Source organism: Malaclemys terrapin, chromosome 12 (assembly GCF_027887155.1).
Source record: "Malaclemys terrapin pileata isolate rMalTer1 chromosome 12, rMalTer1.hap1, whole genome shotgun sequence".
NCBI classification, from domain to species: Eukaryota; Metazoa; Chordata; order Testudines; family Emydidae; genus Malaclemys; species Malaclemys terrapin.
In genome coordinates this window covers 39,835,317-39,907,405 of record NC_071516.1, presented here as the reverse complement: position 1 = coordinate 39,907,405, position 72,089 = coordinate 39,835,317, and the positions used below count along the sequence as shown (strand labels likewise).

Genomic DNA, 72,089 nt, shown 5'->3' with positions numbered 1-72,089 from the left:
CGCTGCCACCACAAAGTGATTTAAACAAACATTTAGGGAGGGCCACTTGGAGCCCTACCTTACCCAAATATCCTCCCAAGCCTCTACACCCATTTTCCTGGCCAGGCTTGAGAATAATCCCCCCAAGCCCCTACACCCCCTTTCCAGGGGAGGCTTGAGAATAATATCCTCACAAATTGGTATAGGTGAACACAGACCCAAACCCTTGGATCTTAAAATGATGAAAAATCAATCAGGTTCTTAAAAGAAGAATTTTAATTAAAGAAAAGTTAAAAAAAAACTTCTGTAAAATTGGGATGGTAAGTACTTTACAGAGTAACAAAAGCCTCAAGAACATAGAGGATCTCCCCTCTAGGCAAAACCTTAAAGTTACAAATACAGGGATAAACCTCCCTCTAGACAAGGAAAATCACAAGCCAAAATAAAAGTAAGCTAACACATTCCCTTATTATTACTTACTAATTCTAACTGAGTTGGATTGCTTGCCTTCTTGATCTGTCTCCGGCAAGCACATAGAACAGACAGACAAAGAACAGACAAAACAAAGCCTTTCCACCCTCCCCAGATTTGAAAGTATCTTGTCCCCTTATTGGTCCTTTATCAGGTGCCAGCTAGATAACTGAGTTTCTTAACCCTTTACAGGTAAAAGGATTTTGTGACTCTGGCCAGGAGGGATTTTATAGTACTCTATACAGAAAGGTGGTTACCCTTCTCTTTATATTTATGACCACCCCCCTCCAGGGAAGAGCTGAGAAAGAAAACAAAGAAAATTAGTTGTGGCTACCAGCTAATCAAACAACATGCACAAACTTCTTAGGACAGCAAAAATCCAATCCTGTTCTTAAAAAAAGTAAATGTTATTAAAACAAAAAGCAAGAAAATATATCTGGAATTTAGATTTTTGCTAGATTTTAAAAGAACAATTACAAACATCAAGCACCCAAAATAGCTTTCCTGAAGGTTTATCTTAAAGGTTACAAGCAAACGAAAGCATCTGGGATTAGCACAGGGGAGTCCACAAGCCAATAAGAAATAAAAGAAATAACCCTAATCACATCTTTTTAGACATTCCCTAATTTTACATACATATCTGGGTTTCCAGATAAGTAGGTTCAAGGTATGAATTGATAATCTATAATCATACCTGGCTTAAAGCTGGTTACAGCGTTACTGCTCCATGTCCCAGCAGCCCAGAGAACAAGAGACAAAGGGAAAGTTTCTTTCCCAATTTTAAAACGTTCTGCCTTTCCATTGGCTCTTTTGGTCAGGTGCCCACTCCTTTTCTTTTATCGGTGGGGTTGTTAACCCTTTAGAGGTAAAGCACGCAGAGAATAGCCCAAGAGGGATTTTACCACTAACTGGCTGGCTGGGTGTCCATCAAAGGGAGCTACTCTCCCTCCTTCATATATCGTACGCCTCCCAAATCACAGACAGTGCTGGCCAGTCTGGTTTGAGTTGGGTCCACACCAGCTTGGATTTCTTCGTGGAGGTTTAGGGAACAGAGTTAATAAGATACACGCACCTCTAATTTTACTAATAGTTACATGAAGAACTAAACAGTACTTTTTACATTTCAAGGACTACAATGACTTAGAATACAGGGACATTTTTACCCAGCAGATTCTGGGAAACCTTCCCAGGAAAGTGCATCAGCCACTTTGTTAGAGTCTCCTGAAATGTGTTGTATTTTAAAATCAAAGTCTTGGAGAGCTAAACTCCACCGAATAAGTTTTTTGTTAATCTCTTTGACAGTGTGAAACCACTTCAGTGCAGTATGGTCAGTCTGCGGGTGGAACCGCCATCCTGAAATGTATGGGCGTAGCTTCTCCAGAGCATTCACAATGGTGTAACATTCTTTTTCTGAGACTGATGAGTGGCTTTCCTTCTCAGAAAGTTTTTGCTGAGAAACACGACAGGATGGAATTGTTGATCTGGTGCTTCCTGCATTAAAACTGCTCCTACACCACGCTCAGATGCATCTGTGGTTATGACGAATGGTTGGTTGAAGTCCGGGGCCCTGAGTACAGGGTCAGATGTAAGGGCCGCCTTAAACTGGTTAAAGGCTTTCTGACAATTCAGTCCACTGGACTGCATTTGGTTGTTTTTTTCCTGGTCAATTCTGTCAGTGGGGTGGCAATTTGGCAGTAGTTTGGTACAAATCGTCGGTAACACCCGGCCAAGCCCAAGAAGGACTGAAGCTGCTTCTTTGACTTAGGGACAGGCCAACTGCCCCAAGAGCACCAGATGACTACAACTCATCACCCTGGAGCAGGAGTGCTGCCAGCTTTTCTGCCGCCCTAGGCGGTGGAAGGTCCTGTCCCAAAATGCCCCCCCCCCAGAGGCGGCGGAAGGTCCCGCCGCCGAAATACCATCGCGGTCGCTGTCCCCCAAATTGTAGCACCCTAGGTGACTGCCTAGGTCACCTAATGGGTTGTGTCGGCCCTGCCCTGGAGTTCCACAAAGAGCCTTCAGGCTCAGATGTCTTTCAAATACCCCCAGAGCGAAGGGAAACTGTGAATGTGGGCAGTAGGAAGATTACTGCATGGAGAGGCACTGGAGCACAGGTGTCAGCTATCAACCAATCCCTGGTGGACCACAAATACGTTGACCCAGATGCCCAAGTGACAGTGCAGCCCTTTAAGGTCAACTCTTTTAATTTGCCTACAGCCAAGTTGCCTGTCCAGTACAAAGGCTGGTCGGGGATATGGACTTTTACAGTCTATGACGATTATCCCATTCCCATGCTACTGGGAGAAGACTTAGGTAACCATATGAAGTTAACAAAAAAGGTGGGGATGGTCACCAGCAGCCAGGCTAAATAGACCTCCACACCTAACTCCATTCCTGAGCCTCCTACAGGGACCCAGTCAGAGGTGATGGAACCTGACCCCAAACCAAAGTCTCTGGCAGCAGTTATAAATCCAGTTCCTGGGACCCAGCCAGAACCAGCCCAAGAATCAAAACTGGCAGAGCAGTCAGCACCAGAGCCCTTGCTTGCAATCCCACCAGAGTCAGGGGAGCCAGCACCAAAGGGCACCACAGAGCCTGCATCTGCAGCAGCAGCTAAACCCGCACAAGAGGCTCAACTGAAGCCTGAAATACCACCTAGTGCACCAGCACAGAGCAGTTCACAGTCAACGGAAACAACTCCATCACCTGCATCGCTTCCAGTGGGACCAAGCCCAAGTCCACAACCCAGTGAGGAACTAATGTCTAAAGCATCAAGGGAGCAGTTCCAGGCATAGTAGGAAGCAGATGAGAGACTAAAGGGAGCATGGACAGTGGCATGGAGTGACCCACCACCTCTCAGCTCTTCTAAAAGGTCCAGGTTTGTTATAGGAGGACTCTTATACAAGGACACCCTTTCTGGTGGGCACAAGGAGGACTGGCATCCTCAGAGACAGTTGGTAGTTCCAACTAAGTATAGGGGACAGCTCTTGAGTTTAGCCCACAATCACCCTAGTGGCCATGCTGGGGTGAACAGGAGCAAGGACCATTTGGGGAAGTCATTCCACTGGGAGGGAATGGGGAAGGACATTTCTACTTATGTCCGGTCTTGTGAGGTAGGAGAAGTGAGGTAGGAGAAGTGCCAGAGGGTGGGAAAGCCCCAGGACCAGGTCAAGGACCACGCTCCAGCCACTCCACATCATTGAGGTTCCATTTCAGCATGTAGCTGTGGATATTTTGGGTCCTTTCCCTAAGAAGATACCCAGAGGAAAGCAGTACATACTTACTTTCATGGATTTTGCCACCCAATGGCCAGAAGCAGTTGCTCTAAGCAACACCAGGGCTAAAAGTGTGAGCTAGGCATTGATAGACATTTTTGCTAGGGTAGGTTGGCCCTCCGACATCCTTATAGATTCGGGAACTAACTTCCTAGCAGGGACCATGAAACATCTTTGGAAAGCTCATGGGGTGAACCACTTGGTTGCCACTCCTTACCACCATCAAATAAATGGCCTAGTGGAAAAGTTCAATGGGACTTTGGGGACCATGATATATAAATTCATGAATGAGAACTCCAATGATTGGGACCTAGTGTTGCAGCAATTGCTCTTTGCCTACAGCACTGTACCACACCCCAGTTTGGGATTTTCACCATTTGAACTCGTTTATGGCCATGAAGTTAAGGGACCATTACAGTTGGTAAAGCAGTAGTGGGAGAGGGTTATATCTTCTCCAGGAACTAACATTTTGAACTTTGTAACCAACGTGCAAAACACCCTCAAGGACTCTCTAGCCCTTCCTCGAGAAAACCTACAGGACGCTCAACAGGAGCGAAAGGCCTGGTATGATAAACATGCCAGACAGCATTCCTTCAAAGTAGGTGATCAAGTCATAGTCCTGAAAGCTCTCCAGGCCAATAAGATGGAAGCGTTGTGGCAGGGGCCATTGGAGTGGGGATTCAGCAAGGATTTTAAAAAATAATACTTACCACTCCAGGCTTGTATTAAACTCCCAAGGTTGCAACTTTTCTCTAACCTTGGCTTCGTAAATGCTGCCACTACCCAAATGCAAAAAAAAAAAAAAAACAACAACAACAAAAAAACAACCAAACACCTTTGAACCGAGGAAGCAGTGAATACCTCCCTGTGGGGTACCCTTAAGCCCCTTTCACCCCCCTCCAGAGAAGAGCTGAGAAAGAAAACAAAGGAAATTAGCTGTGGCTACCAGCTAATAAAACAACATGCACAAATCTCTTAGGACACCAAAAATCCAATCCTATTCTTAAAAAAGGTAAATTTTATTAAAAACAAAAAGAAACAAAATACATCTGGAACTTAGGCTTTTGCTAGATTTTAAAAGAGCAATTACAAACATCAAACACCCAAAATAGATTTCTTGAAGGTTCAGCTTAAAGGCTACAAGCAAACAAAAGCATTTGGGATTAGCACAGGGGAGTCCACAAGCCAATAAGAAATGAAAGAAATAATCCTAATCGTGTCTTTTCAGACATTCCCTAATTTTACTTATATATCTGAGGCTCCAGCAAAGTAGGTTCAAGGTATGAATTAATAATCTATAATCATACCTGGCTTAAAGCTGGTTACAGCATTACTGCTCAGTGTCCCAGCAGCCCAGAGAACAAGAGACAAAAGGAAAATTTCTTTCCTAATATTAAAAAGTTCTACTTTCCCATTGACTCTTTTGGTCTCGTGCCCACTCCTTTTCTTTTCCCTCTGGGCTTGTTAACCCTTTACAGGTAAAACAAACAGTGAACGGATCAAGAGGGATTTTACAGCTAACTGGCTGGCTGGGTGTCCATCAAAGGGAGCTACTCCCTCCCCCCCACACACACACCTTCATGTATCACAGGTGTATTCTATTGGGCCCAGTCAGAGCTTACGTGTTACAAAGTTGGAATTTTCTATAATAATTTAATGAATGACTGAGCAGAAGACATGAGGTGCTTGTATCATGTAGCTGTCTTGGGCGATAGGATTGTGTCATTAGGGACCATCTGGAACTGACGCATTTAAATGGAGCATTCACAGAGACAACGGGAGCCCCAAGGACTAAACAATTGACACCTGCCCATGGGCAACTCTGACAGACATAAAATGTGAACACAGCAGGGGTCTGCAGGAGGAGGATGGGCTGAGAGGTGTCAGATGACTGGATTAAGAGCAGTTTAGCAGTCCTCACCTAGGACTAACAAAGTCTGTGACCAGGAGTCTCTCAATTGGCCTTGCTGTGCAGAACTCGTTGTATGAAATGCTGCATGGCTTACCCACGAGGAAGAGTGGGACACTGTGGGGGATCTGGCACACTGAAGGGGTTCCTCCCAGGGACTTTCTGAAAGCAGGGAGATAGTATAGATCCAATGAGCTATAAAAGGTGAACATTAAAATAAGAAGCAGACTACTTTAACTTATACCATTTATACCCATCTAGTAGGCCTATCTACCCACTCACCCTGTTGATATCTACCCATCTACCTACATATTCACTGGCTGGGATTTTTCAAGGACCCAAAGGGACTTAGATGAAAGTCAATTGCAGTTGGATTACTAACTCCCTTAACCCATTAAAAATGTAAAACCACATCCAACTGGTCTCCCTTAGACTCAGGTTTTAAATATTCTCCTTCAGTTCTTTGCATTGCTCATTGTAAAAAATTTTCAGATATAATCATGCCTTCCTTCCTTAGAGTCCACTTATGGGCCCTGGTCTTCCAACTTCTTTCATCCTTGTATTGCTTTGAGAGAGAGACACTTCTCCCAATACTTCAGTCTCCCCAGTTCTTGCTTTTCAAAATATTCCTTTCTCCAGGCCAGAAGGGAGAGTCTCACCAGTCCAGATTTATAAAGATATTTAGGTATCTAATGAGCCTACTGGGATTTTCAATAGCATCCATACTGTCGGAGAAAAACAGAGTTCTCACTCTCTTTTTTGGGTGCAGCACGTCAGATACTTATTCTCAAGCAATTGCATAGAGGGAGAGAGTGCACTAGGACACAGGGTTTCCCCTCCTAGGCAGGTCTCTCAAAAGATAAACAATTAAGGCAAGCATTTATACCTTTTATTACATACAATAATGGGCAACAGCTGCATTTTGTTTATACATAGGTCATCCTAATATCTTATTTTTCTCACTTATTTAGACTATAGTCTACATTCCATACTTATCTCACACAAGGTCACAAGAACTTCTCACACAGTTCTTTTCCACTCCCCTCACTCAATCCTCACTTCTACAAGTCTTGCATTATTAGGGTTACAGCTAGCCTGACTCTTGCTCATAGAAGGGACTGTTCGCATTGAAATCCCCTTCAAATCCCTGTCAGTTCTTTCTCTACTTCCACAATACATTCATACATAACTCAGTTGGAAATGAATGGGAGCTAGGCACTGTTAGGTACTTATCTGTGCCTTCAGTCTCATAAAGATCTTTAAAAATCTGACCCATAGACCTTTGCAGGATGATGAATCACCATTTGAGATCAGCTCTGATGGACAATAGATGTTGGTTTCTTCCTTGACTGGAAAGCCTTCATGTGCAAGACTCATATCCAATACACTTCTTAATACTCAAATCCTTCTGTTTGGTCTCAGGTTTTACTCAGACCATATTCCCAGCAAAGCTCCCAATTACTGAGTAAAAACTGCATTTCAATGTGAGTTGGGTGCCTAAATCCCTAGGCACCTTATGAAAATCCCAGCCTCTGTTGCTTTACACACAGTGATCACAATAAACTCTTCTGTTGTGAACCTTAAGATGAACAATAGAAGGAAGATTTTTTTCCTAATTAAACAGAAAGTGCAAGAGGCATTTCTAGAAGCACTTAATGAATTAGAGCCAAGTCAATGGTTCCTGGTTTGACAAAAATATCTGAAAGAAGTGGTGCCCCTTTTACCGACCATTATCCCAGTGTCACCTACTGGTGTTCTCGTAGACCTGGGTTCAATTCCTCATTATACCTCATGTTGAGCAGGGACTGAAAGTTTGACTGCCCCACTAGGGCCCCAACCACTGGTCTGTAGGTATACAGGAGTGGAGTTTTCTAAAGGGCTCCCATTGAATTTCTTTCACTTTATAGAAAATCATTGGGCAAGAAAGCTTCAATAAAATTACAAGATAGCTCACTGCTAAATGACTCTTTGGCTAGGTGGGAGGTTCAAGTCCATGGTCAAATGAGTCTTTTATTTAATTATTTATAGAATATGGAACAGCTTCAATACCCCAGAATATATTATAGCCCAGAGATTAAGGCACTTTCCTCAACAATGGGAGATCTCATTTCAAATCATAGCCCCCAAACAGGTAGAAAAGGGAAGAAAACATCTTTCATATGGAAGGAGTGTGACCAAAGAAATGAACTAAACTTACAAGAAACATCAGCAGCAGAGGGACCCCTCTTCCTCCTGATATTTTGTGAATTTAGCTCAATATTTTTTTCTGGTTGATTTTTAACACATTTAAAATCATGCTGAGTTGACCAAAACTTCCTTTTTTTGTGAATAAACTGTTCATCTGGAAAATTTCCAATACATCACCTCCTTTGTCTCAACTCCTATTATTTACTTCCATAATGTACATTCTATTTACTCCTTTTCACATTCCCTGACCTGTGTATCTATCAATTAGTGAAGTTTAAGGTTGACTGGCCATGATATCTTCATCTGGTAATTATATATATTTTAGCTAGAAGCTTCCAAGGAGTGTTGGGGAGATGAAATGAGTTGCTAATAGGGTGTCTAGCTTCTTAGGCTGTTTTGAAAATAAGGAGCTAAATCCACACCTTTTTATTGACTGTTGCTGAGACTGGATACCTAAATCCTTTGACAATCCAAGCCTCATTGCTCTCATTCTTCCATTTTACAGAGCATTGCCTAAGGCCTGGCTTAGCCCAGTGTTAGTAGTAGCTCGTTAAAGAGAGTGAACTTCAGGGATTGTGTCCCATGGGAACAAAACAGCATTTAAACAGTTGCTAGAATATCAGCTTGCAGTCAGATGAAGAAAGGCTCTTTCCTCAACTCCCACCAATAACCCTACACACCTTGAGTGGCTTCACTGCTCCAGGTAAAGGGCCCAAGGCAGAGTAATAGGTCACATCCATAGACAACATTGGATGCCTGAGATGCTGTATTCTACATTCAGATAGAGAGACAAGATAGATAAATCAATAAGTAGGTGGATAGACTAAGAAAACAGAGAAAAACAGAGGTCAGAATGATGTCACCATATTTATGATTCACGTGTAAAAGGCAGGTGAGTTGATTCATATTTTCCTTTCTTTTTAATCTTTTCTTTATTCTTTCAATTTCAAAGGACCAGATTCTGCCCCTGCCCTTATCTAGGAGTCAGTCATTCTGCAGAATCCTATTGATTTCTGCCTGGATGCCACAGTCTGCTCACACAGACTCAGGCCTGGTCTACACTACGAGTTTAGGTCGACTTTAGCAGCGTTAAATTGAATTAAGCGTGGACACGTTCACAAAACGAAGCCCTTTCTTTCGACTTAAAGGGCCCTTTAAACCGGTTTCTTTATACCACCTTCGATGAGGGGATTAGCGATAAAATCAGCCTTCGCGGGTCGGAATTGGGGTAGTGTGGACGGAATTTGACGTTATTGGTCTCCGGGAACTATCCCACAGTGCTTCATTGTGACCGCTCTGGACAGCACTCTCAACTCAGATGCACTGACCAGGTAGACAGGAAAAGCCCCGCAAACGTTTGAATTTCATTTCCTGTTTGCCCAGCGTGGAGAGCACAGGTAACCATGCAGAGCTCATCAGCACAGGTAACTGTGATGTGATCGCAAAAGAGCTCCAGCATGGACTGAACGGGAGGTACGGGATCTGCTCGCCATATGGGGAGATGAATCAGTGCTAGCTGAACTCCGTAGCAGTAAAAGAAATGGCAAAGTATTAGAAAAGGTCTCCAAGGCTATGAAGGACAGAGGCCATAACAGGGACACACAGCAGTGCTGCGTGAAAATTAAGGAGCTATGGCAAGCCTACCACAAAGCCAGAGAAGCAAACGGAAGGTCCGGGGCAGAGCCACAAACTTGCCACTTCTACACGGAGCTGCATGCCATGCTAGGGGGTGCAGCCACCACTACCCCAACCGTGTGCTATGACTCCCTCACTGGAGAAACACACAGGGAAGAGGGTTTGGGGAACGAGGAAGATGAGGATGGAGGTAATGAAGGTAGCTCACAGCAGCAAGGAAGTGGAGAAACCGGTTTCCCCAACAGCCAGGATATGTTTGTCACCCTGGACCTGGAACCAGTAACCCCCGAACTCACCCAAGACCCTGAGGGCACACAGAGGAACTCTGGTGAGTGTACCTTTGCAAATATTACACATGGTTTAAAAGCAAGCATGTTTAATGATTAATTTGCCCTGGCAATCGCGGCCAGTACAGCTACTGGAAAAGTCTGTTAACATGTATGGGGATGGAGCGGAAATCCTCCAGGGACATCTCCAGAAAGCTTTCCTTCATGTACTCCCAAAGTCTTTGCAAAAGGTTTCTGGGGAGGGCTGCCTTATCCCATCTGCCATGGTAGGACACTTTACCATGCCAGGCCAGTAGCACATAGTCTGGAATCATTGCATAACAAAGCATTGTAGCGTATGGTCCCGGTGTTTGCTGGCATGCAGACAACATCCATTCCTTATCGCTCTTTGTTATCCTCAGGAGAGTGATATCATTTACGGTCACCTGGTTGAAATGGGGTGATTTTATTAAGGGGACATTCAGAGGTGCCCGTTCCTGCTCTTCTGAACAGAAATGTTTCCTGCTGTTAGCCACGCGGTGGGGGGAGGGGTGAAGTGATCATCCCAGAGAATTGGGTGTGTGGGGGGGAGGGGGTTCAGTTGGGTTTGTGCTGCATGTTAACCCGGAAACCGCAGCCCCTCCTTTTACATTGAAAACCCATTTTAAATGGCCAACCCAATTCATCCTTGATATGGGAAATGAGGGCGCTGCTGTTTGAAACCATTCCCACATGTTAAGAAGGTTAAAAAAGCCAAAAGACTGTGGCTTACCATGACTGCCTGCAAGCCGAATTCTGTTGCCTGGCACTGTGTGAGTGATCTCTCACACCAAACCGGCAGGCCCTCACTATAAGAGGAAAAATGCGACCTTGTAACGAAAGAGTGTACCCATTGTTCTCTAAAATGTGTCTTTTTTAACCACCTCTCCCTTCTCCTCCACCAGCTGCAAATGTTTCTCCTTCACAGAAGCTAGTGAACATTAGAAAGAGAAAATGGAGGACGCGGGACGATATGTTCATGGAGCTCCAGATGTCCTCCCACGCTGATAGAGCACAGCAGAATGCATGGAGGCAGTCAATGTCAGACATGAGAAAAGCACAATATGAATGAGAGGAGAGGTGGTGGGCTGAATCGCAGGATGAACAGAGCAAGTTGCGGGCTGAAGATGATAGGTGGCGTCACCTTGCAGACAGAAGGCAAGAGTTGATGCTCCGGCTGCGGGAGCATCAAACTGATATGCTCGAGCGTATGGTTGAGCTGCAGGAAAGGCAGCAGGAGCAGAGACCGCCGCTACAGCCCCTGTGTAACCAACAGCCCTCCTCCTCAAGTTCCATAGTCTCCTCACCCAGACGCCCAAGAACACGGTGGCGGGGCCTCCGGCCACCCAGTCAGTCCACCCCAGATGATTGCCCAAGCATCAGAAGGCTGGCCTTCAATAAGAGTTAAAGTTTTAAAATGCAGTGTGTCCTTTTCCTTCCCTCCTCCCCGACCCACCCCAGGCTACCTTGGCAATTATCCCCCTAGTTGTGTGAGGAATTAATAAAGAATGCATGAATATGAAATAACAATGACTTTATTGCCTCTGCAAGCGGTGCTCGAAGTGGGGAGGGGAGGGTGGGGTGATTGATTTACAGGGAAGTAGAGTGAACCAGGTGCGGGGGGGCAGAGGGTTCATCAAGGAGAAACAAACAGAAGTTTCACACCATAGCCTGGCCAGTCACAAAACTCATTTTCAAAGCTTCTCTGATACACAACGCGCCCTGCTGTGCTCCTCTAACCGCCCTGGTGTCTGGCTGCGCGTAATCAGCAGCCAGGCGATTTGCCTTAACCTCCCACCCTACCATAAATGTCTCCCCCTTACTCTCACAGATATTGTGGAGGGCACAGCAAGCAGCAATAACAACGGGGATATTCTTTTCGCTGAGGTCTGAGTGAATCAGTAAACTGTGCCAACGCGCTTTTAAACGTCCAAATGCACATTCCACCACCATTCGGCACTTGCTCAGCCTGTAGTTGAACAGGTCCTGACTCCTGTCCAGGCTGTCTGTGTATGCCTTCATGAGCCATGGGATTAAGGGGTAGGCTGGGTCCCCAAGGATAATGATAGGCATTTCAACATCACCAATGGTTACTTTCTGGTCCGGGAAGAAAGTCCCTTCCTCCAGCTTTCGAAACAGAGCAGAGTGCCTGAAGACGCGAGCATCAAGTACCTTTCCTGGCCATCCCACGTTGATGTTGGTGAAACGTCCCTTGTGATCCACCAGGGATTGCAGCAGCCTTGAAAAGTACCCCTTGCGGTTTATGTACTCGGTGGCTTGGTGCTCCGGTGCCAAGATAGGGATATGGGTTCCGTCTATGGCCCCACCACAGTTTGGGAATCCCATTTCAGCAAAACCATCCACTATTGCCTGCACATTGCCTAGAGTCACTACCCTTGATATCACCAGGTCTTTGATTGCCCTGGCAACTTGGATCACAGCAGCCCCCACAGTAGATTTGCCCACTCCAAATTGATTCCCGACTGACCGGTAGCTGTCTGGAGTTGCAAGCTTCCACAGGGCTATCGCCACTCGCTTCTCAACTGTGAGGGCTGCTCTCATCCTGGTATTCTTATGCTTCAGGGCAGGGGAAAGCAAGTCACAAAGTTCCATGAAAGTGCCCTTACGCATGCGCAAGTTTCGCAGCCACTGGGAATCGTCCCACACCTGCAGCACAATGTGGTCTGAACAGTCTGTGCTTGTTTCCCAGGCCCAGAATTGGCGTTCCACGGCATGAACTTGCCCCAGTAACACCATGATTTCGACATTGCTGGGGCCTGAGGGAGGGAGGGAGGGAGGACCGAGTGACGACATAGCGTATAGGTACAGGGAATTAAAATCAAGAAAGGTGGCTGTGCATCAGGGAGAAACACAAACAACTGTCACACAGAATGGTCCCCCCAAAGATTAAACTGAAAACCCTGGGTTTAGCAGGCCGTCGATTTCACAGAAGAAGGGGAAGCAAATGAATACAGAGCAAATCTATTTTTTACATCTTAAGCTGGCAGCCGACGGTGCAGCATGACTGATAGCCACGGCAGTACGACGACGATGGATACCAGTCGTAATATACCATCTTCTACCTAAAGGCAAGGGGCTGCTGCTGTGTAGCAATGCAGCCCCACGTCTGCCAGCCCCACGTCTGCCAGCACCCAGATCGCCCTCAGCCTCTTCTGGGTGCTTAGCAGACAATACTGGGCGATTGGCAGAAAATAGCATTCTACGACTGATAGCCATCATCATCGAGACAGTAGCATGTCTGCCCAGGTGCCCATGATTGACAGCCACTGGAGTACGACGACGACGGTTACCAGTCGTAATATACCATCTTCTACCAAAAGGCAAGGGGCTGGTGCAATGCAGCCCTATGGCTGCCAGCCCCACGGCTACCAGTCATGCTACACTGTCTACCGCCAAAGGGCAGTTAGCTGCTGCTGCTGTGTAGCAATGCAGTACCACGTCTGCCAGCACCCAGATGACATATGGTGACGGTGAGCTGATCTGAGCGGGCTCCATGCTTGCCGTGGTATGTTGTCTGCACAGGTAACCCAGGTAAAAAGGCGCGAATCTATTGTCTGCCGGTGCTCTGATGGAGGGGGAGGGGCCTGATGACATGTACCCAGAACCCCCCGTGACACTGTTTTAATCATTCAGGCATTGGGATTTCAACCCAGAATTCCAATGGGCGGTGGAGACTGCGGGAACTGTGGGATAGCTACCCATAGTGCAATGCTCCGGAAGTCGACGCTAGCCTCGGTACTGTGGACGCGGTCCGCTGACTAGAGCACTTAGAGCATTTTATGTGGGGACACACACAATTGGCTGTATACAACCGATTTCTATAAAACCGGCTTCTATAAATTCGACCTAATTTCGTAGTGTAGACATACCCTTAGTTAAATCACAGGGGCCATGGCTGGCAATCCAGATATTACTTGAATCACCCAGTTCTCTCTCTCAATCTCTCTCATGGCAGCGCTGAGACAAATGAAATCAGTTTGCACAGAATCTGCCTCCTTTTTGAGGGATCCTTCAACAAGTGATGAGTTTGTTAAGCTTCCATCACCAATAGGTATGATCTCTCACTGTCTGTGGACTGATGTCTGTGTAAATATTTCAAGTATCTTTTGGCAGTTTGCTTTCTTCTTTTTTTCATGTTTTCTTGGGCTTGGATGAAGCTCAGTCATTGCTTGTTATCGTGACCAGAACTTTATTCTTGTTGACTTCCTCCTATATTTAGATAATATTTATCAATTGCTTCCTTCACCAATAGCAGGTTTTTTTCCTTTGTCACTTCATGGGACATAAATCCTACCCATGAGTTGATTGCTATTCAATACTCTATGCCCATGGTTCTCAAACTGTGGGTTGGGACCCCAAAGTGGGGCTGGCTTAGATTTGCTGGCGCTCAGGGCTGAAGCTGAAGCCTGAGCACCACTGTCCAGGGCCGAAGCCTGAGTGCCTTAGCCCTAGGCTTTGGGACTCAGATTACAGACACCTTCCTGGAACTGAAGCCCTTAGGGGAGGGCTGGCTCAGTGGTTTGAGCATTGGCCTCCTAAACCTAGGATTGTGAGCTCAATCCTTGAGGGGGCCACTTAGAGGTCTGGGATAAAATCAGTACTTGGTCCTGCTAGTGAAGGCAGGTGGCTGGACTTGATCATCTTTCAAGGTTCCTTCCAGTTCTAGGAGATAGGATATCTTTATTTATTGGGCTTCAACTTTGCCCCCCCCCCCCCCAGATCCCCTTGGGGCTTCAGCTGGTTCAGTCTTCAGTCCGCCCACCTGGGGTCATGTAGTAATTTCTATTTTTGAAACGGGGTCATGATGCAATGATGTTTGAGCACCCCTGCTCTATGCATCACCAACATCTATGTACTTTGGATGTCAATTTTTTTCTCCCTCCTTGATTCTACTTGATCACTTCAGCTATGTAATTTACTACTGGCGTCACCTACAGATAAATAGCTCAGATCAAATTTAGACTTAAGTTTTGCCCTTAAAATAGTTCTTATACATCTTCAATATTCCTTCTTCACTTTTTCCCTCAATTTCTTATGTTGTAGATCTGAGAGTTCCCTGATTCCAAGATATTTGTAAGGATCATGCTGAGATATCATGAACATTTGCTTCAATAACTTGTATGCCATCAGTTTGTACCAATCTATCTATGTTTACAGGTGCTGACTCACAGTTAGCCAAGCAAACCTGAAGCTTTATATCCCTAACAAACTTTTCCACACACCATCAACTTCTGTAGCTACTTTTTGTCACTGCTCATGGAGTTTCAGATTACCCATGTGTAACAAATTGGCAATTAGTCATAGTTCTTTCATGATGTGATAACCACAATTTATTTCTACAAGCATCCATGTCAGCAACAGCATTGCTACCAGAAAAGGCATTGGTGCTAAGGAATCCTCTTTAAAGACTTCTTTTAATTTGGACCCCATCAAAAAGAGTCCCTTCCTGCTAGAGTTGAGAGTTCCAGTTAAACAGACATTGCTGCAGAAAGGAAATGATCTTTGGATGAACCTTGGACATTTTCATTGTCTCAATGGTCCATGAATGTAGGACAGTGTTGCTCAGGAGGCAGCATTGGTCTATAATTCATATGATCACTATGACCTTCTACTTTCATCTTCTTTTTTTCTGTATGAAGAGAGTTGTCCCAGTCACCATCTATCTGTGGACCCATGGGGGTTGGCAGAGTATGTCTAAAGGGTCTGCAAAATATGACTATGAAACAAAGTTTCAGGTCCTACAAAAGACATTCCATTTTTCTGATCAATCAAGAGTATGTGAATACACCCACCTACAGGTCAAAGCATGGAAGTGTTGTCGTTACCATAGAAGCCAACAGTTTCATGCCCTTTTTCATGCTGCATGAAATTTGGGGCTGAGCACATGCAATATTTATAGTTGAATTCTGTTCAGTCAGTTTTCAGTCCCAAGAGAGACAGCAACAGGATGAATGACTTTACACCCTGGTAGTTACGACACTCACCCCCAGATGCAGCAGGTCAAGTATCCAGTTTCTCTGCTCCAGTGCCTCTTTTCTATTTAACCACAGCACAACAACTTCAAAAGGAGAGATTAAAGGAGCCCTACATCAGACTGTCCCAACGTCACAGCTGAGCAGGGTTTTCGTGAATACCTGGCATTTAGACATGTAAAGTGGTAGTTAGGTGCCAAAGACCTTTTGTGCAACTAGCCCATTTTGTCTGTTTACAACATGCATTTGACAAGATGTCTTGGGCTTCTCTTTACATTCATCCTTCCAATCAGATGACCTCCACAGGCCATTCCAATATACTTTTGATATGTGTTAATTTGATTTTTTTTTCTACTCGGACAGGTCACATATTTCCTGAATGAATATCAATGGAAAATCAAACCCTGGTGACTATATTTATTCTCATGGGACTTTCCAGTGACCCACAGATGCACGTTTTCCTCTCCCTGGTGTTTATTCATCCTGTTGCTGTCTCTCTTTGGAGTAAAATCTCTTCAATCTGTCCCACTAACATCAATAGAGATACAGCTGATCCACAGTAGCAAGGGGATCTGGCCATTTTTATAAGTAGCATTTAGTTGTCTATTACATTCTGTAGTGTTTGCAGAGCAGTGGTTTTCAACCTTTTTTTCATTTGCGGTGCCCTATAAAATGTCAAATGGAGGTGGGGACCACTTTGGAAATATATTGTCTGTGTAAATAGCTGTATTCTGTTCAGTCAATTTTCAGCCTCTTAGACTGAACACTGACTGAACAGAATTCAACTATAAATGTGGCACATGCTTAGCCCCAAATTTCATGCAGCATGAAAAAGGGCATGAAACTGTTGGTTTCTATGGTAACCACAACACTTCCATGCTTTGACCTGTAGGTGGGCATATTCACATACTCTTGATTGATCAGGAAAATGGAATGTCTTTTGTAGGACCTGAAACTTTGTTTCATAGTCATATTTTGCAGACCCCTTAGACATACTCTGCCAACCCCCAGGAGTCCACTGACCACAGGTTGAAAACTACTGTTTTAGGGCATTTAATATCTGTATCTTATTGGATTCATTCTGAATAAAACCTCTAGGATTTCTATATGGAAAAAACAAATCCTGAGGCCTAGAAATACAGGTTTGGCACCAAGCTGGGGATAGCTAGCCATCCCAGCCCAATACAGAGAACACAGATAGTTGATAATTATTTTAAATGTCATAAAGGTGTCCAGAGAAAAGCTTATCTGGAAGAGAGCCTCCTTCCCTGGCAGGTGTGTTGTGTGGAGGTGGGACACCGCACGTACCATGCAACTGTCTAAACATCTATGACGGAGAAGTGAAGAAGAGTCACTTTATAGACCAAGAAGTGATCCAGAAGAGAGATGGTGAAACAAATCTAGAAGAGAGATGGTGGAACAAATGAATCCTCCAACACTGGAAGGAGAGAGATGACAACACCAAGAAAGAAATGAACAAGTAGAGACTCACTGGACAGTTGAAAGCTTTATTCCAGAGAGGAGTATTTACAAAATGGTGACTGAAAACCTGAAAAAGGAGATCAATTATGTAGAACTACATGCAAACATTTTTGTAGAAGCAGTGATACTAGATAAACAGAAGCCAGAAATTGAAAAAAAAATTAAGGATAAATATTAGTGAAATAGCCTACTGGATGAATACAAGACAATCATTTCAAGGGAAAACAGCAGTGAAAGGCCTTGGAGATGAAATATCAGCTGAATGATATTTTGAAAGTTGGGAATGAAAAATGGAAACAGAAGCTGATCCCTTGGAGTGATATGCTTGAAAGATTTCAGTACAATGTTGTTAGTATCAAAAGAACAGGCACTTGACCAGAGACATTAGGAGATTCTTTAATCTGATGGATGTTAAAAACAGATCAAGCAAAAATAGAGAGTCAATAAATGATGGAGAAGAGTTTCCATAGCACGGAAAGGAAATCTGGTCTGGGCATGTACCACATAATCAGACAGAAAACTGGATTAAATATGTGAGAGGAAAAATTTACAAACACACATAAAAAGAATACACAGAAATATCAAAGAAAGAAATAGATGAAGTACTCAGTGGAATGAAAAATTGGAAATCAACCAGACAAGATGGTATGCATGGATTCTGGTTGAAATGCATTACAACGCTCCATGATTGTTTATTTGAACAACTCAATGCATGTTTTTGGAACATATTTCCAAGATAGATGTTGACTGGAACAACTCTCTTCATACAGAAAAAATAAAGAAAATCATAGTGATCATATGAATTATAGACCAATGCTGCCTCCTGAGCAAAAAGACAGCACAGTGAACATGAAAGGGACAAGAGACCACCTCAGGCGGAGTAGGACCACAGAAGATACAAAACAAAGACAGAAAAGTTAGATATTGTGTGGATAGACTACTGTCAGGGTTCCCTACCAACTCTAAACTCTAGGGTACAGATGTGGGGCCCCACATGAAAGACCCCCTAAGCTTATTTCTACCAGTTTAGGTTAAAAATTTCCCCAAGGCAAAAAATTACTTCCTTGACCTTGGTATCGCTGCCACCACGAAGTGATTTAAACAAACATTAAGGGAGGGCCACTTGGAGCCCTACCTCCCCCAGAATATCCCCCAAGTCCTAAACCCTCTTTCCTAGGGAGCCTTGAGAATAATATGCTAACCAATTGGTTACAAAGTGAGCACATATCAACCCCCCTGGGTCTTTAGGATACTGAAAAACAATCAGGTTCTTAAAAGAAGTTTATTTAAAAAAAAGATAGAAGAATCACCTCTGTAAAATCAGGATGGAAGATAACTTTACAGGGTAACAAAAAGATTCCAAACACACAGAGAACTTCCCCTCTAGGCAAAACTTTAAAGTTACACAAACAGGGATAAATCTTCCTTTTAGCACAGGGAAAATTCACAAGCTAAAACAAAAGATACTCTAACACATTTCCTTGCTATTACTTACTACTGTAATATTAGATGTATCATTTCAGTAGGAGCTGGATTACTTGCTTGGTCTCTCCCTTTGTCTCCCGAGAGAACATCCACAGAGCACAAAACAAAGCCTTCCCCCTTCCCCCGAGATTTGAAAGTATCTTCTTTCCCCATTAGTCCTTCTGGTCAGGTGCCAACCACATTATCTGAGCCTCTTAACCCCTTACAAGCAAGAAGGGGTTTTATGCTACCCTTAGCTGTATGTTTATGACACAGCATAAACATTCATCAATTGCAGCATAATTTTGATCCCACCTGGGAATATTTACCTTTCACATAATAGATCAAAACTCTGATGGATGAAAAGTGAGTGTGAAAATGGAGAATACTCTACACTTACTGATCTAGAAGTTGCATGCAAACCAGGGAAGAATCCACCCCACAGTTCCTGATTAATTACATAAAAATGACGAGGGTCCCATAGAATAAAGTCACCATAATGAGATGCAAGTGGCAGGTGGAAGAGGCTGTTTCTTGTCGGTGGAACAGATCCCGAGGATGGTGGAGAGGATGTTGACATAAGTTGCCATGGTCAACAGGAAAAGAACCATGGAATCACAATGGAAGCCATGATGGTGGGTATCTTGGCTACACAAGCACTGCCACAATGGAGCTTTGTGACTGGAACTAGATCACAGAAGAAATGGCTGATTTCATTGGAGGTGCAAAATGGTAATCTGAAGGCCAAGACGATTATTGGAGTCAGGAGCCTGTTTATCCAAGACCCTGCTGACAGTTCCAGGCAAACCCTTCAGTTCATGATGGCTGTGTCATGAAGTGGGTTTCAGATAAATATGTATCAGTCATAAGGCATCACCACAAGGAGTTTACATTCAGTGAAGGCCATGGAACCAAAGAAATAAAACTGGACAATGCAGTCCAAGAAGGAGATTTCCCTCACGGCACAAAAAGCAGTCCCTAGCATCTTGGGCATAGTAGAAGTGGTGTACCAGATCTCTAGGAAGAAGAAATACCCCAGGAAGAAGAACAGGGGCATATGAAGGCTCCAAATTGGATAAGATGACAGATAATATTGCCAGCAGATTGAGGGAAGTGATTATTCCCCTCTATTCGGCACTGATGAGGCCACACCTGGAGTATTGCAATCAGTTTTGGTCCCCCCACTACAGAAGGGATGTGGACAAATTGGAGAGAGTCCAGCAGAGGGCAACAAAAATGATTAGGGGGCTGGGGCACATGACTTATGAGGAGAGACTGAGGGAACCAGGGATATTTAGTCTGCAGAAGAGAAGAGTGAGTGGAGATTTGATAGCAGCCTTCAACTACCTTAAGGGGGGTTCCAGGGAGGCTGGAGCTAGGCTGTTCTCAGTAGTGGCAGATGACAGAACAAGAAGCATTGGTCTCAAGTTGCAGTGGGGGAGCTCTAAGTTGGATGTTAGGAAACACTATTTCACTAGGAGGATGGTGAAGCAGTGGAATGGGTTACATAGGTCGGTGGTGGAATCTCCATCCTTTGAGGATTTTAAGGTATGGCTTGACAAAGCCCTGGCTGGGATGATTTAGTTGGGGATTGGTCCTGCTTTAAGCAGGGGATTAGACTAGATGACCTTCTGAGGCCTCTTCCAACCCTAATATTCTATGATTCAATGATAATATGAGGTGACACTAGCCTGCAACATCAATGTAGATATCCAGAAATATCACAAAGTGAAGGATCAGCAGCTCACAAAGTTCCTTAATCCCAGCAGGATGAACTCTATAAGGGTCATCTGATTTCCTTCTGCTGCTCTTTGCTGTTTTGTTGTAGCTGGGTTGGTCCCAGTATAAAAGAGACAAAGTGTGTGAGGACAGGGAATGTGAGGGGGCAGGCAGGGTCACACGCACCCCAGATTTCTTGGGACACCTCTGGCAGGGACGTCCAGCAGCAAGGAGGCAGTGGTCCCCTGGCAGTAACATGCTCCCTGTGACTCTGCAGCCATGGGAGAAAGAAAGCAGCAGTCACCTGGCTTCTGGCTGAGCTCCTCCCCCCAACCTCTACAGCTGCTGTTTCTCCTTCTGTGCTGCTGAAATTCCAGCACTGCTGTCTGCTTTGCAGACCATCCACGGAAGTGAGGCAGAGGATGGAGGCAGAGGCATTGCATGGGACTCCAGCAGCAGGGAAGGCAAAGCAGCCCCATGTAGAGGGGGGAGAAGCTCAGCCAGCAGCCAGCCGCCTGCTGTTTCCTAACTCCACGTGCTGCATGGACACACAAACAGAGTGCTGTCCCTAGGGGGAGTGCTGCCTCCTCACTGCTGGGCATCCCAGCTAGAGGTGTCCAGAGAAATCTGAGGAGGAGCATATGATCCCCCCAAACTTTTCATTTGTTCCCGTGCCCACTCCACCCCTTCCCCTAAGCTCCCACCCCTGCCCCACATCGTCCCACCCCCGGCCCACCCCATTCTGCCCCCTTTCCCTGCCTCTTCCTGCCCCCGCTCCTCCCTCTCCTCCCAGTGCCTCCTGCACATCGCTGAACATCTGATTGCGATGGGCAGGAGGCACGGGGGGGAGGGAGAGGCACTGATCTGCGGGGCTGCCAGTGGGGGCTGAGCACCCACTATTTATTTTCCGTGAGTGCTCCATCCACAGAGCACCCACGGAATCGGCGCCTATGCCCCCAACCTCTCCATAAGCAATTATGGAGATTATAAGCAATCGGCCCTCAGACCAGGAGCCACCAACTCAAAACCCTGCCAGAACAACAGATGCAAAACGTGCACACATATCTCCACTGCCACTATGATCAATTCCCCCACCCACAACACACCACTCAAGATCCATGGATTCTACACTCAAGATCCATGGATGCCTCTCACAATATATATGCCTTCATAAAGACAATGTGCATGAAAACAGAAAATCACTACACTTTTGAATGAACTCACACTGAAAAATGATAAAAGATGAATACACTATATTCCCCACTTTTCACAAAATGATCACTCCATGTCTGACCTCTCAGTCCTTGTCAGGAAAACTGCACAACTTCAAAGGATGACTCCTGGAGCTTAAATTCATAATTTAGCTGGGCACTAAAAATCTTAATCTTAATAAAGACCCAGAATTTACGGCTTATTACAACAACCTGTAACCGGCAACCCCTTCTTTGTCCTATAACTGCAGAGGTGTTAATGGACCACTTCATCTTAAAGTGTTTCTTACAATATGCATTTACTACTTAGGGTATGTCCAGACTACCTGCTGAATCGGTGGGTAGTAATGGATCTATCAGGGATTGATAGATTGCATCTCATCTAGACGAGATCTATCGATCCCCGAATGCGCTCCCATCGACTCCGGAACTCCACCAGGGTGAGTGGTGGTAGCGGAGTCAATGGGGGAGCTGCAGCCGTCGATCCCGCACTGTGAGGACCCGAGGTAAATCGAAATAAGATACATCGACTTCAGCTATGCTATTCCCGTAGCTGAAGTTGCGTATCTTACATCGATCCCCCGGTCCAAGAGTAGACCAGTCCTTATGCTAAACAATCTATTCCACCATAGGTTTAGCTGTGACACTCTGACTACCTTTCCTGGACTTGAGAAAGAGCTCTGTGTACCTTGAAAGCTTGACTCTCTCATCAACAGAAGTTACTCCAATAAAAGATATTACCTCACCAATTTGTTCTGCTGCTGTGCCAATGTAGATTAAAGCTGGTCCAAAAATACAAAACAGGATCATAAAAATTCTGAAAAGTGAAAAAGAGTTTTCGTCCATTGTTCTCCCCAGCAGTTTGATTTTCGGTTTCTGACTTTTCCATTATTTTTTCTGTAATGATTTATTTTCCCCTTCAATTTTTGAAATGGCTTATGAATTTGTTTAGAAATATTCTCTGATACATCTACAGTGTGTGACTATATTCCTTGTGGGAGAAAGTCAATGTCTGTAAAACACAATCGTAGAATCATAGAAGATTAGGGTTGAAAGAGACGTCAGGAGGTCATCTAGTCCAACTCCCTGCTCGAAGCAGGAACAACACCAACTAAATCATCCCAGCCAAGATTTTGTCAAGACAGGCCTTAAAAACCTTGAAGTATGGAGATTCTGCCACCTCCCTAGGTAACGCATTCCACTGCTTCACCATCCTCATAGTGAAATAGTGTTTCCTAATATCCAAGTTAGAGCTCCCGCACTGCAACTTGAGACCATTGCTCCTTGTTCTGTCATATACCACCACAGAGAACAGCTGGGCTCCATCCTCTTTGGAATGCCCTTTCAGGTAGTTGAAGGCTGCTATCAAATCCCCCCTCACTCTTTTCTTCTGCAGACTAAACAAGCCCAGTTCCCCCCAGCCTCTCCTCATTAGTCATGTGCCCCAGCCCCCTAATCATTTTTGTTGCCCTCCACTGGATTCTCTCCAATTTGTCCACATCCTTTCTGAAGTGGGGGGCCCAAAACTGGACAGAATACTCCAGATGAGGCTTCACCAGTGCTGAATAGAGGGGAATAATCACTTCCCTCGATCTGCTGGCAATGCTCCTACTAATGCAGCCCAATATGCCATTAACCTTCTTGGCAACAAGGGCACACTTCTGACTCATATCCAGCTTCTCATCCACTGTGATCCCCATGTCCTTTTCTGCAAAAATTCTTCTTAGCCAGTTGGTCCCCAGCCTGTAGCGGTGCATGGGATTCTTCTCTCCTAAATGCAGGACTCTGCACATGTCCTTGTTGAACCTCGTCAGATTTATTTTGTCCCAATCCTCCAATTTGTCTAGGTCACTCTGGACCCTATCCCTACCCTCTAGCATATCTATCTCTCCCCGCAGCTTAGTGTCATCTATGAACTTGCTGAGGGTGCAATCCATCCCATCATCCAGATCATTAATAAAGATGTTGAACAAAACTGGCCCAAGGACTGACACCTGGTGCACTCTGCTTGATCCCGGCTGCCAACTTGACATCAAGCCATTGATCACTATACGTTGAGCCCAACAATCTAGCCATCTTTCTATCCACCTGATACTCCATTCATCCAAACCATACTTTTTTATCTTGCTGGCAATAATATTGTGGGAGACTGTATCAAAAGCTTTGCTAAAATCAAGATATATCACCTCCACTGTTTTCCCCATATCCACAGAGCCACTTATCTCATCATAGAAGGAAATCAGGTTGGTCAGACATGACTTACCCTTGGTGAATCCATGCTGACTGTTCCTGATCACCTTCCTCTTCTCCAAGTGCTTAAAAATGGTTTCCTTGAGGACCTGCTCTATGATTTTTCCAGGAACTGAGGTGAGCCTGACTGGTCAGTAGTTCCCCGGGTTCTCCTTCTTCCATTTTTTAAAGATGATGTCAGGGTTCCCTCCCCACTCTAAACTTTAGGGTACAGATGTGGGGACCCACATGAAAGACCCCCTAAGCTTATTTTTACCAGCTTAGGTTAAAAACTTTCCGAAGGCACAAATTCCTTCCTTGCCCTTAGTATCGCTGCCACCACCAAGTGATTTAAATAAACATTCAGGGAGGGACACTTGGAGCCCTACCTCCCCTCAAATATCCCCCCAAACCCTTACACCCCCTTTCCTGGGCAGGCTTCAGAATAATATTCTAATCAATTGGTTACAAAGTGAGCACAGATCAACTCCCCTATGTCTTCAGGAGACTGAAAAACAATCAGGTTCTTAAAAGGAGTTTATTTAAAAAAAAGATAAAAGAATCACCTCTGTAAAATTAGGATGAAAGATAACTTTACAGGGTAACAAAAAGATTCCAAACACAAAGAGGATTTCCCCTCTAGGCAAAACTTTAAAGTTACAAAAAGAGGGATAAACCTCCCTCTTAGCACAGGGAAAATTCACAAGCTAAAACAAAAGATAATCTAACACATTTATTTGCTATTACTTACTATTTTTGCAAGACTAGATGCTTAGTTCAGATATTGCTTAGGGAAATGTATTTTCCCTGCCCTGTTTCCTTGTTGACTCTGGGATCACAGACCAAAAACCTTCCCACAGATTTGAAAGTATCTTCTCCCCTTATTGGTCCTTTTGGTCAGGTGCCACCCAGGTTATCTGAGCTTCTTAACCCTTTACAGGTTGTAAAGGCTGCTTCCCCACTCCGAACTTTCGGGTACAAATGTGGGGGCCTGCCTGAAAACTTCTAAGCTTAACTACTAGCTTAAATTTGGTCCGCTGCCACGACTCCCAAATGTGCTAATTCCCTTCCCTGGGTAGCCTTGAGAGACTCTTCACCAATTCCCTGGTGAATACAGATCTAATCCCCTTGGATATTAAAACAAGGAGAAATTAGCCATCCCCCCTCCTACCTCCCACCAACTCCTGGTGGATCAAGATCCAACCCCCTTGGATCTAAAAACAAGGAGAAATCAATCCGGTTCTTAAAAAGAAGGCTTTTAATTAAAGAAAAAGGTAAAAATCATCTCTGTAAAATCAGGATGGAAATTAACTTTACAGGGTAATCAAACTTAAAGATTGCAGGGGAATCCCCTCTAGCCTTAGGTTCAAAGTTACAGCAAACAGAGATAAACACTCTAGCAAAAAGGTACATTTACAAGTTGAGAAAACAAAGATAAAAACTAACACACCTTGCCTGGCTGTTTACTTACAAGTTTGAAATATGAGAGACTTGTTCAGAAAGATTTGGAGAGCCTGGATTGATGTCTGGAACCTCTCAGTCCCAAGAGCGAACAATTCCAAAACACAGAGCACAAACAAAAGCCTTCCCCCCACCAAGATTTGAAAGTATCTTGTCCCCTTATTGGTCCTTTGGGTCAGATGTCAGCCAGGTTATCTGAGCTTCTTAACCCTTTACAGGTAAAAGGATTTTAGAGTCTCTGGCCAGGAGGGATTTTATAGTACTGTACACAGGAGGGCTGTTACCCTTCCTTTATCGTTATGACACGCCCCCCAAATCACAGATAGTGTTGGACAGCCGGTTCCACACTGGCTGTGATTTCTTCTTGGAGCACTAGGAGAAAACAGAGTTAATAAGACACATGCACCTTTAGACATACTACTGATTATATAAAAACTAACAATATGTTCCACATTCCAAGAACAATGTTTAACCAGTTGATTCTGGGAAACTTTCCCAGGAGAGTGCATCAGCCACTTTGTTAGAAGCTCCTGAAATATGTTGTATTTCAAAAACAAAATCTTGGAGAGCTAAACTCCCCGAAGAAGTTTTTTGTTATTCCCCTTGGCGGTATGAAGCCACTGTAGCGCAGCATGGTCTGTTTGTAGTTGGAAACGCCATCCCCAAACGTACGGGCATAGCTTTTCCAGCCCGTACACAATGGCGTAGCATTCCTTTTCGCTAATTGACCAGTGGCTTTCCCTCTCAGACAGATTCTTGCTGAGAAACACAACAGGATGAAATTCTTGATCTGGTCCTTCCTGCATTAACACTGCTCCCACACCACGCTCGGATGCATCTGTGGTTACTAGGAACAGTTTGTCAAAGTTTGGGGCCCTTAGCACAGGTCAGACATGATTGTCACCTTCAGCTGGTTAAAGGCCTTTTGACACTCATCAGTCCACCGAACTGCATTTGGCTGTTTCTTTCTGGTTAGGTCTGTAAGTGGGGCGGCGATTTGGCTGTAGTGTGGTACAAATAACCTATAATATCTGGCCAAGCCTAAGAAGGATTGGACCTGTTTCTTTGACTTTGGAACCGGCCACTTTTGGGTAGCATCCACTTTGGCCTGTAGGGGATGTATAGTTCGTTGACCCACCTGGTGCCCCAGGTAAGTCACTCTGTTTTGGCCTATTTGATACTTTTTAGCCTTAACACTAAGTCCTGCCTGCCTGATGAGCTCGAAGACTTTTTCCAGGTGCTCCAGATTTTCTGTCCATGAATCAGAAAAAATGGCCACATCATCGAGGTAGGCAACTGCAGATTCTCCCAATCTGGAGACCATCTACAAGTCTTTGGAAGGTGGCGGGTGCATTTCGCAGTCCGAAAGGGAGTACATTAAATTCATACACCCCTGCTTGGGTGACGAATGCTGACCTTTCCTTGGTGGGTTTATCTAGTGGTACTTGCCAGTACCCCTTGGTTAAGTCTAAGATAGAGATGAATTGGGCATGTCCCAATTTCTCCAATAGCTCATCTGTGCGTGGCATTGGATAGTTGTCAGGACAAGTTACAGCTTTTAGCTTACGGTAGTCCACGCAAAAGCATATATCCCCATCTGGTTTGGGAACTAGAACCACTGGAGATGCCCATGCACTCTTAGAGGGGCGGATTATACCCATCTGTAGCATGTCCTGGATATCCCAGTTTATAGCACTTTGGGCATGATGTGACTCCTGGTAGGGTGTGGTTCTAATTGGGTGAGCATTACCTGTGTCAATGGAGTGGTATGCCCGTTCGGTCCGTCCTGGAGTGGATGAGAATATTGGCGCAAAGCTAGTGCACAGCTCCTTGATCTGCTGCCGCTGCAGTTGTCCAAGGGTCGAGGAGAGGTTCACCTCTTCCACGCCACCATTACTTTTTTTTCGTAGTAGACACCTTCAGGCCACTCCGCATTATCTGTTTCCTGGGCTGTAAACTGGGAAACTTTTAATTCTCAGGAATAAAAGGGCTTAAGAGAATTAACATGGTATACCTTAGGCTTTATGTTGAAGGTGGGGGATGCTATGAGACAGTTAACAGCTCCTAGGCGCTCCTGGACCGTGAATGGTCCTTCCCATGACGCTTCCATTTTATGGGCCTGGAGCGCCTTTAAGACCATGACTAGGTCTCCTACTTCGAAGGACCGTTCTCTGGAATGTTTATCATACCAGGCCTTTTGCTCTTCCTGAGAATCCTTTAGGTTTAATTTAGCAAGAGCTAAAGAGTGTCAGAGGGTGCTTTGTAGGTTGCTTACAAAGTCTAGAAAGTTAGTTCCTGGAGAAGGCGTAAACCCCTCCCATTGCTGCTTCACCAACTGTAATGGCCCCTTAACCTCACGGCCATACACAAGTTCAAATGGTGAAAACCCTAAACTGGGATGTGGTACAGCCCTGTAGGCAAAAAGCAACTGCTGCAACACTAGGTCCCAATCATTGGAGTGTTCATTTACAAATTTACGTATCATGGTCCCCAGAGTTCCATTAAACCTCTCCACCAGGCCATTGGTTTGATGGTGGTAAGGGGTGGCAACCAAGTGATCCACCCCATGAGCTTCCCACAGGTTTTTCATGGTCCCTGCCAGGAAATTAGTTCCTGAATCTGTAAGGATATCGGAGGGCCAACCTACCCTGGCAAAAATGTCTGTTAATGCCTGGCACACACTTTTAGCCCTGGTGTTGCTTAAGGGTACTGCTTCCGGCCATCGGGTAGCAAAATCCATGAAAGTCAGTATGTACTGCTTTCCTCTGGGTATATTCTTTGGGAAAGGACCCAGAATATCTACAGCTACTCGCTGAAATGGGACCTCAATTATGGGTAGTGGCTGGAGAGGGGCTTTGACCTGGTCTTGGGGCTTTCCCACTCGTTGGCACACCTCACAAGACCGGACATAATTAGCAACGTCCTTGCCCATTCCCTCCCAGTGGAAGGACTTCCCCAACCGGTCTTTGGTTCTGTTCACCCCAGAATGGCCACTGGGATGATCATGGGCTAAGCTCAAGAGCTTTACCCGATACTTAGTGGGAACTACCAACTGTCTTTGAGGATGCCAGTCCTCCTGGTGCCCACCAGAAAGAGTCTCCTTGTATAAAAGTCCTTGTTCCTCAACAAACCGGGATCGGTTAGAAGAGCTGAGAGGTGGTGGGGTGCTCCGTGCCGCCACCCAAGCTTTCTGAAGGCTGTCATCTGCTTCCTGCTCGGCCTGGAACTGTTCCCTTGATGCTGGAGACTTCAGTTCCTCCTTGGACTGTGGACTTGGGCTTGGTCCCTCTGGAAGCGATGCAGGTGCTGGGGCTGTTTCCGTTGACTGTGAGCCGCTGTCCACTGGTGCACTATGTTGTATTTCAGGCTCTGGCTGAGCCTCTTGGGTAGGGTTATCTGCTGCTTCTGCCAGTTGAGGCTCACTTGTGCCCCCTGGCGTTGGAGTTGTAGACAGGTTTGCAAATGCTGTACTCAGCGCTGGCAATGGTTCTGGTGCTGGTTTTGTTGCCGGTTATGGCACTGGTTGTGTTGCTAGTTCCGGTTCTGGGACTGACTTTGGCTGGGTCTCTGGGATTAGATCCACTATGGCTGTTGCAGTCATTGGCAGGGAATCTGGTTCCACCACCTTTGGCTGGGTTTCTGGTAACACAGACGGGGCCCTGGGGGACAGCTCAGAAACTGGGATGGGGGTGAAAGCTTGCTTAGCCTGGCTGCGGGTGACCATTCCCACCCTCTTGGCTAGTTTCACATGGTTGGCCAAGTCTTCCCCCAGCAGCATGGGGATGGGATAATTGTCATAGACTGCAAAAGTCCACATTCCTGACCAGCCCTTGTACTGGACATGCAACTTGGCTGTAGGCAATTTTGCAGACTGTGACATGAAGGGTTGAATTGTCACTGGAGCCTCCGGGTTGATGAGTTTGGGGTCCACTAGGGATTGGTGGATAGTTGACTCTTGTGCCCCAGTGTCTCTCCAAGCGATGAACTTCTTTCCGCCAACTCTCAAGGTTTCCCATACTCCGAGGGTATGAGAGAGGCATCTGGGCCTGGGGATCTTTAGTGTGAGTGTGGTGTAATGAACTGTAATCGGTTGGGGTTCTTGGGGCAGTGGGCCTTTATATGTCCCAGTTCATTACCTTTAAAACATCGCCCTGCTAAGGTATCACTGGGGCGATGTTGGTTGGTGGGGACTGGTGTGGTGGGGTGAGAAGGCGTCTGGGGTTTCCCTTGGAATGTGGGTAGGGACTTGGGTTGTCCCTGGTGGTAAGGTTTTGTTTTGGGTTGCCCCTTCTGATATTCGCTCCAACTGCTACTAGTTTTTTTCTTTTCTGCCACCTCCACCCATTTGGCTCCAATCTCCCCCACCTAGGTTACAGTTTTGGGCTTCCCATCTAGAATGTACCTTTCTATTTCCTCAGGAACACCCTCTAAAAACTGCTCCATTTTTACTAGGGGAACCAGATCTTCCAGAGATTTAACATTTGCTCCTGATACCCAGGCATCACAATTTTTGTCAATGTGGTAGGCATGTCGGGTAAATGACACGTCTGGTTTCCACCTTAGGGCTCTGAACCACCAACGGGCATGCTCGGGTGTTAGCCCTTTTCTGATTGTGGCCTTGTTTTTAAAAAGTTCATAACTGTTCATGTGTTCCTTAGGCATTTCAGCAGCCACCTCTGCTAAGGGTCCACTGAGCTGTGGCCTCAGCTGTACCATGTACTGGTCTGTAGTGATGCTGTACCCAAGGCAGGCCCTTTCAAAATTTTCTACGAAGGCCTCAGTATCATTGTCTGCCTTGTAGGTGGTGAATTTTCTGGGATGGGAAGGGGTACGTGGAGAGGGGTTGCTAGGATTGGCTGGTATATCTGGCCTAGCCCTTGCTAATTCCAGTTCATGCTTCGTCTCTTTTTCCCTCTCCTCCATCTCTTTTTCTTTCAGCTCCATAGCTCTCCTGTGGGCCTCCTCTTTGGCTTTCTCTTCAGCTTCTTTCTCGAGTTTTTTTAATTGAAGCAGTCTCTGATGTTTTTTTTTTTTTTTTTCATTTTCTTCTGCTTCTAGTCTGGCCAGTTCTAGTTTGTTAGCTACTTCTTTGGTAGTCATTTTCCTGTTTTCTTGTGCTGGGCCACACCCCTCTGCAGTTGACTGAAACTGGGATGCACTCAGCTCAGGCAACAGAGACTTTCTAACTAGCTATTCCCCGAGAGATAGAAAGAAAAAAAAACAATTCAGCTTGTAAATTTTTTTTGCCAGCTGTTTGCTCACTGCTTGACTCCTTCTCTTAACAAAGACCCTTGTTAAAAAAACTTAACACCTCTGCCTTCAGGCAAGGAGAGATAAGATATGCATCTACCTACAGCTAGAAAGGAGAAAAAAAATCTTACTGGCTTTTGGTTTAAAATTATCCCACCGCTCTGCCACCATGTCAAGGCTGCTTCCCCACTCTGAACTTTAGGGTACAAATGTGGGGGCCTGCCTGAAAACTTCTAAGCTTAACTACCAGCTTAGATCTGTCCGCTGCCACCACACCCAAATGTGCTAATTCCCTTCCCTGGGTAGCCTTGAGAGACTCTTCACCAATTCCCTGGTGAATACAGATCCAAACCCTTTGGATCTTAAAACAAGGAGAAATTAACCATCCCCCCTCCTACCTCCCACCAACTCCTGGTGGATCAAGATCCAACCCCCTTGGATCTAAAAACAAGGACAAATCAATCAGGTTCTTAAAAAGAAGGCTTTTAATTAAAGAAAAAGGTAAAAATCATCTCTGTAAAATCAGGATGGAAACTAACTTTACAGGGTAATCAAACTTAAATATCCAGAGGAATCCCCTCTAGCCTTAGGTTCAAAGTTACAGCAAACAGAGATAAACACTCTAGCGAAAAGGTACATTTACAAGTTGAGAAAACAAAGATAAAAATAACACACCTTGCTTGTCTGTTTACTTACAAGTTTGAAATATGAGAGACTTGTTCAGAAAGATTTGGAGAGCTTGGATTGATGTCTGGTCCCTCTCAGTCCCAAGAGCGAACAACCCCCAAAACAAAGAGCACAAACAAAAGCCTTCCCCCCACCAAGATTTGAAAGTATCTTGTCCCCTTATTGGTCCTTTGGGTCAGATGTCATCCAGGTTACCTGAGCTTCTTAACCCTTTACAGGTAAAAGGATTTTGGAGTCTCTGGCCAGGAGGGATTTTATAGTACTGTACACAGGAGGGCTGTTACCCTTCCCTTTATAGTTATGACACAGGTAAAAGAGGAATTAACCCTTTACAGGGTAAAGAGGGATTTTATGCTACCCCTAGCTGTATGTTTATGACGGTTGGCACTATATTTGCCTTTTTTCAATTGTCTGGGACCTGCAACAATAGCCACAAGTTTTCAAAAATAATGGCTAATGGCTCTGCAATCACATCAGCCAACTCCCTCAGCACCCTCAGGGTATGTCTACACTACGAAATTAGTTCGAATTTATAGAAGCCGGTTTTATTGAAACCGGTTGTAAACAGCCGATTGTGTGTGTCCCCACATAAAATGCTCTAGGTGCTCAAGTCGGCGGACCGCGTCCACAGTACGAGGGTAGCGTCGACTTCCTGAGCATTGCACTATGGGTAGCTATCCCACAGCTATCCCACAGTTCCCGCAGTCTCCGCCGCCCCTTGGAATTCTGGGTTGAGATCCCAGTGCCCGGATGATGCAAAAACAGTGTCGCGGGCGGTTCTGGGTACATGTCGTCAGGCCCCTCCCCCCTCGTCACAGCAACGGCAGACAATAGATTCGCGCCTTTTTACCTGGGTTACCTGTGCAGACAACATACCACGGCAAGCATGGAGCCCGCTCAGCTCAGCTGAGCTCACCGTCACCATATGTCCTCTGGGTGCCGGCAGCCGTGGGACTGCATTGCTACACAGCAGCAGCTGCTAACTGCCTTTTGGCGGTAGACGGTGTAGCATAAGTAATAGCCATGGGGCTGGCAGCCGTAGGGCTGCATTGCACCAGCCCCTTGCCAAGAGATGGTATATTATGACTGGTATCCATCGTTCACACACGCACAGTTCTGTTATTGCCCCTGAGTCCTAGTCTGCAGCCCCCTGCTATCCCAGCCCCGGGCTGCCCCACACACATCTCTGCTGAAGTTCATTATTCCTAACACACAATCCCTCTGGTATCCCAGTGTTGGCTTCCTTCACAGCTTTGGTGAGATGCCTCAGTCCTGAGATATCACACACAACACTTACAGTGCTCCTGACTCTCTGTTAGTCAAGTACACACACACACCAGCAGGGCATAACACTGACACCCAGTTATTCCTGCATAGAGACTAAAGCTGATTTATCCTGGGTTTAAGGCACTTGACTGACCCTCAGACCTCTCAGCTGTTCCTGGCTTTGCCGCTGACCCTGCATGGGGCACTGAGAAGGTGACTAAAGTTGAAGTTTACAAATTAAAATTAATGGGAATTGTGTCTCTAAATCCCACAAGCAGGCTAGAAAAACCACAACCTTAAATTATGTGGCAGCACAGACCTTCAGCTGGTAGAAACTGGCTTCAGGTCCGTTGAAGTCAAGGGGGCCAGATCCCCAGCTGGTGTCAATGGGCTCCTTGTGTGACTGTATGTAAATCACTTAAACTTCCCCGTGCCTCAGTTTCCCCATATGTAAAATAGGGATCATTGCACTTCTCACCCTTACAAGAGTGTGGTGACATTAAAGTCTGTTCATGGCTGAGAGATGCTCAGAGACTACAGTGATGAGGTCTACGTAAATACCTGGAACATTTAGGTAGGTAGTTTTACAGCATCTGAGGTCCAGCTTCTTTTGCCTCAGTTGCCCTCCATTTAACAGAGGGATAATCCCTTCTCCCTACCTCACATGAATGATGGGAGGTTTATATTTATCACTGGTTGTTGTGTGATCATACTCTACCTTGCTTGGAAGCGTTTAGCTACCTCGCTAGACATTGTAATCCCAAACAATGGGCCCCAACCATTCTGATTTAAAAAAAACAAGCTCCCTTTGGCCTCAGTGTTACTAGGACTGGGGCCTACATGTGTTACTTGCTGATGAATTAACAATAGAGAGGCAAATCTCTGCAGGGCACTGTGATCCCATCCAAATTTCAAGTGTCCCGACATGGCTATTTGAGCTGTTTTGGTTTAGCAATTTTAGACACAGACTTTAAGGCTATCATGATCCTCTAGTCTGACCAGTGCCTTGTGCTGTAAAGGAAGGCAATAAACCCCCAATCTGCCAATCTGACCTGGGATACAATTTCTTCTCAACCCCAAATATGGCAATGAGTTAGACCCTGAGTATGTGGGAGACCCACCAACCAGACACCTGGGAAAGAATTATCTGTAGTAACTCAGAGCCCTCCCCCTCTAGTGCCCCATCTCTGGCTGTTGGAGCTATTTGTGAATAGCAGTTGCAGATGGGACAAATACCATTTTGACTGACAGACAGGAAGCATTTGGAAATGGATCATGATATAAAAGCAAAAAGAAGAGACTGAGAATACAGTTCATGTCAAAGAAATTCTGTTGGCTTTATGTGATCACTAGAAAGGAGCAAAGGGTAAGAAATGAGAAAGAAACATTATTAAGGGAAATGGATGGAAGGAGACAATAATTCATAGAATTTAAGACCAGAAGGGACCACTGTGATCTGCTAGTTTAATCTCTTGTTTAACACAGGCCATAGGACTTCTACAACTTAATTGCTGCTTCAAATCTACTACTTGTGCTTGAACTAAAGCAGATCTTACAAAAAACACATTTAGAAAGAGGCAACTCCTCTGTTAAATGATAATGTTGAATATGAAAAAAAAATACGTTGACCATTCCATTACTATTGTAATTTATTAATTATTATTATTATTATTACTAACACCTTCTGCTATTGATATTCATCTAGTGAGAGATTTTAGAAGTAGTCTAAGTCAACTCCAGCCCATATATTAGTATAGCACCCAGAGGCCCTTGCTGAGATCTGGAGACCATTGTACTATACTCTGTATGGAAACAGGGTGAGAGAGAGTCCCTGCACCAATCAGTTTACAGTCTAAATAGAGAGGGCAGACAAAGGGAGAAAATGGAAACTGAGGCACAGAGAGGTGAAGTGATTTCCCCAAGGTCACACAGCCTGTCAGTGGAATATAACCCAGGAGCTCCTGGTTCACATTTTAATAGAAAAAAAGTTTAGAATATAATTCGTTTGAACATGATGGCATTGGAATGAAAATTAACAGGCATGTTTATATCATCATAATGATTTTGCATTACCATAGCACCCAGATGCTCTACTTAAGACCATTGCCCTGTTGTGCTGGGTTCTGTACAAACACATGGTGAGAGACAAACCATGCCCAAAAGAGCTTGTAGGTAGGCTTGGAAAGTTCAGATTTTTAGCAGTAATGTCAATAAAGGTCAATTTCACTGAATACACACAAATGGGCCAACAATATTTCCATTGATAATAATGGAAATTTACAGATAGAGAAAATAAGAAAAATGCTGCTTGAGAGCTTAGCGTTCAAGTTAAGGGTATTTACTTTGCGTATTTTGACATAAGATGTTAACAATTTGTGTTTTAATGTTCATAGAGCTTTAAATTTTTGAATTTCAGTTTTCTATTGTCTGACCCCGCCCAATATCTCACCCAATAGTTTCCTGCAATTGTGAAAACATAAAAATCAATAAAAATGAAAAAAGTGATTAAAATAAGCATCAATTTTATTTGTTGAAGTTTTAAAAAACTAAATCAAATTCTGCCAAGCCTACTTATAATGGAAATAGACAACACAGACAAATGGTGGGAGGGAAACAAAGGCCAAAAGAAGATAATGTTACTCTTCTTAGTTTAATGTAGTCATTTAAACATATGAGGAGGATAGGAAATGTCATGTTTTCATAGGCTTTATAGTGTTTAAGGCCAAAAGGGACAACTAGATTATTTAGGCTGATCTCATCCTGTATAATACAGGCCATGAAGTTTCATCCCGTTACCCCTTTGTAGAGCTGGGGGGAAATGTTGGATGATTATTTGTGGAAAAATGCAAATTCATTCAAACTAAACTATTCACAAATTTTACTTGAATTTGCCAAATAGTGTTGACAAATTTGTGAGAGGTGGAGGGGACTTAGGGGCCTTTCAGAAAACAGCACTTCTTGTAATCTTTACCCCAGTGGTTAGGACACTGGGATGTGGAAGATCCAGGTTTAATTCCCCCCTCTGTGTCAGGGCTGTGACAAGGGTAGCCTGTGTGCACTGGAAGGTGATGAGTAACGGGGTCAGGAGTGAGCCGGGTCAGATTGCCAGGAAGTCAGGGTCAGGCACCAAGTTGCAGGTAGCAGGCAAAGAGCAGTCAGGGTTGAGCCAGGTCAGGATATCAGGAAGTTGGGGTCAGGTGCCAGGTTATAGACAGCAAGCAAGTAGCAAAGTCAAGGACAAACTAGAGTCAGAAACCAGAGTATAGTGCCTACAGGAAGCAAAGTCTGGAGCAGAGAGAGTCAGGCAGTCTGCACTGTTGCTCAGAGAGCGCCCCGACACCCAACCCCCCCCGCCGTCATGGCTCCCTGTTTTAAATATTAGTATCAGCCAATCAGTGGGCTGTGAGGGGCCAGCACTCAGGCACTGCTGAGCCGTACTTCCATAAACTTTCAATGGCAATATGAAAGCATCAGTAACCCCCAGCCCCTTTTGTCCCAGGTTCTGGTCTTGAAGGGTGTTACATCCTGTGCCTCATAAGGAGGCAGGATTGGCACTGAGGTCTCCCATATCACAGAAGAATACCTTAGCTACTAGGCTGTCTTCTGACACTGGCCAATGCCATGTGCTTCAGAAGGAATGAACAGAACAGGTAACCATTGAGTGATCCATCCCGTCGCCCATACCCAGCTTCTGGCAAACAGAGGCTAAGGACACCATCCCTCCCATCCTAGCTAATAGCCATTAATGGACCTATCCTCCATGAACTTATCTAGTTCTTTTTTGAACCCTGTTATGGTCTTGGCCTTCACAACATCCTCTGGAAAGGAGTTCCACAGGTTGACAGTGCCTTGTGTGAAGAAATACTTCCTTTTATTTGTTTTACACCTGCTGCCTATTAATTTCATTTGATGACCACTAGTTCTTGTGTTATGAGAAGTAGTAAACAACATAGAATCATAGAATCATAGAATATCAGAGTTGGAAGGGACCTCAAGAGGTCATCTAGTCCAACCCCCTGCTCAAAGCAGGACCAATTCCCAGCTAAATCATCCCAGCCAGGGCTTTGTCAAGCCGGGCCTTAAAAACCTCCAAGGAAGGAGACTCCACCACCTCCCTAGGTAACGCATTCCAGTGCTTCACCACCCTCCTAGTGAAATAGTTTTTCCTGATATCCAACCTGGACCTCCCCCACTGCAACTTGAGACCATTGCTCCTTCTTCTGTCATCTGCCACCACTGAGAACAGCCGAGCTCCATCCTCTTTGGAACCCCCCTTCAGGTAGTTGAAGGCTGCTATCAAATCCCCCCTCATTCTTCTCTTCTGGAGACTAAACAATCCCAGTTCTCTGAGCCTCTCCTCATAAGTCATGTGCTCCAGACCCCTAATCATTTTTGTTGCCCTCCGCTGGACTCTTTCCAATTTTTCCACATCCTTCTTGTAGTGTGGGGCCCAAAACTGGACACAGTATTCCAGATGAGGCCTCACCAATGTCGAATAAAGGGGAACGATCACGTTCCTCGATCTGCTGGCAATGCCCCTACTTATACAGCCCAAAATGCCGTTAGCCTTCTTGGCAACAAGAGCACACTGTTGACTCATATCCAGCTTCTCGTCCACTGTGACCCCTAGGTCCTTTTCAGCAGAACTGCTACCTAGCCATTTGGTCCCTAGTCTGTAGCAGTGCATGGGATTCTTCCGTCCTAAGTGCAGGACTCTGCACTTGTCCTTGTTGAACCTCATCAGGTTTTTTTCTGCCCAATCCTCTAATTTGTCTAGGTCCCTCTGTATCCGATCCCTACCCTCTAGTGTATCTACCACACCTCCTAGTTTAGTGTCATCTGCAAACTTGCTGAGAGTGCAGTCCACACCATCCTCCAGATCATTAATAAAGATATTAAACAAAACCGGCCCCAGGACCGACCCTTGGGGCACTCCACTTGAAACCGGCTGCCAACTAGACATGGAGCCATTGATCACTACCCGTTGAGCCCGACGATCTAGCCAGCTTTCTATCCACCTTACAGTCCATTCATCCAGCCCATACTTCTTTAACTTGGTGGCAAGAATACTGTGGGAGACAGTATCAAAAGCTTTGCTAAAGTCAAGGAATAACACATCCACTGCTTTCCCCTCATCCACAGAGCCAGTTATCTCATCATAGAAGGCAATTAGGTTAGTCAGGCACGACTTCCCCTTCGTGAATCCATGCTGACTGTTCCTGATCACTTTCCTCTCCTCTAAATGTTTCATAATTGATTCCTTGAGGACCTGCTCCATAATTTTTCCAGGGACTGAGGTGAGGCTGACTGGCCTGTAGTTCCCCGGATCCTCCTTCTTCCCTTTTTTAAAGATGGGCACTACATTAGCCTTTTTCCAGTCATCTGGGACCTCCCCCGATCGCCAGGAGTTTTCAAAAATAATGGCTAATGGCTCTGCAATATCACCCGCCAACTCCTTTAGCACCCTCGGATGCAGCGCATCCGGCCCCATGGACTTGTGCACGTCCAGTTTTTCTAAATAGTCCCGAACCACTTCTTTCTCCACAGAGGGCTGGTCACCTTCTCCCCATGCTGTACTGCCCAGTGCAGCAATCTGGGAGCTGACCTTGTGCGTGAAGACAGAGGCAAAAAAATCATTGAGTACATTAGCTTTTTCCACATCCTCGGTCACTAGGTTGCCTCCCTCATTCAGTAAGGGGCCCACACTTTCCTTGATTTTCTTCTTGTTGCTAACATACCTGAAGAAACCCTTCTTGTTACTCTTAACATCTCTTGCTAACTGCAACTCCAAGTGTGATTTGGCCTTCCTGATTTCACTCCTGCACGCCTGAGCAATATTTTTATACTCCTCCCTGGTCATTTGTCCAATCTTCCACTTCTTATAAGCCTCTTTTTTGCGTTTAAGATCAGCAAGGATTTCACTGTTTAGCCAAGCTGGTCGCCTGCCATATTTACTATTCTTTCTACACATCGGGATGGTTTGTTCCTGCAACCTCAATAAGGATTCTTTAAAATACAGCCAGCTCTCCTGGACCCCTTTGCCCTTCATGTTATTCTCCCAGGGGATCCTGCCCATCTGTTCCCTGAGGGAGTCAAAGTCTGCTTTTCTGAAGTCCAGGGTCCATATTCTGCTGCTCTCCTTTCTTCCTTGTGTCAGGATCCTGAACTCGACCATCTCATGGTCACTGCCTCCCAGGTTCCCATCCACTTTTGCTTCCCCTACTAGTTCTTCCCTGTTTCTGAGCAGCAGGTCAAGAAAAGCTTTGCCCCTAGTTGGTTCCTCCAGCACTTGCACCAGGAAATTGTCCCCTACGCTTTCCAAAAATTTCCTGGATTGCCTGTGCACCGCTGTATTGCTCTCCTAGCAGATATCAGGGTGATTAAAGTCTCCCATGAGAACCAGGGCCTGCGATCTAGCAACTTCTGCTAGTTGCCAGAAGAAAGCCTCGTCCACCTCATCCCCCTGGTCTGGTGGTCTATAGCAGACTCCAACCACGACATCACCCTTGTTGCTCCCACTTCTCAACTTTATCCAGAGACTCTCAGGTTTTTCTGCAGTATCATACCGGAGCTCTGAGCAGTCATACTCCTCTCTTACATACAACGCAACTCCCCCACCTTTTCTGCCCTGCCTGTCCTTCCTGAACAGTTTATATCCATCCATGACAGTACTCCAGTCATGTGAGTTATCCCACCAAGTCTCTGTTATTCCAATCACATCATAGTTCCCTGACTGTGCCAGGACTTCCAGTTCTCCCTGCTTGTTTCCCAGGCTTCTTGCATTTGTGTATAGGCACTTAAGATAACTCAATGATCGTCCCTCTTTCTCAGCATGAGACAGGAGTCCTCCCCTCTTGCGCTCTCCTGCTTGTGCTTCCTCCCAGGATCTCATTTCCCCACTTACCTCAGGGCTTTGGTCTCCTTCCCCCGGTGAACCTAGTTTAAAGCCCTCCTCACTAGGTTAGCCAGTTCAATTCCTTATCTACTTTCCCTACACCATTAATGATTTTATAGACTTCAATCATATCTCCCCTTAGCCGTCTCTTTTCCAAGCTGAAAGGTCCCACTCTTATTAATCTCTACTCATACAGAAGCCATTCCATACCCCATATCATTTTGTTGCCCTATTCTGAACCTTTTCCAATTCCAACATATCTTTTTTGAAAATGGGTTAACCACATCTGCACACAGTATTCAAGATGTGGTGTACCATGGATTTATATAGAGGCAACATAATATTTTCTGTCTTATTATCTATCCCTTTCCTAATGATTCCCAACATTCTGTTAGCTTTTTTGACTGCCACTGCACATTCAGTGGATGTTTTCAGAGAACTATCCACACTGACTCCAAGATTTCTTTCTTGAATGGTAACAGCTAATTTAGACCTCATCATTGTATATGTATAGTTGGGATTATGTTTTCCAATGTCCATTACTTTGCATTTATCAACATTGAATTTCATCTGACATTTTGTTGCCCGGTCACCCATTTTAGTGAGGTCCCTTTGTAACTCTTCACAGTCTGCTTTGGACTTAACTATCTTGGGTAGTTTTGTATCATCTTCCAATTTTGCCACCTCAGTGTTTACCCCTTTTTCTAGATCATTTATGAATATGTTGAGCAATACTGGTCCCAATACAGACCTCTGAGGGACATCACTATTTACCTCTCTCCATTCTGAAAACTGACCATTTATTCTTAAACTTTGTTTTTGTCTTTTAAAAAGTTACTGATCCATGAGAGGACCTTTCCTTTTATCCCATGACAGCTTACTTTGTTTAAGAGCCTCTGGTGAGGGACCTTGTGAAAGACTTTCTGAAAATCTAAGTACACTCTATCCGCTGGATCACCTTTATCCGCATACTTTTTGATTCCCTCAAAGAATTCTAGTAGATTGGGGAGGCATGATTTCCCTTTACAAAAACCATGTTGACTCTTCCCTAACAAACTGTGTTTGTCTATGTGTCTGATAATTCTGTTCTTTACTATAGTTTCTACCAAATTGCCTGGTACTGAGGTTAGGCTTACCAGCCTGTAATTGCCGAGGTCGCCTCTGGAGCCTTTTTAAAAAAATGATATCACATTACCTACACTCCAAACATTTGGTACAGAAGCTGATTTAAATGATAGGTTAAATAATACAGTTAGTAGTTCTGCAATTTCATATTTGAGTTCCTTCTGAACTCTTTGGTGAGTACCATCTGGTCCTGGTGACTTATTACTGTTTAGTGTATCAATTTGTTCCAAAACCTCCTCTAATGACACCTCCATCTGGGACAGTTCCTCAGATTTGTCACCTAAAAAGAATGGCTCAGGTTGGGGAATCTCCCTGACATCCTCACCTGTAAAGACCGGTGCAAATAATTCATTTGGTTTCTCAGCAATGTCCTCATCCTCCTTGAGTGCTACTTTAGCACTGTGTTCTCGGTGGTCCCACTGTTTGTTTAACAGGCTTCCTTCTTCTGATGTAATTTGAAAATTTGGTCCAGAAGGGTATTAGCTCCCAGTTCCCAGCTCTTGTCTCTAGGAAGTATTTTCTCTCTGAGACAATAATGGAAATCTGGACTCCTAGGGCATGTCTACACTGCATTGTAAACTCAGGTCTCTGGGATCTGGGCTTGTAGATTTAATGTTTCCAAGCCCACACTTAAGCATCCACATTGCATTGTAAACCTGGGTTTACCTGGTTCTCACAACCAGGATAATGCATCCATACTGCATTATGCAGACCTTCTGATTTGGGTCTGTGGCCTGAGCTGCGTCCATGCTGCAAAGTGATAGGGGTTGGGCCCATATTGCAATGGGACTCAGGTGCAGACCCACGCCCATTCCAGACTCTGCAGGATTGAATCCTGAGGGATTGCTGACTGAAGTCAAACTGATTTGTGTGTGGATCGTAAGGGGGTTGGGCTTGGGCTTGGGCTTAACCCTGAATCTGAGCCTGGGGTAAGTATGCAGTGTAGACATATGCATAATATCCAAAACACACTTATCTGTCTATGGTCTATGCCTACATAACCTTCTTTATGGTATTATCTGAGCACTTCACAGTCTTCAATGTCTTCGTCCTCATCATGCTTCTGTGAGATAGGCAGTTACTGTTATAGCCTAATGCCCGGAGAGAGACGAAGGGCCAGATTTGTAAACATGTTCAGAGGTGTTTGGCCTACTATTGCAGGTAGGTGACTAGCGAGGTTTTCAAACATGCCTGGTGACCAGGTATTTAAAAAAATCCCACTAGGCCCTACGTGCTTAAATTTCATTGCTTTCAAATGAAGCTTTAGAAAAACAGGTGGCTATCTGCAACTTCAGTCACCTAAATACCTTTGAAAATCTGCCCCTATGTGATTTGCTGAACATCACATGGGAGTTGAATGGCCTGTAAGTCTCCCAAGCATCTAGCTAGCTCTGTAATGCTCCAACCATCCTTCCTGCCTTACAACACCACATACAAATTCACTCTACGTTATGAGGAAAGAGTGGGTGGGGACTGTCCAGTGGATAGAGCAGGTTGAGTCAGATTTCCATCTTTTGCCTCCTTTCGCCTGCAAAGCAAACTCCCTTTGTGTCAGTATTTCACTTAAAATATCACATGTTGATCCAAGTACATTTATGCACATAGGGCCCCATCAGTTGCATAAGTTGGGGTAGAACATAGCAGGTTTTTGCAAATTCTGTTCTGCAGAAGGGATCTCAGGGGACAGTTGGGGGTGTATCAAGGGAGGAGGTAGGGTCAGTTTGTAGTCAGGTCCTTTCTCACTCATTCACCACAAAGTGCATGTGTAAAAACTGAGGAGAGTGAAGATGAAAGTCTGGCAGACAGACTTCCTAATGTCACATTTCTCTTTAGAGACACTTGCTCAAGCCATAATATACAGGCTGGGTATTGCCGAGTCCTTTCTACCTCAAAGGTTGTTGATACAGTTCAGGGCAAATGCACCTGTGTTCCCCCTCCATGGCCCCTTGAGGGCACCCACTCTAGGTTTCCAGCGATCATCTCTCTTGGGCAGAGGCCCAGGTCCCAATCCTACTTGACAAGGGGTTTTCCAGATTGCATTGTCCCTGCCTACACTATGAAATCCCTAGCAAGCCAGACTGCCTAAGCAGGCCTGCCTCTGTGTTTTGCTTTCTCTCCAGAGGCTTATGAAGAAAATAATTGACAGCAGTTGTAAGACAGCACATCCCTTTCCAAGCACGTACATTTATTCTTACAGAGAAAACACATACAAAAATTAAATTCCCTATATGTATGTTAACAGTTTACCAGAGGTCACCCTTCAGTCTTATGGGGCCTCAGTAGGCCAAAGTCCTTCGACCCCCTGCTAGGAAGGATTTGGGGCCCCCAGAAACTGAAAGCCCTGTCCCTTTGCTGGATCAGAAGAAAAGCCCTGAATTGGTTAAAACCTAGGCTATTTGTCCAAAAGTCCTTTCTTAGTCTGTTAGGTGGTGGATAATCCAATTTGATCCAGTATACATGAGCCTTTCCAGGTGGGGGTACCTCTCTGGAGGTGTTACACCATGAGTGAATTTGCCTAATCACCACCCCACCTCATTTTTAGTTCCTGCAGGGCTGATGTCACCCTCCCACATGGAATTACAGAAAGTGCCCGGCCCAAAATGATGCATCAACTTACTACAATACGATCTCCCAAAGATATTGCAGAAAATTGCAGAGATATCACAGATATCATTAAAGAGAAAAATAAAGTACTTCTCAATGAAACTACAGGAATACACATTCTCAGTCCATTGTATGAGCTCGGGCTATTGAAACACTCAGTTCTTCTGTGCATCTTTATTAGCTAGCTAACGAACATCACTAACACAACTTGTTTCAGAGTAGCAGCCGTGTTAGTCTGTATCCACAAAAAGAACAGGAGTACTTGTGGCACCTTAGAGACTAATAAATTTATTAGAGCATAAGCTTTCGTGGGCTACAGCCCACTTCTTTGGATGCATCCGAAGAAGTGGGCTGTAGCCCATGAAAGCTTATGCTCTAATAAATTTGTTAGTCTCTAAGGTGCCACAAGTACTCCTGTTCTTTTAACACAACTTGAGTATATTTTCCACAGAGCCATTTTCACTTCTTTATTTTTCAGGCTGTAAATGATGGGGTTTAACATGGGAGTTAAGATGCTGTACTGGATGGAGAAGAGTTCATTTAGAATCACAGAGGGTGCTGCATTGGGTTTCATATATTGGAAGAGAGCCGCCAGGTACAATAAACACACCACAGTGAGATGGGAGCTGCAAGTGGAGAAGGCTTTACTCCTGCCTTCTGCGGAGTGTATCCTCAGGATGGTGGAGATGATGTGAATATAAGAGACCAAAATGGGGATGAAGGAGCTCAATCCAAATATCACAACGGATGTAAGAAGAACCACTTCATTGATGAAGGTCTTGGTGCAAGACAGAGCTAGCAGTGAAGGGAGCTCACAGATGAAATGATTGACTTCATTTGGTCTGCAAAAATTTACATTTAATAGAAAAAGAGTGTTGACAAGTGCAAAGAAAAAACTCATTGTCCATGCACCAGCCACCAGCTGACGGCAGACTCGCTTGTTCATGATGTTCACATAGTGCAGTGGATCACATATGGCAGCGTGTCGGTCATAAGCCATCACTGAAAGCATGAATCCTTCAGTACACCCTGACAATATAATAAGGAAAATCTGTGCAAAGCAGCCATAGACTGAAATAGTTTTCCGCTTTGATAGGAAGTTCTCCAGCATCTTGGGGATGGTGACAGAGGAGTAGAAGATATCGAGGAAGGACAGGCAGAAGAGGAAGAAGTACATGGGTGAATTAAGCTGAGAATCAGTCCTTATTGCCAGCATGATCACCATATTCCCCACCAGCGTAAATAAGTAAATAACTAAAAATACCAGGAAGAGGAAAATCTTGAGCAGCGGGTCATTGGAAAGTCCCAAAAGAATAAACTCAGTCACATTGTTTTGACTTTCCATTGACTGTTGTACATGAAATGATGAGCTGAGAGAATGGGGAAACAATTAAATTAAATTCATTGACATCCTGAAAGGGGTGATCTGAGCTATAAGAAACCAGGGAATGTGACAACCTTTATGCATTGCTATCAAAGGGAATCAGGCATTTTAACATGGATGGTAACCATTTACAGTGACACAGTTCAGCTGGGTAGTTCTCAGAGCTTTCTATATTATGCATCACTTCCTAAGATGCAGCTTTTACTTTGAATGCTTCCCAATTAATGGTCACAATCCTTGATCCCAGAGATTCCCTGAATTGGGTAGAACCCTTGTACTTCAGTCACTTCTCAGAGCTACAGCACCCACATGTTTTAAATACCTACCCCCCCCAAGTTTGTCTTTGCTGCACAAAGGAGGGTGTTTTTCATTGAGATAGATAACTTGAGATAGCTATTGCCATTTAAAGAGACAAGTCACAGGTAGATCATCATGTAGCTAGTCAAAGTCAACCCTTTACTCCATCCTCACCCCCACCCCGAATGCCCCCTGGTGTTCACCTCTAATAGCTATGCTGAGGTATTGTGCAAATGATGTATATCAGGAGTAACTCCATCAATATCAATAATGTTACCGTGGTTTGTGGAATTTTGCCCAAATTGTCCATAGTGCCTAGAGATGCAGATCTGAAAATAACAAAGAGACCTCTTTTCATATTGTCTTCCCTATGCTTGGCATTCCCCAAGACTCCTAGATAGACATAACCCAGCCTGGCTGTCTCCTGTTCTTTCTGGGCACCAGGCTTGCTCATTGCAGTTCCAGACTCGCAGTAAATCTATTTGTTCATCTGTCAGCCTCCAGCATGGTGACCATCCCCATGCTTCCCCCCACCCCGCCACCATGAGAGACACTTTATAGAACGTCAGTGTTTTTTGACCTCTCTCTTCTCATCCTTGGTCAAACAGCCCTCTCCCCATGGTAGAGGCTGAGTGGGTCCCTCTAAATGGGTATAAACCTGGCAGTTAAGTTTGAGGAGACGTTTTCTATCTGTGCCATTGTTGTACCCTCTCTTAGCACCCCGTCCCCTCTATTACAGCCTTTTTCCACTGGATTTCATGCATTGAGGCAGATAATACCAAACTGACCAGGAAACAGAATCATACGTAATATTAATAAGAAACAATACAGATGATTTCCTGGTTTATCACCTAGGAGAAGCCCAACTGCAGGCTACAATGTAAGAAATATATATACTGTTCTAAACCATATGCCCATGACTTAAAAGCACAGGCCAATGACAGTCAGGAACAGAATCCACACACCTGTCCCAGATACCAATAGCTCGTTAATAAAATTTCTTTGAAACAGGAAAATCATTCAGCCAATTAAAAAGTCTCACACTCACCTGGACTCCATATGAGGATTGATGCTAATGTGAAATTTTCACCCTGACCTGTAGCTTTTGGACTCATATAAGTAAATGAATTCTCTGTCTTACAAATCGATTGTTAAAGGATATGAAATGAGCATAACCCAGAACCAGTGAATTGCTGAAGGGACATCACTGAAGGTAGACTTCATTCACAAAGCCCTTATATACCTTGGCTAAGAGATTAAGAGGCTCCCTTCATCTCATTGAAAGATATAGAATTTATACCAGAATAATGGCTGAGGTTAATGGCTGAGGTAATCCTCAGGTTCCCTTCGGCATTGGTCCCTGAAGTTTCTCATGTGTCACACTTATTTTCACTCAATAACTAATCAAAATGTTTAACTCCTAGGACAGACATGATTTTAACTTATTTATACATAGATATCAAGACTCGGATCCTCAGAGGGAGAAAATCAGTGTAGTTCCATTGACTTTGTTTTTACCACAGCAGTCTGCTCCCAAGTTATTCTTCCCCTTCTGCCCTCCATTTCCTAGGTAGCTTTAACCATCTCTTGGTTACACTATGTACATTTTATTGCAGTGCTGGGGTGGGATCTCTTTGTGATTTTGGAGTGAAAGCACATCCTTGACACTCTTGGTTTTTTTATTTAGAGTTATAGCTACTTTTCTCCATGGGCGTTCAGCAGGGATGGATGCCGTGCTGTCAAACACTGTTATATTATCTGCTGACAACACTCATAGATTTGTACTGTCTCTTACCTATGTTGTATGGGGACACCAGTCAATCATGTCACCACAGCATTTCTCTATATGGGCCCATTCAAAACAGTATTGTTGGTAGGTCTGTGTGTGTCAGCCTGTAACGAAGCATGGCTTCCTTTCCCCCTTCTTCCCTGCAGAAACTGCATGGATTCCACTGGTTGTGCCTTTGATGTACCCTGTTATTTTAAGTTCCCTCCACCATTTCCACAATCACCCCTCGCAACAATATATTTACAGCACCCACAGCACTTTTTGGCCCTCTTCCCAGGACTTGAGGGGAACCAAGGTCTCCCTCCCTTGAGGCTTCAGTGTAACTGAGCTGAGCTGGCCCTGGTCCCTCTGCTCTCATCTTCTTGGGACTGTATTCCTGACTTTTTAACAGACTTGGACTGATGAGGTAATGGGCTCCTTATCCCATCAAGCTGGCCCGATTGTCTGATTATCCCCATTGGATTTCTCAAGGGGAGCTAATTAATGTCAGTGATTAGCATGCAGGTTCACCTGCCCGCCCCCTGCACTCTGGTCACTCAGCCCTCATTTTTCCCACCAACAGAGATGGAACCTGAGACTTCCACAGAGTCTGAGTCGGTACAGCTTGAGCTAATGAGCCACTAGCTTCTAGCCAAAACATATAACACTTTTTCATCCTCTGTGGACTGGACACATTGCGGGGGGGAGGGGGGGAGACAGGTAATGTGGACTGATGGGGAGCTTACATGCTTCTTCTGAGCAGAGGAATCTCAACCGAGCACCTGAAGACAACAGCAGTTTAAATCCGCCCTTGGGTGATAAATGCCATTTTGGATGACACACCAGGGATTGAACTAGGGGCCTCCAGAGCTAAAGAGCATACACTGTGACAGCTTGTGCTCCGACAGCTGCCTCAGACATGTGCCTTGCCTAGCTCAGGTAAAGGGGGGAGCATCACACACATTGACCAGCAGTTAACATGTGCACAGTATAGATCCACTGACCTCAAGCTCTGAGGAAACAGAACGGCATTGGGGCTCACACAGCACCCCTGCCTCACCTGTGTGGGTGCCTGGAGCCACAACTCTAAACTGGGTGAGGTGGGAATGATTCAGTGCCTCCTGTAGGCCTGTGTAGCTCCTCCATGGAGATCCCTATCACATAGATGAGGATTTGGTGCTTAGTGTGGATAAAACAGGGTGTGGGGGGAGAGGGAGAGTTCCCATTGAGTTTAAAAGGGGAAGCCCTATCCCACACACTTGCCCTGTAAATAGAAGTTACCTGACAGGATCTGGTTGCATGTGGCTATCTCTGATCTTCACCCCAGGCTGAGGGAAGGTCCATAGGTCTTTCGTTTCATAAGGGAAGGATGTCACAGACTGGGGCGTGGGAGGTCAGGAACCAGGAGTCAGAAACCAAGCAGGGCTGGAGCAAGGCATGATCAGGGCTGCAGCAAGGCTGGGAGCAAGAGCCATCACAGCTGCCAGAGTCACCACTGGCCATCTGCTACTGCTGGGCTTAAGAGCAGTCCTGGCAATGCCTTAGAGGCAATCTGGCCAGATAGGGGTTTCAACTGTGGTCAGCTAGCTAATCATTCCTGCTGGCCTCACTGTGCTTCAGTTCTCCATCGGTATAATGGGGATGATAACACTTCCCTACCTCACATAAAACAGGGTGTTGTGGGGATAAATACATTAAAAGGCTGTGAAATGCTTTGAGATCTATGGATGAACAATGCTCTATAGGAGCTAGACAGGAGAGACTGAGGAAGACCCATATCACAATGTCCCATCACTTAGTGGCTACAGCAGTCATCTGAGTGGTGGCAAAGCCCTGTTCAAGTCCCTTAAGGTGAAGGGAGGAATTGAACCAGGGGTTTCCCACTTTCTGGGTGAGTGCCCAGAACACTGAGCCAAATGCGATGATGCTGCCATTCCTGGCTTCTTGCAAAAATATGCCTTAAATGCCCAACTGCCAGAGAGGGTTCACAGATGAGACTCCCAAGCAAAAAGAGGCTCCTCCCTGCAGCCCAGACTTCAGTGCTGAGCTCCCCAGGAGGGGCAGGGAGATGTCTAGCATGCCAGGTTTTGCCAATCCTTTTCTTAGTCACCTGTCTCCTTCCTTGAAGTGTGTAGGGAGCCTGGGAGACAGACTCAGGCTTTGTGAATCCCAGGGATTCTCTTGGTGCCTAAAAGCTAATTGCAAAAACACTGAGCATCCGAATGTCTAAGTTCCTTTGGAATCTAGCCCAGAGTCTCTCCTTTCTTTCTAGTTTGTTCAGGGCATATCACAATGCAACCCACAGCTGTACTTTAGCTTCCTATTAGATGCTTGCATCATCATCTGCTGAACTATAAGCAAATGTGGCAAAGTTTTCATGCCAGACCTTCAACTATGCTACCCTTGGTCAATCTGAGCACTATCTGACCCTGGTCTGAGGCAGTATAAACCTTGTGTGTTTTAAGAAGTAAAGAAAAAATGGGAGAAGATAGGAAAATCATATAATAATCAAAAAATGTCTAGAGATCCACTGACACAATTTATTCATGACAATTGAGTTCCACTGGCAGTAAGTTTGTCACAATGAATTTGTCTCAAAGTTTCAAATGTGGTCCCAAATTTTGGATGTTTCATTATCTTGCAGACCAAGACCTGAGGCCTGATTATGAGAAGTAAGGCATACCTAGAGCTGCAAATGACTTTAGCTAGAACCACAGAGCCAGTTATCTCATCACAGAAGGCAATCAGGTTGGTCAGGCATGACTTGCCCTTGGTGAATCCATGCTGACTGTTCCTAATTACCTTCCTGTCCTCCAAGTGCTTCAAAATGATTCCTTGAGGACCTGCTCCATGATTTTTCCAGGGACTAAGGTAAGGCTGATCAGTCTGTAGTTCCCTGGATTCTCCTTCTTCCCTTTTTTTAAAGATGAGCACTATCTTTGCCTTTTTCCAATCATCCTGGACCTCCCCCGATCACTATGAGTTTTCAGTGATAATGGCCAATGGCTCTGCAATCACATCAGCCAACTCCCTCAGCACTCTTGGCTTGGATGCATTGCATCCAGTCCCATGGACTTGTGCATGTCCAGCTTTTCTAAATAGTCCCTATCCTGTTCTTTCACAATTGAGGGCTGCTCACCTCCTCCTCATACTGTGCTGCCCAGTGCAGCAGTCTGGGAGATGACCTTGTTTGTGAAGACCAAGGCAAAAAAAAGCATTGAGTACATCTGCTTTTTCCACATCATCTGTCACTAGGTTGCCTCCCTCATTCAGCAAGGGTCCCACACTTTCCCTGACCTTCTTCTTGTTGCTAACATACCTGTTCCCCATCTCCTGGGGGCATGTGAGGATGAGGACATAAACACTCTGAGATGCACTATGAGTTCCAAAGAGGATGGATCTAGAGTGTTCTCAGTGGTAGCACATGACAGAACAAGGAGTAATGGTCTCAAGTGGCAGTGGGGGAGGTTTAGGTTGGATATTAGGAAAAACTTTTTCACTAGGAGGGTGGTGAAGCACTGGAATGGGTTAACTAGGGAGGTGGTGGAATCTCCTTCCATAGAGGTTTTTAAGGTCAGTCTTGACAAAGCCCTGGCTGGGATGATTTAGTTGGGAATTGGTCCTGCTTTGAGCAGGGGCTTGGACTAGATGACCTCCTGAGGTCCCTTCCAACCCTGATATTCTATGATTCTATGCTGGGATACTATGGCAATATAAGTACTATAAATACTGAAAATAGATAGTGCTTTCCATGCATAGATCTCCAAGCATTTTAGATTTGGGATAAGTGTCATTATCACCATTTTAGAAATGAGCAAAACAAAGGAAAAATACTATTCAGTGACAGAGCAAGGATTCAAACTGTGGCCTCCTGAATGCAATTGTACATTATTTTATTATCTTTAGAAAAGGAAAATAGATTAAATCAATGTAAATCTGAATTAAATGTATCTGAAAGCCACACACTAATCACCAATAATGAGATTTCAGTGCTATCCTGCAACTTGCCGACATACACAAATGTATATCTAAATCCACTATGGGGAGTCACTGAAAAACTTACCCTTGGCAGCAAAATTATTGCAAAGATGAGGGGGGAAAATGTATGGAAAAAAAAATCTTCATCTTTCCTCTAAGATCTGATCCCTAGAGTTTTTCCTGCTTAATAACCTGCCCTTCATTCTGAGCCAATAATTAATCACGCTTTGACTCCCACCATTTTGACAGCACTAACTAGAAACTACAGACTATAACATTTGGTTTGAGCTGGTTATGGATAAGACTAGCAACAGACCTTTTCAGTTACTGTTCAGAAACCAGTATGTGTCATTCCCCATCACTCATGTTCTGAGTTACAGACTATAGTCATTCATCATTTCTTTTGTTGACGGTCTGTACTTGTGGGTCACATGCACAGGAACAAATTTCTCCCCAAAGGTGAGATTCACCTTAAACAGTCTCCCTCCACACAATTTAAACCATGCTGTATTCTTCTGTCGTAGAACTAGGCCCAGATAAACTGTTCTCTGTGGGTGGTGAGATGGGAACTCAGAACTTCTTTTGGAATACTCCAAATAAGCCATGGCCACATTGTAACAGGCATATGACAGAGTAGTGGGCTCTGGAAAGAAAGTGTGATCCAGTGTTCCAGAATCACAGAGTAACTGGAACCGAGGGCTAAAGGAAGGAAAATGTCTTGTAGTAAGAACAGGATAGCATGATTCAAGATTTCTGGCTTCTTTTGATGGCTTGGTGAGGAAGGAATGATTGCGGGAAAGGCAAATGTGTTTCCTATCCATTCACAGCATCCCCCATAATTTTCTGTCTACATTCTCTGTGTGTGCTACTGTACCTATTGGGTTCCGGGAAGTGGGCGGGCGTAAGCTAAAGGATCTCCCCCCAGCCTAAGGGGAGGATCCACAGGACCTGGAACTCAAATAATTACGGGGGACAACTAATGTAAAAACAGGGACAGGAGTGTGGTCAAAGGGTCAAAAGAAGAGAACCAGACGGGGACACCGAGCAGAGAACCCCGGACAGCGCCCACTGCTCCTCAAAGGTGTCAAGGGAGCCAGTGGACGCCGCCCAGAGGAACTCTGCCCGGATACGTGAACGGACAGAGGATCGGAAACAGGCCCCACAGTCACAGGCACCTCCATCGGCCAACCTCCTCTCCCTGGTTTTATAGATGGCCTGTTTAGCCAGTGCCAAGAGGAAGTTGACCAGGAGGTCCCACGACTTTGTGGGGCCATGGATAGGGAGTGCATAAATGAGAAGGTGAGGGGAAAAGTGTAACCAAAAACATAACATAATGTCGGTGAGGAGCCGGTGTAGGGGCTGCAACCTGGCACACTCTAAGTAAACGTGAGCCAGGGTCTCCCTCACGCCGCAGAAAGGACAGGTGTCCGGGACAGCGGTAAACCGCGCCAAGTACACACCCGTGCTCACGGCCCCATGAAGGAGCCGCCAGCTGAGATCCCCGGTGGGCCTCGGGACCAGAGTGGAATAGAGGCTGGCCCACCGGGGCTTCTCACCCTCGACAGGTGGCAGGAGGTCCCGCCACTTTGTATCGGGGTGGGACACGAGGGTGAGGAAGTGAAGAGTGTGGAGCACAAGCGTGTAGAGATGTTTCCTTGGCGCGGTCAGGAAACGAACCGGCTGCAAGTCGTGCAGCCGGCTCACGGAGAAGGGGCGGTGTGTGCTACTGTAGCAGGGTGGTCACCTGCTCCGGCCCTGAAAGGGTTAAAACCAGCCCTGGGAGAGGGCTGAGGCTGTGAAGCAAAGCCTAGGCTGATTGGGGAAGGCAGTAACAGCTGGGGCCATGCCCAAATCAGGCCCAGCTGGTCCCTATAAGGGGCTGTGAGCCAGAAGCCTAAACAGTCTCTCTCTGCTTGTAGAGAGAGAAGGACTTGGCTGCTAGGGAACTGAGCAGGGTACTGAGAGTGGAGCAGGGATAGGGGAAGGTTAGAGGAGCTGGGGAGCTCCAGCCTGGAAACCCCCCAGGCTGCGGGTCTAGCTGAGGGCAGAAGACAAGTACTGGGGTTTCAAAGGGACAGCCAAGCAATAGGTAGATGCATCAGGTCCAGACCCAACCTTTCCTATGATGAGTGGCTTACACTGCAGTCTGCCCCAGGGTGCGGGGGTGAGTTGGTGATTGGCAGTAGCCTACGACTAAGGCGAGGTGGGGGTAGTGGGGGAGGGTTCCCCTGAGTGGGGAGACCCGGAGAAACAGTGGGGGTACTGTCAAGGGGCAGCACCCAGTGAAAGGATCACCCGGGGTCTGGGAGGGACACGGGGGGCCAGTAGTAGTGCAACACTGTCTGACAGGGGGTGCTCCGGAGGCTGGAAGCTAATTCCCCAAGACGACCAGCAGGAGGCACCACAGGGGTGAGTCCCACACAGTTACAGCTACCTATGATCTAGGACCAGGAAATTCTCCCACTTCTGAGATGGTTTCCTCAGGTCAATTCTCGTCCTTGGCCTCTGCTGAGGCTGCTCATAGGAGGGTGGCAATTGATGCCAGTTTACACAGATGGCATGTTTGGTGGGTGATGTCATTATATGTCTAGGGACTTGTGAAATGTCAATAATTATTTTCATAGATGACCAAGCTGGCCATTTCTTACTTGAGCGGGTTTGGACAGATGACTTAGTGATGAAAATGGCAGCTGCATCTCTTTACTCCTGATTCATCCCATACACTTCTGCTCTGAGATGTCTATAGCATTCACATGGAAATTACATATGAACTTTCACATGTCCAGTGGGGGCTAAGGCCAAGGAATATCCTGCTCTCCAAAGATGACTTATCAGGGCACAACTTATTCACAGTCCCTGCCACAGTATTAATTTCTGCATGGGTGGGCAAGGGACATATCATCAGCTCATGAGTTCAGGTACTGATAGCAACCAGGGCAATCAGACCATCAGACCATGTGTGGAATCCCCTAGGAATCCCCAATGAGGGCCACACAGCTGTTCTTATACCCAGTAGACATTACCCAACATCCAAAATTACACCTAAGTATTAAAGCCCTCAGGAGACAGGCTTTTGTGTATCACAGGCATAAAATAGGAGGGACCAAGGTGCTCCAGGCCCCTGCAGTGGCAGAAAATGGATTCCAGCAGGCAATCATAGAATCATAGAACATCAGGATTGGAAGGGACCTCAGGAGGTCATCTAGTCCAAGCCCCTGCTCAACGCAGGAACAATTCCCAACTAAATCATCCCAGCCAGGGCTTTGTCAAGCCTGACCTTAAAAACCTCTAAGGAAGGAGATTCCACCACCTAACCCATTCCAGTGCTTCACCACCCTCTTAGTGAAAAAGTGTTTCCTAATATCCAATCTAAACCTCCCCCACTGCAATTTGAGACCATTACTCCTTGTTCTGTCATGTGCTACCACTGAGAACACTCTAGATCCATCCTCTTTGGAACCCCCTTTCACGTAATTGAAAGCAGCTATCAAATGCCCCCTCATTCTTCTCTTCTGCAGACTAAACAATCCCAGTTCCCTCAGTCTCTCCTCATAAGTCATGTGCTCCAGCCCCCTAATCATTTTTGTTGCCCTCCGCTGGACTCTTTCCAATTTTTCCATATCCAACTTGTAGTGTGGGGCCCAAAACTGGACACAGTGCTCTAGATGAGGCTTCACCAATGTTGAACAGAGGGGAATGATCATGTCCCTTGATCTGCTGGCAATGCCCCTACTTATAAAGCTCCAAATGTCGTTAGCCTTCTTGGCAACAAGGGAACACTGTTGCCTCATATCCAGCTTCTCATCCACTGTAATTCCTAGGTCCTTTTCTGCAGAACTGCTGTCTAGCCATTCAGTCCCTAGGCTGTAGCAGTGCATGGGATTCTTCCATCCTAAGTGCGGGACTCTGCACTTGTCCTTGTTGAACTTCATCAGGTTTCTTTTGGTCCAATCCTCTAATTTGTCTAGGTCCCTCTGTATCCTATCCCTACCCTCTAGCATATCTACCACTCCTCCCAGTTTAGTGTCATCTGCAAACTTTCTGAGAGTGCAGTCCACACCATCCTCCAGATCATTAATGAAGATATTGAACAAACCTGGCCCCAGGACCGACCTTTGGGGCACTCCGCTTGATACCGGCTGCCAACTAGACATGGAGCCGTTGATCACTACTCGTTGAGCCAGACGATGTAGCCAGCTTTCTATCCACCTTATAGTCTGTTCATCTAGCCCATACTTCTTTAACTTGCTGGCAAGAATACTGTGGGAGACTATATCAAAACCTTTCTAAAGTCAAGGAATAACACATCCACTGCTTTCACCTCATCCACAGAGCCAGTTATCTCCTCATAGAAGGCAATTAGGTTAGTCAGGCATGACTTGCCCTTGGTGAATCCATGCTAACTGTTCCTGATCATTTTCCTCTCCTCTAAGTGCTATAGAATTGATTCCTTGAGGACCTGCCCAATGATTTTTCCAGGAACTGAGTTGAGGCTGACTGGCCTGTAGTTCCCAGGATTCTCCTTCTTCCATCGTTTAAGATGTGCACTACATTAGCTTTTTTTGACTCATCTGGGACCTCCCCTGATCGCCATTAGTTTTCAAAAATAATGGCCAATGGCTCTGCAATCACATCTGTCAACTCCTTTAGCACCGTCAGATGCAGCGCATCCGGCCCCATGGATTTGTGCTCATCCAGTTTTTCTAAATAGTCCTGAACCACTTCTTTCTCCACAGAGGCTGGTCACCTCCTTCCCATTCTCTGCTGCCCAGTGCAGTAGTCCGGGAGCTGACCTTGTTCGTGAAGACAGAGGCAAAAAAATCATTGTGTAAATTAGCTTTTTCCACATCCTCTGTCACTAGGTTGCCTCCCTCATTCAGTAAGGGGCCCACACTTTCCTTGACTTTCTTCTTCTTGCTAACATACCTGAAGAAACCCTTCTTGTTACTCTTAACATCTCTTGCTAGCTTCAACTCCAAGTGTGATTTGGCCTTCCTGATTTCACTCCTGCATGCCTGAGCAATATTATTATACTCCTCCTTGGTCATTTGTCCAATCTTCCACTTCTTGTAAGCTTCTTTTTTGTGTTTATTATCAGCTAGGATTTCACTTTTAAGCCAAGCTGGTCACCTGTGTTGTGGAAAAACCATGTGTTGTATTTGGATCAGAATCGCCTGAGGCCTCTTTATTTTCATGCATGCACAGGGTGTACCAGTGAACTGGCAATCCCCCCAACTACAGATTTTCAAATAGCTTATATAACCTAAAACCACAATTAGGTAATGCATACTTTCTTATCAACATTATCGCCATATTTGGAATACATGCCCCCAAGAAAGGGAATATAGCTTAGCAAGCTTTCCTGTTTTTCACAGTCTGCCCTTTGCAGTTCCCTGCTCTGTCACCTGACATCTGTTTATTATAATCTGTAACAAAGGTTAATTCTACTTTTATAATTTCTACAGTTAGTTCTGCTTTTATGATTTCTGTCTACCCTTCTCCTTTTACTCTCCCCCCCCTTTTCTCCTTCCTCCAGGCCACACATACAGTTCACCTTACCCTGCATACAGTTCACTTGACCAAAGTTTAGGCCTTAGACTATTTTTCCTCCACACCTCCCATGTTTATTATTCTTTCTACACATCGGGATGTTTTTTTTCCCTTCAACCTCAATAAGGATTCTTAAAAATACAGCCAGCTCTCCTGGACTCCTTTCTCTCTCATGTTATTCTCCCAGGGGATACCACCCATCAGTTCCCTGAGGGTGTCAAAGTCTGCTTTTCTGAAGTCCAGGGTCCGTATTCTGCTGCTCTCCTTTCTTCCTTGTGTCAGGATCCTGAATTTGACCATCTCATGGTCACTGCCTCCCAGGTTCCCATCCACTTTTGCTTCCCCTACTAATTCTTCTCTGTTTGTTAGCAGCAGGTCAAGAAGAGCTCTGCCCCTAGTTGGTTCCTCCAGCACTTGCACCAGGAAATTGTCCCCTACACTTTCCAAAAACTTCCTGGATCCATGCCCTTAGCTTCAGAGGAAGACCAAAAAATCCCACCAAAGGTCCCTGCCAATCTGATCTGAGGGAAAATTCCTTTCTGACCACACATCTGGTGATCAGTTAGACCCTGAGTATGTGAGCGAAAACCAGCCAGCCAAGCACCTGAGAGAGAGAGAGAATGCTTGGTGCCATATAAGTGCCTTTGCCTTTCCTGTCCAATGTCCTATCTCCAGTCACAGGCATCCCTGGTGTGCCAGAGGAAGAAAAGAAAACTAAAAAGAGAAACAAACAAAAAATCCCCGGACTACATTGGAGCAGAGGGAATGCCTTCCTGATTCCTGTGTGTGACAAATGGCTGGGATTTTCAGAGCAATTTAATAGAAGTAGGAGCCCACCTCCCACTGACTAACACCCATTGGCCCCTTTGAACACCCCTGACTTATTACACAGAGCTTTATATCATGTCCCTTTTCGGTTTGTTTCATACTAACCTGAACTCTGAGTGGCCAGATGATTATCCCAAGAGTCTGAAATCTAACATTTTCGGTGAAACACACAGAAGCCCAAGTATGGCTGTGCAATCTTCCCCCTGTACCACTCCCTGGACATGTGCCTCTGTGCTTCCCAAGAGGGACCCTTACCATAGTGACAGAGGATTTCCTTCTTCATGTCCCTGGACAGACCACAAGGAAACAAATTATTGCCAGTAATGTTGCTGTTTGAGTGATGGGGGCACATGTTCTGTGGGAACTGCACAAAGATCCCCGGGCCATTCCATAACTGAACTTTGATGCTTGTGTTAACACTACTACTAGTGGCCTAGAAGGGGAATGACTGCAGTGCTGGTAGAGATGGATGCAAGCCTGTATGATGAGCACCCCAAAGTTCTGTGATGTTTTTATCCATTGGTGTTTGTCCAATGATAAAGAGAGTGGACATTTGTAAAATCAGAGGCTGGAAAAAGTGCTCAGCTGGCATTTTCAAAGGGGTCTTGTTTTCAAAGAGGCCCAGCTACTACTGAAACACAAAAATCCAGTGACTGGAATAATCTTTTTTTCTGTATCAACCTCCGACCAGGTCGTTCTGCGTGATCTAGCAGTGAAATAGGCCATATTGGAGCTGAGCTGGGAACAGACCGACATCTTGTAAAGCTCATGAGTGTTGGTACTGGGCTCTGTATTTGGCCCATTATAAACAGACTGGGCCTTCTGTAGAACTCCTATCTGACCATGAGTGCAGTTTAGAAAATCCTTATTGTCTGGGAGGGCTCAGCAATAGTTTTGGAGGTTTTTGGGGGGGACCTTTCTCTAATGTTTTTGGCTGAAATTTTCAAAACCACTTAGGGGATTATGGACATTTGGTTCTCAATTCAATTAATGGGAACAGGCAGTGATGAGCTGCCAAAAAATTAACAACCGGTTCCCTCCTCCTCACCCCACGAGGCGGTCGTGCCCCCCTGCCTCCTAGAACTCCTGCCCCATCCAGCCCCCAACATTCCTTGATGCCCCCGGGACCCCTGCCCCATCCACCCCCCTTCCCTGTCCCCTGACTGCCCCCTGCCACTCCATCCAACCCCTCCTCTCATTCCTGATGGACCCCAGAACTCCAGCCCCATCCAACCACCCCTTCTCTCTGTCCCCTGACTGCCCCTGGAACTCCTGCCCCTGACTGCCCCCAGACACCCCTTTCAATCCCCTCTCCTTCCTGACTGCCCTCCTGGGACCCCTGCCCCCATTCAACCCCCTGTTCCCTGCCCTCTGATCGCCCCGACCGCTATCCATCCCCCTGAACTCCCTTGCCCTCTTCCAACACCCCTCCTTGCTCCCTTAACACGCTGTAGGTCAGACCAGGGGTGCTGGGCTGGGCCGAAGTCTCTTGGCCGGAGCTGGGGCCGGGGCTGGGCCTAAGTCTCTTGGCCAGAGGCAGGGGCGCTCGGCCGGAGCTGGGACTAGGACCGGGACTGCTCGTCCGGAGCCAGGACTTGGACCGGGGACGGGGCCAGGGCCAGGGATGGGGACGGGCCAAAGTCTCTTGGCCGGAGCTGGAGCCGGAGCCGGGGCCACGCCAAAGTCTCTTGGCCGGAGCCAGGGCGCTCGGCCAGGCCTGGGCTGGAGCCGCTTGGCCAGAGCTGGAGCCAGGTCCAGGTCGAAGTCTCTCCGCTGGGGCCGGGATGGAGCCGCTCGGCCAGGACTGGGCTGGGCCGTGCCATGCCTCCCTGGAGCCCTCCTCGTGCCCCCCCGCCTCAGCTTACCTTGCGAAGCTGCTGCTTGTTTCTGAACCATCCCAGGCTTCCTGTGCGAACATCTGATTCGCGGGAAGCAGGGGAAGGGGAGGAGGAGGAGAAGGGGGGCAGAGCGTTCAGGGGAGGAGCCAAGGAAGCAGAGGTGAGTTGAGACTGGGGGCAGGGAGCTGGAGCTTTACCAGTTGTCAAGTTTAAAAGCCCTTTTAGAACCCACATGGGACAACCGATTCTAAAATGGCTTCTAAATTTAACAACCAGTTCCTGTGAACCAGTGCGAACCGACTCCAGCTCACGACTGGGAACAGGGATTCTGAGTTGCCTGGCAGCTTTGAAATTAGCTAGGAAGCTGGACATGCTGTTGGAATACCATGTCCATTTCTGGCACCCACAATTGAAGACGGTGGTTGTTTAATTGGAGAGGGTTCAGAGAAGACCCACAAGACTGAATAAAACCTTACAGTGATATACTCAAAGAGTTCAATGTATTTAGCTTAACAAAGAGAAGGTTAAGGCTAATTACAGTCTATAAGTATCTGCATAGGGAAGAAATATTTAATTATGGACTCTTCTATCAAGCAGAGAAAGGTATGATCCGATGGCTGGAAGTTGAAGCTACACAAATACAGATTGGAAATAAAGTGGTCATCTTTAATGGTGAGCGTAATTAAACATTAGAACAATTTACCAAAGGTCGTGGCAGATTCTCCATCACTGACGATTTATAAATCAAGATGTTTGCTAAGAGATCTGTTCTAGCAATATTTGGGGAAGTTCCATGGCCTGTGTCCTACAGGAAGTCCGACTAGAGGATCAAAATGGTCCCTTCTGGCTTTGAAATCTATGAAAAATCTTAGCCTTAGCAATCTAATCAGCAGCTATAACATGGGCAGTGGCACTACATGCTCTCCATGCCAGCCCTTGTCAATGTTCATCTCGCTCTCACTCTCTGTTTCACTCATCAGCATGGTATGTAAAGTAAGAGACACATCCAGGTCCCCAAATCCTAATTGTTGAATAAGGCCAGAGAGAACAGCTGAACAGTTCCCCCCTCTCCCAAAGGGTGGTACTACAGGTGCTGTAGTCCTTGGGGAGTCAAATCCAGTCCTGGTGTAAAAGAGCACAACCCCACTGTAGGCCTCTCCCCTTTTCATTCATCATCAGAACATTGACCATTGCTGGACCAAAACATTCGCCCTCCTCCAACAAGAGAAGTTCCATATCTGTTTTTTCCCCATCAACTTAGGGTATGTCTACACTACGAAATTAGGTTGAATTTATAGAAGCCAGTTTTATAGATATCGGTTTTATACAGTCGGTTGTGTGTGTCCCCACATAAAATGCTCTAATTGCATGAAGTCGGTGTACCACATCCACAGTACTGAGGCTAGCGTCGACTTCTGGAGCATTGCACTGTGGATAGCTATCCCACAGTTCCCACAGTCTCCGCCACCCATTGGAATTCTGGGTTGAGATCCCAATGCCTGATGAGGCAAAACAGTGTCGCGGGAGGTTCTGGGTACATGTCGTCAGGCCCCTCCCGCTCCGTCAGAGCAATGGCAGACAATCGATTCGTGCCTTTTTACCTGGGTTACCTGTGCAGACAACATACCACGGCAAGCATGGAGCCCACTCAGCTCAGCTCAGCTCACCATCACCATATGTCATCTGGGTGCCGGCAGACGTGGTACTGCATTGTTACACAGCAGCAGCTAATTGCCTTTTGGCAGTAGACGGTGCAGTATGACTGGTAGCCTTCATCGGCTATCTGGGTGCTGGCAGACGTGGGGCTGCATTGCTATACAGCAGCAGCCCCTTGCCTTTTGGCAGTAGATGGTGTATTACGACTCATATCCGTCATCGTCGTATTCCAGTTCAATCAGAGGCACCTAGGCAGACATGCTTTGTATCCTGGAGACTCAGTCCTGCCGGCAGTCCTACTGAACCATCTTGACGATGATGGCTAGCAGTCGTAGTACAGTATCTTCTGCCAAGCACCCAGAAGATGCTGAGGGCTATCAGTCATGCTGCACCATCTGCTGCCAGCTTAAGATGTAAAAAATAGATGTATTCATTTACTTCCCCCTCCCTCCGTAAAATCAATGGCCTGCTAAACCCAGGGTTTTGAGTTCAATCTTTGGGGGGGCCATTCTGTGTGACAGTTGTTTGTGTTTCTCCCTGATGCACAGCCACCTTTGTTGATTTTAATTCCCTGTACCTGTACGCCATGTCATCAGTCCCCCCCCCTCCATCAGTTTCGCGACTTTTTTAAGCCCAGACGCCATAGCACTGGGATCATGGAGCCTGCTCTGATCACCGCGGCAATTATGAGCACTATGAACAGCATGTGCATTGTCCTGGAGTATATGCAGAGCCAGGACATGCCAAAGCAAAACCAGGACCAGCCGAGGAGGCGATTGCAGTACGGCAATGAGAGTGATGAGGAAATTGACATGGACATAGACCTCTCACAAAGGACAGGCCCCAGCAATGTGCAAATCATGGTTTTACTGGGACAAGTTCATGGCGTGGAACGCCAATTCTGGGCCTGGGAAACAAGCACAGACTGGTGGCACCGCATCGTGTTGCAGGTGTGGGATGATTCCCAGTGGCTGCGAAACTTTCGCATGCGTAAGTGCACTTTCATGGAACTTTGTGACTTGCTTTCCCCTGCCCTGAAGCACCAGAATATGAGGATGAGAGCAGCCCTCACAGTTGAGAAGCGAGTGGCGATAGCCCTGTGGAAGCTTGCAACGCCAGACAGCTACCGGTCAGTCGGGAATCAATTTGGAGTGGGCAAATCTACTGTGCGAGCTGCTGTGATCCAAGTTGCCAGGGCAATCAAAGACCTGGTGATATCAATGATAGTGACTCTGGGAAATGTGCAGGTCATACTGGATGGCTTTGCTGCAATGGGATTCCCAAACTGTGGTGGGGTGATAGATGGAACCTATATCCCTATCTTGGCACTGGAGCACCAAGCCACTGAGTACATAAACCGCAAGGGGTACTTTTCAATGCTGCTGCAAGCCCTGGTGGATCACAAGGGATGTTTCACCAACATCAACGTAGGATGGCTGGGAAAAGTACATGATGCTCGCATCTTCAGGCACTCTGGTCTGTTTTGAAAGCTGGAGGAAGGGACTTTCTTCCTGGACCAGAAAATAAACATTGGGGATGTTGAAATGCCTATCATTATCCTTGGGGACCCAGCCTACCCTTAATGCCATGGCTCATGAAGCCGTACACAAGCAGCCTGGACAGTAGTCAGGATCTGTTCAACTATAGGCTGAGCAAGTGCCAAATGGTGGTGGAATGTGCATTTGGACATTTAAAAGTACGCTGGCACAGCTTACTGACTCGGATAGACCTCAGCGAAACCAATATCCCCATTGTTATTGCTGCTTGCTGTGCACTCCACAATATCTGTGAGAGTAAGCAGGAGACATTTATGGCGGGGTGGGAGGTTGAGGCAAATTGTCTGGCCGCTGATTACGTGCAGCCAGACACCAGGGTGGTTAGAAGAGTACATCAGGGTGCGGTGCACATCAGAGAAGCTTTGAAAATTAGTTTTGTGACTGGCGAGGCTACTGTGTGAAACTTCTGTTTGTTTCTCCTGAATGAACCCTCTGCCCCCCCCCCGTGGTTCACTCTACTTCCCTGTAAACCAACCACCCCACCCTCCCCTCCTGCCTTCGAGCACTGCTTGCAGAGGCAATAAAGTCATTGTTACTTCTCATTCATGCATTCTTTATTAATTTATCACACAACTAGGGAGATAATTGCCAAGGTAGCCCAGGATGAGTGGGGGAGGAGGGAAGGAAAAGGACACACTGCAGTTTAAAACTTTAAAACTTTAACACTTATTGAAGGCCAGCCTTCTGATGCTCGGGCAATCATCTGGGGTGGAGGGACTGGGTGGCCGGAGGCCTCCCCACCGTGTTCTTGGGCATCTGGGTGAGGAGGCAATGTGCCTTGGGGAGGAGGGCTGTTGGTTACACAGGGGCTGTAGCAGCAGTCTCTGCTCCTGCTGCCTTTCCTGCAGCTCAACCATACGCTGGAGCATATCAGTTTGATGCTCCAGCAGCCAGAGCATCGACTCTTGCCTTCTGTCTGCAAGCTGACGTCACCTATCATCTTCAGTCCGTCACCTGCTCTGTTCAGCCCGTGATTCATCCCCCCACCTCTCCTCTCGTTCAAATTGTGATTTTTGGCACTCTGACATTGACTGCCTCCACACATTCTGCTATGCTCTTTCAACGTGGGAGGACATCTGGAGCTCCGTGAACATATCATCCCGAGTCCGCCGTTTTCTCCTTCTAATCTTCGCTAGCCTCTGAGAAGGAAAAACATTTGCAGCTGGTGGAGGAGAAGGGAGAGGTGGTTAAAAAATCCACATTTTAGAGAACAATGGGTACATTCTTTCACGTTAAATTTTGCTGTTCACATTACACAGGCCATGTGCTTTCGTTACAAGGTCGCATTTTTGCTCTTATATTGAGGGCCTGCCAGTTTGATGTGCGAGATCACTCACGCAGTGCCAGGCAACAGAATTCAGCTTGCAGGCAGCCATGATAAGCCACGGTCTTTTGACTTTTTTAACCTTCATAACATGTGGGAATGGTTTCAAACAGCAGCGCCCTCATTTCCCATACCAAGCACCCGTTGGGTTGACCATTTAAAATGGGTTTGCAATGTAAAGGAGGGGCTGCAGTTTCCAGGTTAACATGCAGCACAAACCCAACTAACCCCCCCCCCCACACACACACCCAATTATCGGGGATGATCACTTCACCCCTCCCCCCCACCACATGGCTAACAGCGGGGAACATTTCTGTTCAGCCGAGCAGGAACGGGCACTTCTGAATGTCCCCTTAATAAAATCACCCCATTTCAACCAGGTGACCGTGAATGATATCACTCTCCTGAGGATAACAAATAGAGATAAGGAATGGATGTTGTCTGCATGCCAGTAAAGACCAGGACCATACGCTGCCATGCTTTGTTATGCAATGATTCCAGACTACGTGCTACTGGCCTGGCGTGGTAAAGTGTCCTACCATGGCGGACGGGATAAGGCAGCCCTCCCCAGAAACCTTTTGCAAACGCTTTGGGAGTACATAAAGGAGAGCTTTCTGGAGATGTCCCTGGAGGATTTCCGCTCCATCCCCATACACGTTAACAGACTTTTCCAGTAGCTGTACTGGCTGCGATTGCCAGGGCAAATTAATCATTATTCATTAAACATGCTTACTTTTAAACCATGTGTAATATTTACAAAGGTACACTCACCAGAGGTCCCTTGTGCGCCCTCAGGGTGTGGGAGCACGCCTTGGGTGAGTTCGGGGGTTACTGGTTCCAGGTCCAGGGTGATAAACATATCCTGGCTGTTAGGGAAACTGGTTTCTCCGCTTCCTTGCTGTGAGCTATCTTCATTGTCTTCATCATCATCATCTTCCATGTACCCCGAACCCGCTTCCCTGTTGTGTGTTTCTTCATTGATGGAGTCAAAGCACACGGTTGGGGTAGTGGTGGCTGCACCCCCTAGAATGGCATGCAGCTCTGTGTAGAAGCGGCATGTTTGTGGCTCTGCCCCAGACCTTCCGTTTGCCTCTCTGGCTTTGTGGTAGGCTTGCCTTAGCTCCTTAATTTTCATGCGGCACTACTGTGCATCCCTGTTATGGCCTCTGTCCTTCATGGCCTTTGAGACCTTTTCAAATATTTTGCCGTTTAGTTTACTGATACAGAGTTCAGCTAGCACTGATTCATCTCTCCATATGGGGAGCAGATCCTGTAACTCCCGTTCTGTCCATGCTGGAGCTCTTTTGTGATCCTGGGACTCCATCACAGTTACCTGTGCTGATGAGCTCTGCGTGGTCACCTGTGCTCTCCACGCTGGGCAAACAGGAAATGAAATTCAAAAGTTCGCGGGGCTTTTCCTGTCTACCTGGTCAGTGCATCTGAGTTGAGAGTGCTGTCCAGAGCAGTCACAATGAAGCACTGTGGGATAGCTCCTGGAGGCCAATAATGTTGAATTCCATCCACACTACCCCTAATCGCAAAGGCCGATTTTAGCGCTAATCCCCTCATAGGAGGTGAAGTAAAGAAACCGGTTTAAAGGGCCCTTTAAGTCGAAAGAAAGGGTTCCTTGTGTGGACGTGTCCAGGTTTAATTTGATTTAATGCTGCTAAAGTCGACCTAAACTCGTAGTGTAGACCAGGCCTAAGTCATTTCATATCCTCAATCCACCCCTTTGAGGACAGCTTGGGAGAACAGGTAGGCCATTGGACACATCTTGCAGGTTAGCAGACTTTGGCTGTCACATGAGAAGACAATTCCACTGTCAATGAACAATGAGTTGTTTGCTCAGTTGCCTCTGCAGTTTATAGTTGCACTGGGGTATAGATTACTAGATGAGATAAGATACTCTGTACCTTGGTGGTTTTAACGAGGCCTAATTTCTGGAAGTGTTACTGTTGTCTAGGCAGGAATTTGCCCTGATAGGTGGTGACTGGACATTGGTGTTTAACAAAATATATAGCAGGGGTAGGCAACCTATGGCACGTGTGCCGAAGGCAGAACACGAACTGATTTTCAGTGGCACTCACGCTGCCCGGGTTCTGGCCATCGGTCTGGGGGGCTCTGTATTTTAATTTAATTTTAAATGAAGCTTCTTAAACATTTTAAAAACCTTATTTACTTTACATCTAACAATAGTTTAGTTATATATTATAGACTTATAGAAAGAGACCTTCTAAAAATGTTAAAATGTATTACTGGCACGCAAAACCTTACATTAGAGTGAATAAATGAAGACTCGGCACACCACTTCTGAAAGGTTGCCGACCCCTGATATACAGCATAACATTGCAAAATACAAAACTGGTGATCTGCACCTTTATTTAAGTCTCCCAGAAGCCTGAGCTAGCTCCTACCTGCTGTCATTCGAAGAACTAAAAGAATACAGGAAAAACAGATTTCTGTGAATAGTCATTTTACTTTTTAATTACATTTCAATCAGCTGAACGGATGTCTCCTTTGTGTTTAGATTCCCTGAATCCTCCAGCAAAGAAGACATTCATGTTCATGGAAACAGTGAACTTGAAGCAGCTGGTTTGGGATTTTCAAAGGGGCCCAAGGGGAGTTGCTGAATTCCTCTGAATATGGATAGCAGTTGGATGTCTAATTACCACTGGCCCAGATGAAAATCTCATTCATACACCCTAATCCATCAAACAAACAAACAAACAGACAACTAAACTCTTTAGCATGTTTAGAGCCTTCCAGGGGACAACTCCCGTTATTAAAGTTAGGGACTTGCTGAAGTGGTTTTCCAGATCAGTACCTTAGTTCAGAATATTCAAAGGTGCTGAGTTTTAAATTAATAATAACTGTATTTGGACAAGAAGCTATGATAATCTAGATCAGATGAGGAGCTGCCCCTTCATTTATAAGAAACTTGTTTATAATGCATCAGTGTATCCAACCAGGAAAGAGAAACAGAGCCTGTTAAAATATAACCGGTCAAAAAGCACTGCTTTTCTCTGTCACATTTAGAATTTACACCCATGCACAAATATGGCCTTCTAATAATAACAATAATAATAACCAACTTCTAGGATCCAGGGCACCTTCAGACACATTGGGATCCTTGTGTGGATGAGAGGCCATTGGCCAAATCCAGACCCCATTGATATGAATGTCTAAATCCCAGCTGTTATAGTAACCGAGCTAGCTGCACTTCTGCCCCCTTCTCTGGTCTCTCTGAGTGCACCTTTCAGGTTTTGGCCTTGTGCCTGCCCCACTCTTCGTGTGGAATCATGCAATTCTCCCCCTCTGAAACTGAGTCCCAACCACAGCACCCTGTGACCTGGCTGTAATTTCCCAAAAGCTATTCTTCCTCTTAGTATATGTGCAACGTGCTTCAGGTGGCATCCAACCAACATTCATCAATAAGTTTGGTTCACTGGTTGGATCACTAACTTCCCTGTCCCAGGCCAGGTACTGATGGGGACCGAGACGTGAACGCTGATCCATGCCCCCATCCCCACCCCAAAATATATGACTGGGTTTGATGACTGAAGTTTGTCCCGGAGGAGCTGTGACCAGTGCTGAGTTGGGTAACCAGAGAGCCTTCTCTCAACAAATAGTTCATTTACCTCAGAAGAACCAAAATAACCCACAACAAAACAAAACAAAAAAACCCACTGAAAAGACAAATGATTACAGCACAACTCCATGTCCGTCACACTAAAAGTCCCAATGGAATAAAAAATTGGCCTCATACTCCAGGCTCAGATTATTTTAGGAAACATGGCAATGCTTTTACTTCACAAAACCCTTTCTACAATAGCAAGACTGACACAACTTTTTTTAGATAAAAATATTTTAAAATATGCCTATGCACAGCTCTAGATGCCCTAACACATTATTAATATCACACTCAAATCCCAATTTCATTAAAATAATCATCAGAATGGGAATCCAGGCATTATGATACTTACAGAAACTCTTTTCTGCCCATCATCATTATGGAAAATAAAATTGCAGCTCTCTAAGAAAAACCTTTCAAAGAGATGATGACATTGACTCCCCCAAAACATGGCCAAAAAAACCCAACACCTAGCCATCTAATCATATATACCTCTCCTTTCAAAAGCAAACCAAATTTAGAAAAAAGAAGCCAATCAACAAACAAACCAATAAACAAAACATAAACAAAAGAAGAGGCAATCAAGCAAAGAAACAAAAGTATTCATACCCCAAGTAAAATTTCTATCATGAAGTAGGAGGAGAGGCAGACACTACATGATGTTCACTAGGGATTCATCTGTAGCTATTGATTTTGCATGAAAGGTGCTCAGATAGCATGGTGATAGTGGCAGTATAAATCCTTAAAATAACTAAATGTGTATGGGAACACAGAGGTTCTGTTCTTATTTACATCAGCATAATCCTACAGTAAGACCATTGACTTCAGTGGAGGTAGTCTAGATTTCTATTACTGCATAAACAAGCATGCACTCATCGGCCTCATGCAGACAATTAAATGATCAGTTGTTTATATCTCTCAAGAAACTCCAAATGAAATTACAGTCAAGAGAGAGAGACAGACATTTCCTTTTTGGTCAATAACCTCCACCTAGTGAGTGTCCTCAGAGCAGCTTTGATCTCTTTGTTCCTCATGCTGTAGATGATCGGATTCATCACTGGCAGCAGCATGAAATAGAGCACAGCTGCCACAAGATCCAGGCCTGACATTGAGCTGGAGGTGGGTTTCAGGTAGGTAAAGAATACAGTGGAAACAAACAAGGAGATGACAATGAGGCGAGGAAGGCAGGTGGAGAAAGCTTTATGCCGGCCCTGCTCCAAGGGGATTCTTAGCACAGTTTTGAAGATCTGAACATAGGACGCAATTATTAAAACAAAACTGCTTAAGACTAAGCACACTCTAAAAGCCATGACCCCATTTTCACTGAGGTATGAGTCAGTGCAGGCGAGCTTGAGTATCTGGGGGATTTCACAGAAGAACTGATCCACCATGTTGCCTCCACAGAAGGAGATTGAAAATGTGTTCCCAGTGTGCAGGGCAGAGTAGAGAACACTGCTGATCCAGGCACTGGCTGCCATTTGGACACAAGCTCTCCTGTTCATCACTCTCTCGTAGTGCAGGGGTTTGCAGATGGCAACATATCGGTCATACACCATGATGGTGAGTAAGGCAACATCTCCTGAGACAAAGAAGACAAAGAGAAAGATTTGGACAACACATCCAGAATAAGAGATGGACCTGGTGTTCATGAGGGAATTAGCCATGGACTTGGGAATGGTGACAGAAATGGAGCCAATGTCTAAGATGGCCAAATTGACCAGGAAGAAGTACATGGGGGTGTGAAGATAATGATCCAGGGCTACAACCATGATGATGAGAAGATTCCCCATCAGGGCTGCCAGGTAAATCATTAGAGACATCACTAAGTACAAAATCTGCAGCTCCCGAACATCAGAGAATCCCAGAAGAAGGAACTTAGTCATAGTGGTTTGGTTGGACATTTCTTTCTCAGGACATCATGTGTTGCCTGTGGAGGGAAAGAGAAGGGGAAGGCCAGGATTACAGGGACAAAGGGAATGGCTTTGATTCTCTCTCTGTCTCTGATGTGACAGCAATTGCCACTTTCATTGACTAGGAGTGGTGAGTGCTCCTCACTGCAGACAATCAGTTCACTAGGCAGGTGTGTTATTACACTAGTAGAAATTGGATTAGCTCTCTTAATGTTTAGGGAGCTACATCAGTGTACACCATCTGGGCTTCTGGCCCAAGACGTGGCTTGATAAAATACAGAATGAAGGAGAGAACAAAGGACAACCCAAATCCAGCAGTTCTAGCCAAGATGGTTCCTTATTGCTGCAAAGAGCAGGCTCCCAGTTTGGGTGTGAAACCAAAATACTGACAAACCAACACAACCTGATTCCTACATTCCAGTGAAACACAACAGAGTAACCCAGTTCTTAAGGGGTAGCTTGTCTGTAATGGTTCCACTCCACACCATAGACTGGGGCTGGGGTTGGGGCTACATCAGTGGAGTGGGGCTGAGTAGAGGAGGGGCTTGTGGTCAGAGGGGCTAAGCAAGGAGTCCTGAGGAAGCTGAATCAGGAACTATGGTTAGGGAATTGACTCTGGGCCGTGAGAGGCTGGGAGGGACTATGTGGTAGAGGGTTCTGATTTGGGAAGGAGGGGATTAGGGGATGTGGTTGTTTGTCTTGGGGATGGGCTGGATGAGGCAGAGGGAGAGAGATGCTTACAGTCTAGGGTAAGATGGCTTCAGTGGGACACAGTGGGCACTGGAGTTAAAGGGCCTGAATCTCCTTTTCCTTTCACTAGCTATATAGGTGAATTCCACTGATCTGAATTCCAGTTATCTGAATGACCTCATTTTCTGAAAACAAGCCCAGTTCAGACTCAGGTTCAAGCCCTATTCCCCCCTTTCCTCTACACACAGATCTCTGCTGCTGAGAACCAGGGTCCTAAGACCCAACAGGGGTGGAGGGTCCAAGTCTGAGTCCAGCCAGGACCCAGGTTTCAAGCCATAATGTTTCAATGTGTGGATGCAGCCATGCCAGACTCAGGCCCTGGGAGTCTGCCAACCCTATCACACAATCATCTCCCAGGAAATTGATACAACACCCTTTATTCAAGTATAGCTCAACATTTAACCCTTCAATTTTAATGGTAAATGCTGATCTGCAAACATACTGAGCATTTACCTTTGCAATGGCCACCAACTGCAGGTCATTTTTCAAGCGTACTTCTTCCTGGTTGCAGGACCACAGCCAGATCCTGTGAATCTCTGGTGTGACATGAGCAAAGCATTTGATTTTAGTAAGAGTAGCAGGATTGATTAGGCCTACCAGCAAAGAGGAAAGAAGCTAGCAATATTGGAAATTTACCAGACCAGTGTCCAGTGCAGAGAGAAAATTAAGCAACTCAGGGCCAGCTATGGCAAAGCTGGGGACCAGAACCACACGTCTGGGAATTCACAATCATCATGATGATATTACCATGACTTGGACTGGTTCATGATGACCTGGTCAGCCGGCATGGTATCCTGCTGGACCCAGAATCTACAGTGGGAATGGATTGGAGCCAGCAGATGCCACCAAGCAAGGCCACTAATTGCCTCTGGTCATGAAACAAGTCACTGAGGATGCTTTGTTGCAGGAGCTGCTCATAGACTCATAGACTTTAAAGCCAGAATGGACCATCATGATTATCTAGTCTGATGTCCTGCACATTGCGGGCCACAGAACCTCACCCACCCACTCCTGTAATAAACCTATAACCTGTGGTTGAGTTACTAAAATCTGCAAATCATGATTTAAAGACTTCAAGTTACAGAGAATCCACCATTCACACTAATTTAAACCTGCAATGACCATGCCCCATAGGAAGGCGAAAACTCCCCAGGGTCTCTGCCAATCTGACCTGGGGGAAAACACCCGGGGGATGTAATTAGAGCTTTTTGATGCCCCTGTGCAAAGGAGTGGCCCACCATAGAACTGACAGCAGAAATAGAAGAGGCAGAAATGATCCCAGAGCCAGATAAGTTTCCAGCTCCATTTTTGTTTATTGATATAGCTTTGGGAGGGATTTCCATTTTGTGAACCAATTAATAAATTATTACAAGCTCCAGGTAGCTGCATCTATCCACTATTGGCGTATTGCACGCCAGAGCCTGGGCATTCTCCCACCTCCATGTGGACTTCAAAATGGAAACTGTGAAGCACAAACAATGTAGTAAGATTCTAAGAGGGAAGTTTTACTAACAAAGCACTTTTTTTGTTTCCTGGGTCTTACTTTTTTGTTGAAAATAAGAACCTTATACAACCTTTGCTGTAAGCGTTCTGCTCCGTACCAACCTAATGGTGTAATGAGCTGCCTGCAAATGGTGATCTGTAGAGGGGAGGCAGGTTGAAATGCAGTCCATTTACAACTGTAGTCGATATCAGTTAAATGTCATCGATGTGCTCCATGGGAGGTGAAATCATTTGTACGAAATATGTCTGGGGGGTTGAATGGAGTCTAGAACGATGTGTAGGACAGGGAGTCAGAGGAAGGGCGAGGGATGCCAATGGAGTTCTGTGTGTTTACATGCAGTCATAACAGCGTGTATTGGAAGCTGTGGGGATGCACTGAGATGGTTTTGTAATAAAACAAGAGTATGTTTATTAACAAAAAATAGAGTTTAAGTGATACTAAACAAGAATAAAAAAGACTGGTCTGGTTACAAACAAAACATGTTTTATAGTGATTAAAACTTTGTTTTAGGAAATTGCAATCATTGCCTAAGCAGTTTCTCATTTACATCTACTTTCCAGCAGTTCTTGCCTTTCAGGCCAAGAGGATCCCACTTTCATAGGCTCAAAAGGTGCTGTACCTTATCATCCCTTCAGTTAAGGGTAACTGAAAGGTCTTTTTGCTCCCTTTAATTACTCAAAGTCAATTGTCTCTGCCTCAAGAGATAGGAAAGCTTTCTGGGATGCAAATTCTCCCCCTGGCATGATTGTTAAATGCTCTTTTCCCCCTCTTGCTTAGATTGATGGCTTTGTTTGCCTTATATGTAAATATTTTTCCTTTGTGCTCTGCTGGTAACCAAGCCGGTTACAGAGGTAAATATGCCTTCCTTTCTCTAGGGTAAGCTGGGTTTTATGCTTATCTACCAAACTCATTTCAAGAACATATGTCCAGCACATATCTGTAATTTTTTGTCCCAAACATGTTGGGGA

The 72,089-nt window shown here is 45.6% G+C and overlaps 2 protein-coding genes across 2 annotated transcripts; both read right to left on the bottom strand.

The window, feature by feature from the left end:
- Window positions 1-19,559: 19,559 nt before the first annotated feature.
- On the bottom strand, window positions 19,560-44,492 carry LOC128846010 (olfactory receptor 5B21-like). Its single transcript, XM_054045101.1, has 3 exons — window positions 43,580-44,492; window positions 40,869-40,988; window positions 19,560-19,717 (listed from the first exon to the last, which is right to left on the bottom strand). The coding sequence occupies exons 1-3, from the start codon at window positions 44,490-44,492 to the stop codon at window positions 19,560-19,562; spliced, it is 1,191 nt and encodes a 396-aa protein (XP_053901076.1).
- A 23,409-nt stretch (window positions 44,493-67,901) lies between these two features.
- Window positions 67,902-68,840, bottom strand: LOC128846009 (olfactory receptor 14A16-like). The gene has a single exon (XM_054045100.1). The coding sequence runs from the start codon at window positions 68,838-68,840 to the stop codon at window positions 67,902-67,904; it is 939 nt and encodes a 312-aa protein (XP_053901075.1).
- Between the last annotated feature and the right edge of the window lie 3,249 nt (window positions 68,841-72,089).

Excerpts from the sequence above, each read along its gene's own strand:
- LOC128846010 (XM_054045101.1), bottom strand. The coding sequence starts at position 44,492 with ATGGAAAGTCAAAACAATGTGACTGAGTTTATTCTTTTGGGACTTTCC. Across the intron at positions 40,989-43,579 it reads TCTGTGGAAAATATACTCAA|AAGAAGGAAGCCTGTTAAAC; the intron begins GTTGTGTTAAAA and ends AAATTACATCAG. Across the intron at positions 19,718-40,868 it reads ATTTGCACCGGTCTTTACAG|AGATCTGGTACACCACTTCT; the intron begins GTGAGGATGTCA and ends TCTTCTTCCTAG.
- LOC128846009 (XM_054045100.1), bottom strand. The coding sequence starts at position 68,840 with ATGACTAAGTTCCTTCTTCTGGGATTCTCTGATGTTCGGGAGCTGCAG.